This window comes from Diabrotica virgifera, chromosome 3 (genome assembly GCF_917563875.1).
Source record: "Diabrotica virgifera virgifera chromosome 3, PGI_DIABVI_V3a".
Taxonomy (NCBI): Eukaryota; Metazoa; Arthropoda; class Insecta; order Coleoptera; family Chrysomelidae; genus Diabrotica; species Diabrotica virgifera.
In genome coordinates this window covers 157,865,612-157,937,700 of record NC_065445.1, presented here as the reverse complement: position 1 = coordinate 157,937,700, position 72,089 = coordinate 157,865,612, and the positions used below count along the sequence as shown (strand labels likewise).

The 72,089-nt window shown below is 33.9% G+C and overlaps 1 protein-coding gene across 1 annotated transcript; it reads right to left on the bottom strand.

The window, feature by feature from the left end:
- Positions 1 to 38,252: 38,252 nt before the first annotated feature.
- Positions 38,253 to 38,834, bottom strand: LOC126882603 (uncharacterized). The gene has a single exon (XM_050647576.1). It carries the CDS (start codon positions 38,832 to 38,834, stop codon positions 38,253 to 38,255), a length of 582 nt encoding a protein of 193 aa, XP_050503533.1.
- Positions 38,835 to 72,089: the final 33,255 nt, after the last annotated feature.

Below are 72,089 nucleotides of genomic sequence, written 5' to 3'. Positions count from 1 at the left end.
GACTGTCATCCATTGACTGTAAGAAATGTGTATCTCACGCCAATTCTTCGCTCTGAGTTTACCTGATGTGCTACTAACTCGGTATCCTCTTCGTAAGACCAATGGACTGGGAATTCGGAGTTGAAGAATCAATGGAATGGTAATATCCGGCTCGAAGGACCAATGAAATGGGCTGTTCTTTTCTATTTTGAGGTGGAGAGCGGACTGTAAATTTTTTAATGAGTTGGAACAGCCACGCTGAGCAGACCTAGTATCACTATTCTGTGTAGGTATCTGCTCGTTTGGGGTAGATTAAAATGCTGGCTAAATATTATGCCGTTTAATGACAAGCGAAGAAATTATGACAATTAACTAAATTAAATCTCACAGCGTCGGCCAAGGTTTTGTTTGTATTGAGCGTTGCTATGGGACTAAAGCCGCGTTCGCTCAGCATGTAGGGACAACGCATTAACCAATCATTTCACCGATTACACAGCCAAAAAAAAATTTGTCTTGCTGCCGAAAAAAAATCAACTGATTTTAGTTAATTCATCTGTGCTGATTTTAAAAATACAAACCTTTTCTTTGTATCAGCTCTAGTTTTCGAGATATGACATACTCATCAAATAATTAAATATTCTTACATTTCTATATATTCCACCACTATAATTGCAATATATTTATAAACACACTTAACAAAATTCTAAGACAAATGGGCAAATCGACAATCAAGCCTATTTTGGTGTTCATTTAGGAGATCAAGATAAATCCTGGGCTCCACATGTAGTGTGCAAAACTTGTGACAGTGGACGAAAGGACAACGAAAATGTTTAAAGTTTGGTGTTCCAATGGTATGGAGGGAACCAAAAAATCATTTTGACGATTCAGCAAAGACCATCCTAACCTGGATTCAGCAATAAGACCAATTCCACATCAGCTTGAGCAGATACCCATTCCAATATTTAGCAGTCAACCTACGTTACCAGAGGATAATGTCGAAATGTTATCTGACGAACTGCAGACTGATAGATTTGGAAAGACGACAGTGATTTTTAAGGGGATTCAACACGTCCTGAGCGCTTTATTCAACAAGAGCTAAGCGATCTTATCAGAGCTTTGAACCTTCCAAAGGATTCTTCCGAGTTGCATGCCTCCAGACTAAAACAAAGGAATGTTCTTCACCAAGACACCAAAATTACATAATACCGTAACAGAGAAAAAGATCTTTAGACTTTTTTTCTCAGCAAGATGATATGGTTTTTTATAACAATATTAAAGGACTGTTAGAAGAAATGGGTGTATCGGAGTATACACCAGATCACTGGCGTCTTTTTATCGACAGTTCCAAGTGAAGTTTAAAGTGTGTCTTCTACATAATGGCAACAAATATGGAAGTATACCAATTGGGCATTAGAGTGGAAAAAATGCTCAACAACTTTAACAAACACGGTTGTCATATGAGAATTAAAATACCTCTACAGACATTTAGACCGTTTCCCAAAAAATCTTGGTGACCTTAGTGAGGAACAAGGGGGACGCTTCCACCAAGATATCAAAACGATGGAAGAGAGGTATCAGGGGAGATGGGACAATCACATGATGGCAGATTGCTGCTGGAGTCTTTAAAGGGACCGTCATTTTAAAGCTTTTGCAAGAAAATCATATAAAAGGAAGATTTTAGGTGACGCCGAATAACACATTTTTGCTGCGGCTGGTAAGGTTAGATGGAGTTATTGGATAAGTTTTTTTGGCAGATATGTGTCATGATTTTTGTAAGTATATTGCTGTACAATAAATATTTACACGAATAAACTTTTTATTCGTGTTCTGTTTATTTTATGGGTAGCATCACTACATAAATATATTATGTAGGTCTGTCACAAGATTTTTCATATTCAATACTAAATTTTATAAACAACCTGATGGTTTAGCAATGGGCAGTTGCTTATCCTCCTTCTTAGCTGATGTTTTTATGGATAATTTAGAATCCAATTATATCATGAAAACCACTGAAATCTTACACTGGTACCGATATGTTGACGATTGTCTCGTTTTTATCCTAGGGAACTCCGACACAGCTAATGGTAGGGGAGCCCAAGCGGGGATTTTTGCAGTTACTCGAGCGCGTCAGATTATCATATGGGGAGAAACTTGGTACCCTGCAGATGTACCTCTACCATATATCGCACCTTGAAAACCATATGGCAATATCTGCAATTTTTTCATGAAATGACCTTTGAATGCAGTCTAATAGGAAAAAAAATCTATTTTTTAATGCTATATAGCAGCGTCTGCAAAAAATTTTAAGTTCGGCACCAGAAAGATACATCCCTATGGCTTTTGTCAAAAATCGATTCTTCTTTTTATACCATCAGGCATTATCTGCAGTAGTTGATGCTCTACGGTTCTAAAATTGGAACAAAACCTCAGATCTATAGGGCAATATGTGCAAAATATGACCCACGCTCGTAAAATGAAAGCAAGATCTACTAAGGAAACATCCTTTGAAGGCAACAAAACAGAGTGCTGCATAGAGATTTCATTGCAACACTGGAAATAAGCGACAAGACTATAACAAATTGATATACAACGTCGTACTGCAGATGGGTTTATCCCAAAAGAAAAGCGAAGAACTCATAAGAATGGAAAAAGAATCAACGAGGTCGTGAAACAATACATAATGATTTACATCGAGTCCATTCCTACAGTGGGATCTCACTACCCTACCAGATAATTCGTCAGCGATGACAAAACTCTTGCTGATATTGATCGCGATTATATAAAATTTTGCAAAAAAAAAGGTTCGGTGGTCGCAACTTACGCTGATGATGACCATATTTCACACGGAATTTAATATAGACTTCTTTGAGCCCAAAAATACTTTTGCTTGCTGTGAGAAAGTTACAGAAATTAACTAGATAAATCGACATTAGAAACAACCTATAATACTCACCGTCAAGAAGTGGAACTCAATAGGAAAGAGAAATAAATGACTTAAAATCTGCAAAATCCAACACTTGCATCACTGCTTGTTTTGATCTACAATCATTACTACCGACGCCTTCAGGCGAAGTCTCTTTATTTTATTACAAAAGGAGATTATCAACATTTAATTTCACAATTTTTTACTTGACCACAAATGCAGGACACTTCTGTCTTTGGTTCGAGCGAATAGCTAATCGTGATTCAAATGAAATAGCGTTGTTGGGCAAAATAAGAACAAGTATATTATCTATCTTTATCAATCTGCAGTACAGAAATTGAACATACCTAAAATTACCCACAAATTTTTGATAACGTGTCACTCCCAAAATACGGTTGATAAAGCGCATTCTTTGATTGAGAAACAAAAAAAGGCTTTAAAATATAACCAATTTACGTGCCTGCGCAATGGTTCACAGTAGTTCAAACAGCAAAAAAACAATTGAACTTTATAAAATTAATGAAATGAGTACATCGGATATATTGGAGTTTAAAAAACGATGTAAGGAAATGCGGAACAATTATAACATTGACGAAGAAGGAAATCAGGTCGTCTGGAATGACATAAGATGAGCTAGGTGGAGAAGACACTTAAAAATAAGTTTCAGGTTAAGGCAAGCTTCAAGGATACAGAGCTCAGAACCGTTAATATAAGGCAAAGACAACGAGGGATGGTGGCTAATATGGAACTAAGTAAAGCATATTCGCATCCACCAGGAATATGCAATTTTAAAAAAACAAGATGTAGACTCTCACTATGTAAGGCTAATGTTATTCAAGAGCACTATCATAGGTTTTATGCAGATTTACACATGACCAATGCAACAATAGAAACCGAACAGACAGTTTATAATATGCAAGACTTTGATTAAGTGTTAACACTAAAAATTTGTAATAAATAAGTGCAATCTTAAATAACAAAACTGTTATTTGATATGAATTTTTACGTATCATTTGCGAAAATTGATATATTTTTTTAAACCATATGGCCGTATGTGCTAAAATACCTATTTCCTGGGAGAACTTTTACGTACTTCTTAATTCATATAAAAATATGCAAAATTAAAGACAATTGTGCCAAATACCAGGTTTGTAGCTTAATTTTTGGAATTACAGTAAATAAAATTAACTTTACAAAAACTTAAAATGCTCATAACTCAATATTATGATTTTTGCAGTTACTGCCCTATGGTTTTCAAGGTGCGATATTGGCTCTTCCAGATCGAAAAACTAAAAACTACGTGTTCAATCTTTTTCAAAAATCTCTCGAAAGATACCAAACATGATACCCTACGGAGAGAGGTGGGGAGTTAAATTAAAAATTTTAAATACAAATCCCGCGATATTTCCCAAAATAAACATCAGACCGGAAAACTGCAAAATACACTTATTCAATATTTTTGAAAAATCTATCGAAGGGTACCAAACACGACCCCCGCCGGAGGTGGAATGGGGGGTTAGTTTAAAATCTTAAATATGAGCCCCAAATTTTTATTGCAGATTTGGATTCTTTACGTAAAAATAAGCAACTTTTATTTGAAACATTTTTTCGAATTATGGATAGATAGCGCTATAATCGAAAAAATTGATTGTTGGAAATGGAAAATTAAATTAAAAAATGGAAAGTCCCACTAAAATGGAACATTTTACTTAACTTTTTTTGGTTTTAGGACCTACTCTTCACAACCCAATAGGTCCCCAAAGCGCTCGAGTGACTGCAAATTTAGCATACTTTCCTCCCCTACTATAATCATCTTTTGTCAAAAATTAATCAACTTCATCCCAACATCAAATTTACTACGGAACTAGAGTCTTCTAATGCCATCAATTTTTTAGATCTGTCCATTACCAGACTCAATAACCAATTCAACTTTGGTATTTATCGCAAGCCTACACAAACAGATCATGTTATTCATGCATCCTCCAATCACCCCCTATCCCATAAATATTCATCTTTTAGAAGTTTCATACATAGACTATACACTATTCCTTTATCAACTCTAGAATTCAACAAAGAACTCAATATAATTAAACAAATAGCTATAAACAATGACTATAACCCTGACATCATTGATAAACTTATCCGTAGGAGAGAGTCCAATCTCTTCCAGCAATCGGCCTATAATTCTAACCCAACCATCCCTCCTTTATATAGATCATTGCCATTCCATAAGTCATCCATCTCTGAAAAGATTAAACACATTCTCAGTAGTTCTGACAACATTCATATTTCATTTAAAGTACATAACACTCTTAGTAAAATCTTAACCAACACCAAAGACCCCATCCACAATACGAATCGCAGCGGACTGGGACGTTTCGCCGTCGCCGTTTCGCCGTCGCCATTTCGCCGTCGCCGTTTCGCCGTCGAGCCACTTCGCCGTCGGCCGTTTCGCCGTCGAGCCAGTTCGCCGCCGGCCGTTTCACCGTCGCCATCCCGGCATTGGTTAAGTTTACAAGAACGTGATAGCATACTATTTTTTTTATACTAAATGTCACAAGAACGTGATAACATACTAGCCTTTTTTATACTAAATGTCAGGGTAAATACTTGAGTACAAATCAGTCAGTACAAATTAAGGACAATAAACAAGAGTATAATTATTAGAATACATCATTAAATAGATAAATATGACTATTATTAGATTCCCGGAAATAAACAATATTGAGAAGAGGGATTTCAATTTCAATTGTTTTTACTGTATCAAAAATAAAAAACTTCATTATGCAAAAGTGATAGTATATAATCGTTCGAAAACCATTCAAAACTTATATACAAGTAATGATCATCCCGTATTTATAAGTACGAATGCTAACAACGAAATGGCGACGGCGAAATGGCTCGACGGCGAAACGGCGACGGCGAAATGGCTCGACGGCGAAACGGCGACGGCGAAATGGCGACGGCGAAACGGCGACGGCGAAATGTCCTAGACCCAATCGCAGTGCTGTTTATAAATTGTCATGTTCCGACTGTGATGTCACTTATGTTGGCAGAACTTTTAGATCTCTTACAGTTCGAACTTCTGAACACTCTAAACGCGACAATACTTCTGCTTTTTCCCAGGGCCTAGATTCCGTGCACTGTAGATATCTACAGTCGCTTTCTGTCGATGGCAATTGTCATGAAAATATTTGAATTTTTAGTTTTAATTCAAATATTTTCTTGTTTTACTAAGTGTCACTTCAGCATCAATTAGAGTATAACCTAGCAAAACTAGAAAATAATTCAATTAAAGCTAAAAATTCAAATATTTTCATGACACGTGACATCGATAGAAGGCGACTGTAGATATCTACAGTGCACGGAATCCTGGCCCAGATACGATTAATTACAGGGACCTGATCCGTCAACTGTCAGTGTCAGTTAAATTCACACCACACGTGGTATTTAGGAGCGCCTAAAGATACAGTGCGGCTCCCTACTTTGCGCATGCGTCAAAATATTTACAACGTTGTCATGTTGTTTACACATTGACATCGCCGGGAAATTCAAATTCAAAAACTCCTTGCAAGGAATCTTTTATTTTGACAAATGACATAATATTTTTGTAATGTAAATATAAAAATAACCTATAAAAATAAAATTCTATTTTGTTTTACCTGTACCTGTAAAAGGGTATTAAGAAAATATAAGATCATTGAAAAGAGTAAAACGTTGAATTTAATTATTTTGTCAGTTAAAGAACAACATAACCATCATACAATATGGAAGTGCTATTTTAGGTTTAGAAGTTTTTAAATACTTTTGCATATTATGGGTATATAAAATAACACCATTGCAGAATCTTCAGTCAGACAGTAGTTGAAGTGCTGTATAATCAATCACAAATTGCCTCAAGAATTGTTATAGAAAGAATATTTGGTATTTTATGCAGAAAAGATTCCCCATATTAGTATGTGAAATGAGATGCAAGTTACCTTTTGTTTGAAGAATAATATCAGCTTTATACTTTTACATAATATTGCAGTTGTTAATAGAGAAAACATTAAAATACTGGAAAAGGAGGATGCTGTTATTTAATCGAACAAGCTGTGGCAGTACCTACATTTTCAACCAGGAGCAAATCTAGTGTAACTATATGTTGTGTGTGTGTGTGTTTGTTTTAAAAGATTATTCTCCATTTAACTCAAGCCTAAATGGTTCCCACATAACAATTTCATGTTCTTGGTAGATTCGATATTCAATATTGATTACTTATGTATTTTAGAAAGGAACTACAACGTTAACGGGGTTTTATTGTTTCATATAGTCAATGGACTTTTAAATATGAAAAACCCACGGAGTGCTACCATTTAAAGGGGCGAGTTTTTGAGAAAGGGGTGAATTAATCCCTAGGCACAGGACGAATTAGGGTGAGTTCTATGCACATATTTTTTTTACAAAAATATATTCAAAAGAAAAGCAAGAAAAAAAACTTCAATCTTAACTCTTTAAAATGACATTTAGTAGAAGTCTCTATGATTTATGATTTCCAAAATATGATTTTTCAAAGTTCGCCACTCACAGCGATTTTGGCCCATTTTCCTTGTTACTTCTCAAACATTGTTCTGTAACTTTTCTACGTAGCCTTAGGTATATGCAATGTTACATTTAATAGGAAAAAAGGTCAATTACCTTTAAAAAGTTTTATACTTTTAATGATTTTTGATATATTTTACGATTATTTTTAAATTTCTCATTATAACTTTTTTTATTGTATATGTAGGTATATAATTGGTAGGTATATTATTGTCTAATAAAAAAGAAAGCTTATTTTATTTACTTTAAAATGGTGTATCGTAAAAAATTCTGGGACTATTTTTAAACAAGATTGGAACCCTATGGAAAACTTTTTTATTATTAACTTTATGAAAAAAAATTATGATATAATATGCAATCATATTTTTCTAATTGAAAAAAATAAAAAAAATTTAAAATTTTTCTCAAATTACGGATACTCTTGGATATTCTACGGATATCGTGTTTAAAAATTGTCCTAGAGTTTTTTGCAATACACCATTTTAAAGTAAAGAAAATAAGCTTTTTTATTCCACAATGTATATACTTAAACTTACAAGAAAAAAAGTCATAATAAGAAATTTGAAAAAGCATAACTTCCTTAGAAAGAGGTATAAATAACCTTATACAATAGACTATTTTAAAGGTAATTAATTTCTCTTTCTACTATTGCATATACGTAGAAATGCGCACGAAATAGTTACAGAACAAAGTTTGCGAAATAATGGGGAAAATTGCCCAAAAATGCTGTGAGCGGCAAACTTTGAAAAATCCTATTTCGGAAACTATAAATCTTAGAGAATTTTACCATACTTCATTTTAAAGAGGAAGGATGGAAGTTATTTTTCGCTAAAGCAATGCCTATACCTATATCCCTGTGGAAAATAGTTATGGGGCTAAAAACAAAATTGCTTTCTTTCGTGTTTTTTTCTTGCTTTTATTTTGAATATATTATTTTTGTAAAAAAAAAATATTTTTGACTTTAAAATGTGATGTTTGGATAGTAAATTTAACCTGGAACAATTTTCCTGTAGATGTGTTTATATCAAAAGTGCATAGAACTCACCCTAATTCGCCCTGTGACTAGGGACTAATTCACCCCTTTCTCAAAAACTTACTCATTTCAATGGTAGCACTCCATGGTTTTTTTCTAATTTAGAGACAGATATGAGACAATAAAATCCCGTTAACATTGTAGTTCCTTTTAGTTCTCTTATTTTGAACATAATCAATAGCCTAAAAGGTTTATTCCAAGAATAAACTTTTACGAATATTCTAAGTAACTACATACATGAATGTGCTCAGTATATTTGGTCCGAGAATATTCTTCGAAGTACATGCAAAAAACATGAAATTTAGAATGTTTTTATAGTACATGCTATGCTTCTACTACACACATACTAAAAAGAATATATTCCGACGAATGTTGGTAGTGTATGCTTCGAACATGAAAGGAAAATCATTGTTATGTAGTATAATGTTGATAATTTTATTTTTATTGGACTGCAGTTTGTTAATAAATTTATAAATAAATAGGTATATTATATTGGTGACTGATTTGATTTTAAGTATTTTATTATTAGCAATTTATAAATACATGATATTGGTGTTTGATTTTGAGTATCCTTTAAAATTTATTTTATATCATTCTGTTAAAAGGCCTTCCACAACTAGCAAAAATGTATGAACAAGGAAGTTATTTTAAAGGACAAAAATAATAATAGAAAAATTAGCTTTATGGTGTTTTTTTTATTAATTTTTTTGACAGTATGTTTAAATAAAAAAATGCTGATGACATGAAAATGAAAGTAATACATACTTTTGGCTCAAAACTTTATAGATTATGGGACTTATGTCCCCGTTAAACCTCGGTTAGCTAATCGGGACAGAAAAGTACCTCTTTGGGCCTCTTGCGTTGTAATATGTATAATCATAATATCATCATCATTGGCTCCGCAACCCATGGTGGGTCTTGACCTGTTCCAGAATCAGCTTCCTATCCCTCACCTTAGTTTTCCAATTTCGCACTCCTAATCATAATAATAAGTACAATTGTGTTTATGTCTATGTTATGCATACATTTCTGTCCTGATTAAACCCCGGTTAGCTAATGGCGGTTTAACCGGGACATAAAGTACTGGCGCTATATCTAAATAATAAAGGATTAAAATTCCAAAAACCTTTGTTTTATTGTATTAACCTGTTTATATTGTTAATGCCATACGTATATTATGTTATATCTGTTGAATTGAACTGTACTTTTTAATCCAGAATTTTAACAAATCTTAAACTTTTCCACAATTTCACAAGCATATTTGTGCATTCAAATTAATTGAAATTACATCTTATATATCTATACCTACTAAAAATATTTATTTCTACACAAAAATGTATAAATTAATAATTATAAAGAATGTCTATGTGATTCTTGTAAAATTAACAGTTTAAAATTATTTACAAATTATATTTATAGCTTCAATAAATGTCCTTGTTTCATATTGATTTGGGTCAAACCATGCATAATCTGTATCTGAGAATAAACTTTTATTTAGGAATCATTTTTAATGAATAAAACAGGACATACATAACCAACTTAGATCCAAAATATAAAAATAAATCCAATATCCAATAATCCAATCAAAGATGTGACAGTGGCAAATACAAAATACAATTGAAGTTAGACGCGTTTCTTGTTTCTCAACGTAATTTGTCCTTCAAACTATCTCGGAAACGGCAACGTTGGAGTTGAGGACACGCACGCGCAAATTAGGGAGCCGCACTGTATCTTTAGCCGCTCCTGTGGTATTTGTGACAGTGACATTTGATAGACGTCAAGTTCTATTTTTGTTTGTAGAAATAGAATATTTATATTGCTTGTACGTTATTATTATTTAATTTCTACAAAATCGTAATGTGTTGGGTACCCGAATGGTTATCATTGATATTGTAAGTACTAAAATATCTAAAATTATAAATTTAGGGTATAATGACACCATATTTTTAGGAAATCTGCAGAACGGAGTAAAACTACTCATTTATGTTCCTGGTTCCTGCTACTTTTATAAAGAAGATAAGAATATCTTCTCACCATATTTTCAAATAGGACTGGTGAAGATGCTGAAGAAATGCAGTAGTACGCTTGTGTGTAAATCCTTGATTTTGCTTAATTTATAAAATTGAAAGCAATAGGATATGACTAATAAGGATTGTGTCTATAAAAAAATATATCACAGGTACAATAATAATGTATTATTGTCTTTTTTGATAACTATAAAATATTATTTGTTTTGTTTTAGTATGCAAACTACAACTAGGAGCATTAAATTTCAGAAATGTTTACCACTGTTTTTTTTTTGGTTTTATTCAATGGATTTAATGGATTGTAGATGTAGACCATCAAGTAGTGCACAACAAGACAGAAATGTATTTTCTTGAATAAGAGAATACTCAGCTGAAACTAAAATTAGATAATTTGTCAAATATAGATTTCCATTTCAGCATAACAAGAACGATCACAATTTAGTGAAAGTGTACATGGGAATAACAACTACTGTATATTGAAATATTGTTTAATATTTAATATACTAAGTAATATTCAGTTAGAATATTATCATGGATCATGGATGGGTGAAATATCACAGTTTTAACAAAAAAAGGAATGTGTTGTATTTTGTGCGCACCTAAGAAGTTATACTTCTATTATATGATTTCAATGAAATAAACATATTTTAAACAGTTTATTTGTATTTTATTTAAATATTAAACTAATGTTAATACTTATTTCTTACCAAAATTTTTTATTAAAATACCAAAAATTAAAAAAAAAGTAAGGCAAAGCAACAACATAAGACTATAGTTATCAATGTGACAACTGTGAAGGGCCGGTTTCACCAACGACAAATAGTAGTTTATTCTATGATTAAAGTTATTCGGCCATTAAACTGACATTTCTCCATTTTACTAACGTCAAATAAGACTTACTTTATTTATGTATTTATCAAAAAAATACTTAGGGCCGGTTGTTCGAACGCTAATCAACAATGATCATTATCAAATAATTAATTACTGTCAATGTCAATTGTTAAAACATAATTAATTACAATTCTGAGACTATAATCAATTAATATAACAATAATTATTAACATAATTAATAATAAATCTCATAATTGTAATTAATTATGTTTTCAGCGACCCAAACAAAGTTGACATTGACAGTTTTGGTGACAGTAATTAAATATTTAATAATGATCATTGTTGATTAGCGTTCGAACAACCGGCCCTTACTCTTCGAGTAAATTGGCAAGTTAATCTGGCTGTAAATATTTAGAAGAAAGTAAATTCGCGAGTTTAACTTTAAATTATCAAAATTTTATTGAAACGAATTATAAACTTAAACGTCTAATAAATTTTATGCGACGAATAGCTATTCATTGATTTATTCGTTGTTGGTGAAACCGGACCTTAGTCAGTGTGTTATAGCTGTAAAATTGATAAGAAAATGAATTATTTTGACAGATTTTACAAATAATATTAAGATTGTTTTTAATCTTCTTTGCATCATATTTTAATACTTATTATCATATTCCCGAAGAAGACAAATCCAAAGACCAAAAATTATCAAGAAATATATTTACTAAAAACACTGATATATCTTTTTCACACTTTATTTGTATTGATATATGTAACTTGAAAGATTTAGCAACTAACTTTATACTGTCCGTGTGTGCATGTACTTCATACTGTCGTTTTTATAAAAATTCATCCTCAACATTTTCCCCAATCGTGCCTAAATAAATATGTATAACTTTAAATAAGATCAATAAAATTATTCATGACATTGATGCAATTACGTTTAAATTTGTTGCAGACATACCTGGCTGCAGTAGAGGGACTATTGCAAATATTATGTATACATTAGGTTTGTTCTACCAAACAGTCAAACTAATTAGAAACCATCAGCAAAAAGTTGGTCAGTGAGAGAACATAATACAGTCACCAGTGCTATCCCCTCTACTCGCACTGGTCCACTATTCGCTGATGGTTTCAAACGGTTTGAAACTGATGCTAGAACAAACCTATTGTTAATCGTTATGCATGAAACTTTGTTCATCCAGCTAATAAAAAATCTACCATCACAACTTAAAAATAAATTATGTTCACCTACTAGTTTACAGCACTTTTACATATTATTGTGGATTATACAGAAGTGAGATACCAAAGCCAACTTATAGGTTTATAAACACATAAATAGTTTCAAAGGTTTGTTTGCTGTAGCTCCTAATGGACTAGTAACGTTTTGTAGTGATTTTTACATCAGACAAAAAAAGTCCAGGATGGTGGTATTGCGCATCAAATGAGACCTGGTGATTTAATTCTTGCAGATAAGGGATTTTTTTAGCTAACATATTATGTACCAACAGATGTTAGTTTTCACCACTTCATTTCTAAAACCATACCACAGTTTACTAAAGAACAAGTAACTTCTTGTATTAGGGCAGTGACCAGAGGAAGAATTCATGTAGAACAAGAAATCAGAAGAATCAAATGTTTTTCAATTCATGATAATATTCTAACTTCGCTTTATTTTTCAAGTTTGTGCAGCACTTACAAATTTGCAGTACCCTCTAATAGCAGAGTGGAATTAATGGTAGATGAATGAAATATCCTGGTATGTAGTTATATTAGTGAATAATCACAATACTTTTTTTAATTAGGGGTACCTATATGAATAAAATATTTTTGTAGTTAAATTTGTAAATAATCACAATACATATTTTAAATTTTTTATTAATAAACTACTATATTGTGATTTTTAAAGACATACAAACACATAACAATATCAAAGATTAAAGTACAATAATAAACCTTCGACTACAAGACAAGATCCGCCTTAATTAATTAAAAATTTCAGTTATTAAAATGCAAGTTGAAGTGTTGAACCACAGTATTAACACAGAATACATTGTGTGATGTATTCTATAAAATTTGTTATCCCTTATCTATGATACTGTGGTTTGACACATTCAAACTCCTTTGCCTCGCACATGCGCAGTTTACGGACATTTGACGGATCGGGTCCCTGTAATTAATCGTACCTCTTTTTCCCACCATCTTAAAGTAAACAAGCATCATCTCAATGTTCCAGAAGGGGTGTCTTTGATCCAGAACATTCAAGATAAAAATACACTCCGATTAGATTTGTATGAGGATTTGGAGATTATTAAGGACATACGTACCAGCCCCAATTGTGTTAACCGTCAAACTTCTTTAAATCGTGACTTCACTCCTATTCACCGTCAATTATTTCCTTCATCTATTTATCTCACATCAATTTCATAATTTGTTCTTCCTACTATTCACATTCCTGTTTATTGAGAATTATTATTCTCTTATATCCAATTTTCCAATAAATTTAAAAGACATTCATTCATTCCTAGCTTCATTTGATTTATTTTACTCACTGTAATTACTTTCTTGATATATAAATTATGAAATACATCTATTATTTCCACAGTGTCCATGCTTCACATGATCATTATAAAAAAAAATTTAAAAAAATTTTCTTCTTTTTCTTTTATGACAATCTTTATTTTATTTTATCATTCTGGACAACTCCAATATGTACGACGATTACCTTATCTTTGCATGTGATTGCAATAAATCATTTCACAAACCCACCAATAATTTACAATACAGATTTCTCAACCATTTTACCTTTTTATTTTAATTATATATAGGCTTTTGTTGTGGCTTTGTTGCTGGAGGTGATTGGATCCTTCTAATAGACAACCCTTTAGTTTACCTAAGCCCAAATTTTCCAATTGTCATTATTAGTGTTTGTGATCATTGGGCTGGCAGATATGTGTGTGCCTTTACGTGCCTCCTATCTCTTGTGGAGGTAGGTTCAGGCACATATGCCTCAGTTGGTATGTTGACCACAAACATACTCATTCTGCTTTATATTAGCTATGTTATAGCAACTACCTATTTTATCAATTTAATTTCCGAATCTTTGCAAGACCTTATTTCACTATAAATTTATTATACTATCATTCTTTAATTTAATCCAAAGCTCAAATTTGCCATTTTGTCATGTTTATTATTTGTGATCATTAGGCTGGCAGATATGTGTGTGCCTTTGCGTGCTTCCTATCTCTTGTGGAGGCAAGCTTAGGTACATATGTCTCAGTTGGTCTATTGACCACATAATATACTCTTTCTGTGGTATAACTTTATTTTCTTTTTCTTTCTTATTATTTTTAATTGCTTTTCAATTTAGACAACCAGTAATTCAAGGTGGACATGTTTTATTTCATAATGATCACATTTCTACCTTACTTTTCTTTTCAACCTTATTCTTTTTCTTCTCTTTTTAATTTTTTTTTTAAATTTTATTTTCATATAAAATCATATAACCATTTGGTACTTTAATCTCATTTAAAATATAAAGGAAAATATTCCTTTTATTGGCTGTATACCATAATAAAAAACTTACTAAGGAAGTAATCTCATTTACTTCACACCATATCAACTTACTCTTAATTTTGTTTTTATTTCCCTTTCAATTTACATAAATTCAGGCAACCAGTTATACTCCTAATTCTACTCATATCTGTCATTTTTAAAATAACTGAAATTCCATATCATATCATTGTAATGAAACTACAAAACCTTTATAAACTAGGTTTTAATATACAAGAAATCAGCATGAGGTGATTAACGAAATTATACCTAATTAAGTATTTTCTATGGGAAATAAGCCACAATTTTACTAAAAAATGAATTTATTAACGTTTCGAAGCCCAAATCGGGTTTCGTTGTCAGAATACAAAATACTATTAAAATAAACAAAAATGTTGTTGCTAAGTAAAAAAATTCTTCTAATAATTTATTTAATCTGACTCTATACTTATGTCCTGTTATTGTAATTTCTTAATGTTGTTCTGAATCTATTTTCTTGTGGCATTTTTATAAATAAGTATTTTCTATGGGAAATAAGCCACAATTTTACTAAAAATGAATTTATTAACGTTTCGAAGCCCAAATCGGGTTTCGTTGTCAAAATACAAAATACTATTAAAATAAACAAAAATGTTGTTGCTAAGTAAAAAAAAAATTCTTCTAATAATTTATTTAATCTGACTCATTTATATTGGCAATTCAGACGTATATTATACTTTAAAATGATATCGCCAATATTTATGAGTTGCGTTCCTGGGACGACTTTACTAAAAGGTAGTTCATTCGATTACATGAAATCAATCCCAACTCAAGAATATCAGTCGCAAAAAAAATCATAGCATGTGATTTGTTTTTAAAAAGGCAACCAAATGCAACGATGACAGTAAAATTCTCGCGTTAGAGATTCCATAGTAAATCACGAGGGAAACCCAGGAAAAAACCTCGTGATACTATCCCGACATCGTAAGTATTTGGTCTTACATTTAATTTACCTTCAAAAAACTAATACCAAATTGTGACTTTAATATGTTATGAAACTTAAAACAATAGGAAATAAATTCAACATTTCTTCTTCAGCCTGTGTTCGTCCACTGCTGGACATAGGTCTCTAAATTAATAAATTATATAGGTCTTAATAAATTCATTTTTTAGTAAAATTGTGGCTTATTTCCCATAGAAAATACTTAATTATAAAAATGCCACAAGAAAATAGCTTCAGAACAGCATTAAAAAATTACAATAACAGGACATAAGTATATGATAGTAACTAAGATGAGAAAATAACAAACACAGTTCACAAACTACTACTACATTCACCCCAGCTTTATTTTTGAACAAAGTCTTTAAGGTAAGCAGGAGCGTTTCTTTCCCTGGTACCTCTTCTAATAATAATATCTTTATTTTCTTCCCCTAAATCATTCAGAACGTTCACAGGAGAAATATTTGGATTTTCTTCACGTGTATTACTAGAGCTAGGGCTTGTTGGATCTTTGATAAATTGTTCATTACAAACCGCAGATTCAGATTCAGTAACATTATCACAGTCCAGTAGAGATGCGTCTCCTCGTGTTGCTAGTTGTCTTAAAGATACTGTCTTCACGTCCAACAACAGCATAATTTGGATTCGCTTCAATTAGCTCTACTTCTTCAACGAGAAGCTCATATTTGGACTGCCTCACATTTTTTTTCATAAACACTTTTCCGGGGGTTATCAACCATAAGGAAGCGCAGTTCCATTGATAACTCTTCTAGAATGATGAAATATTCTCTCGTGAGGGGTACTGTTTGTAGCTGTACACAAGAGAGAACGAATTGAATGAAGAGCTGTATCAACCAATTCCATTATATCTTTCTGTCTGGCCATTGCCTTCAGGATTGTATGATGTTGTTCGGCTTGTCGGTATATTCCTTGTGCATGGAGAAACGTTTTTACTTCTTGAGACATAAATGCCCCCCCTTGATCTGATTGGATGTAACTAGGCATTCCAAATAAAGAGAATAAGTTTGTAAGACACTTCACAACAGTTTTCGCTGAAACATCTTGACATGGATATACAAAGGGAAATCGAGAATATTCGTTAACAATTGTTAGGATATATTTGTTATGAGATCTAGATGGAAGCTGTCCTTTAAAATCCAGTGACAATCTTTCAAAAGGCAAAGTAGCTTTAATTAATCTCGCTTGAGTTTTCAAAAACTTTGGTTTTATTTCAGCACAGATAGGAGAGCGATTGGTCATTTCACGGACTTCATCAATAGTATATGGTAAGTTACGTGTCTTTATCCAATGGACCATTCTGGTGATTCCTGGATGACACAAGGATCGATGTAGTTCAAATAGACTTGGTCGAGGATTTATTGAACAGGGGGCGTTCAAGTATTACGTAACGCAGTTTTTGGAGATTTTTGACCCCCCTCCCCCCACGTAACGCACCGTAACGTTTTTCTGAACCCCCTCCCTCTACATAAACGTTACGTAACACCCAAGTGACCAGTTGTTGAGAAAAGTACTAGAAACTCGGTAAAATAACTTTGTTATTGTGTTAATCGCATTTGAGGTAATAACTTACAATAAACTAACAATAAATAATAAACTTACAATAGCAATCTTTTATTACTAATTTTACATTTACATTTTACATTTTCCCTACTTGGCCCTATCCTTACATACATTTTTGGCTTCATCCTTTATTGTTCTTCTCACGCATTCTTCTATTTTACCTTTTTTTAATAAAATCTTAAAACAAAATAACATATTATTTATTATTTCAACATTTTATTTAAAATAAAATCGTATTCTGAAGAAAAATTAACATTAAAGTCAGAGGTAGCTAGAAACACAGGTGGTAGGTATGTAAAAAACAATTCAATAATAATTACAGTTACTGCTCCTCTGTCCATATGTTTGTTAGCCACGCAGACTCTTTCATCACAGACATCCGGAGAGCAGACGAAGAGGGTTCTGGAAGTCTGGAATTAATAAGCCACTTGCATTAACTTCGTCTTTTTCGAGCCAATCGGCATCTTCAGATGATGTCTCATTGCAGCGCACAATGCACATAAGCTCATTTGCCCTTTTGGCAGCAAGTCGCTGTGGTCGTACCCTACTTAAACAACTTCTTGTGCAGTCTTGCCATGCACGTAATGACTGTGCATAAGCACACTGTTGTGAGATGTGAAATAGATCCCAAAGTTGTACATATTCTTTTGTTCAGCTTGCTTTGTACTGATGGAGAAAAGAAATCGCAAGGCATCTGCTTAAACTCTTCTAGTAGACAGTGACGGTTTAAGGCATCATGGAGCCCTAGGCGGCCATAAGAAGTAGGCCGCTTTATATCGACCATTTACTTAAAACAAATTTACAGATATTTATGTTGTTTTGGGAAGTAGTTACTCCAAAAATAGAGTACGACAATGTAAAAAAGATCATTTTTTTTTACATTTCGCAACAACTTCTCATTAATATTCCATAGCTAATATCTATGCCAAAGAAAAAAAGGGATATTATGTCGATATGTGATTTTGCCCTGGGTATGAGTGCCGCCCCTTCGGGGGCGAAAAAACATACATTCTACATAATGGATAACTGATTAATTCCAAGTAACTTTTGTTCTATCGAGTTTTTTCACTAAATCAATACTTTTTAAGTTATTTGCGAGTGAATATGTTCATTTTTCAGTAATTTTAGACGGTTTTTCGCAAATAACTCCAAAATAAAGTATTTTATCGAAAAAATATTCTTAGAAAAAATATAGCGTATACAAAGTTTAAAAAATGGTGTATGTATGAAGTATGTAGACCCAGTATAAGCAGAACTGGAGCTAATGAAAAGTAGATTCTTATTCGACAAATTCCAAATCAAATATTTCAACGTAAATTACCAAAAAATGAAGCACTTTTCGGTGAAAAATCATCACAACTTTTTTTAACGTGTTAACAAAGTTTTATTTTTTTAAACAAGTTTCAAGTATCAAAATTAAGCAAGTAAAGCTTAAAATATTGTTGATTCCTTTTTTTGGCACAAAAATGTTGAAAATTTATGAAAATCTTGAAACAACTTATAAGTATATTATTTATAATTATGATCTGTAAGTTTCACCGGTTCACAGTGCTTATATTTCAAAACATTGTGATTTAAAGTAAAACAAATTTTTGAAATTTTGAAAAAAAAATGTCTTTTTTTAAATAAACTTAAAAATTATTATTAGTGGTACCAAAAATCTTAAAGAGTAAAAAATATAGGTTTTGATTTTCTGAATATTTCAGATTTTTGTCTTTTTGGAAGATAAAAATTGGTTAAGATATGACTGTTCAAAATTTGCATACCCTAGGTAGAGAATTTTTCATTTATTAAAAATTAATAAATGAAAATTTTCTATTCTTGTGGGATCGGTACTTACCGGAGGGACCGCAGACGTTGGGATACAATTAGCGTCTCTTTGCAAAAACAATGACGACTTTGCTAAGTAACAAGACATTTACTCAACACACACACTACCCACTACACTAGGTACCTGATTGGAAAAATCCACTGTACCATACCAATGGCCATTAGTTGTCGAGGCATTATAAGCCAAATAAAAAAAATTGCATACACTCGTGATTAGTGACTTGTTCAAGCCCTTTCTACTGCAGCCCTTTTATAAATAAACACTCTATACCGATAAAACTTACAGAGCATATAAACAATACATAAGTAAAGTAGCTTGTGAAGCGGTAAGGATTAATTTATTTTGGGATTAGGGGGTTATTTTCACCAGTTTTTTTACCCAAAAAATGGAATCAACTTTATTCTGAGCGTATCTTGCTTTTTATGATAGAAATTAAAAAATAAACAAGAATACTTAATGCATTTTTAAAACATTTAAACAAGTTATGATGAGTTTTCCATGAAAAGTGCTTAATTTTTTGATTATTTCACGTTGAACTATTCGATTTGGAATTTGACGAATAAGAACCTACTTTTCATTAGCTACAATTCTGCTTCTACTGGGTCTACAGACTGCACACATACACCATTTTTTCAATTATTTAAAAGCTATATTTTTGCTAAGAATATTTTTTCGATAAAATACTTACTGTTTGAGTTATTTGCGAAAAACCATCTAAAACGTGTTATTTTTTGTTGAAAAATGAAGATATTCACTTGCAAATAACTCGAAATGTATTGACTTGATGAAAAAACTCTATTGAACAAAAGTTGCTTACTCAACACTAAGTGTTTATACACTTCCGGACGTATTTTGACGGTATATTTTTTCACCCTCGAGGAGGGGTGGACTCAACCGTAGAGCAAAAACACACATTGGCACAATATCACTTTTTTATTTGACATGTTAGCTATGCTTATACCAAATTTCATGTCAATCCAAGCTCTTGTTTCAAATCCAAAGTTTCTTTAAAATCCGGAGGTTTTGCAATATTTTACCGTGAGTGAATGGACTATAAGGCCCATCGGTGGGTAGAAATTGAAAAAAAAACGTACCATACCAAAATAATTACCAGCTTTTATCAAAATTTGCTTGCAAAATTGATTACCAAATTGAGGGAATGATTAGAACATGGAATATAAAAATGCTTTTGAAAATAACTGCTTAATTTGTCTTAAAGTCGGTTGTATTTTTCTGATATTTGACAAAAGACATTTTCTTTTTTTTTTTTTGTCTCAGTTAGCCCTATTTGATTTTTTTAACATTTAATTTTTTTTTTAATAACTGCTTAAATAATTAAATATTAATTAATGCATTTGTGTGGGATGCGGGCCCCATCAAGTGCCCGGGCCCTAGGCGGCCGCCTAGTCCGCCTAATGGTTAATCCGGCACTGCTAGTGGAGGCGAGAGATCAATGGATAACCACACAAGAAGTAGTGAAAACTTGCATGATCCTTTGTCCAATTGGTTAGGTACTATGAGCCTGCTTAGGGTTTGAAGGATTGGGCAGGGTGGCGGCAGAAAACTCGGAAAACAGATTTTAATGCACTCCTCGAACTAGAACAGCAGGATTCGTCCGCGCATTTAATTATGTACTTGCAAGAAATATTGTGATTTACGGACATGAGTGCTGTACCATGCCAGATTAGGTTCTGCTGCACATTCTAGGCTTTCTTCAAGCTTGGGCGTCCAGGTTATACTTTTTAAAGTGTTAAATGGCAAAATTCTTGACTTTTCGATAACATGGTTTTTCCTATGGCCCCACTGGTATCACGGTGTTAGATACAGTCATCATAAAGAGTTTGAATGTAGAAAGTTTAAATCAGAAAGGTGTTTCAGAAAAAGGTAACACCGTCTCTAGCATAGGTAAAAAACTGAAAAATAATAATCGGGTTTGTTTTTGTAAAAAATTTTGCATAACTAATATACGATGCTGCCAGTAGTTTCGGCAAAATCCAAAAAAATGTGTAAAACTTTTTGTTCTTCAACCCCCTGTATCGTGAAAACGCATGCCGTTACAAAAATTTTTTACTAAGCAAACCCAATTATTTTTCAGTTTTTCACCTATCCTAGAGATGGTATTACCTTTTTCTGAAAAACCCTGTATCTATAGAAAGGCACTTATGGAATAAAATTATTTCTGTCCTTGTTTTAAACAAATTTAAAGAACGCTGAGACCCGTAGATTTGTATATATAAATGTGCGCTTTTTAAACATAAATTTAAATGTACAGGGTGATTCATGCAAGCTTACCATAGTTCATAAGCTTTATTTTTAATGGGACACTCTGTATATTTTTATATGTTTAAAATCTGCTTAACAACCCGATTTCATGGTCTACTATTAGTATAATACAGGGTGATCATTTAAAATTATAATGTATGGAAACCACTTATAGAATAAAATTGTTTGTGTCATTATTTTAGAAAATTATAAAAACGCTAGGATACGTCAAATTTTAAATTCAACTATTTACTGTTTAAATATAAATTTGAATATATAGGGTAATTCACGCAAATCTAGCTTAGCCCATTATCTTTAATTTTAATTTAACACCCTGTATATTTTTGTTTTAGAAGATACTTAACCACCTTATCTCAAAAATGTGTATTATGTAAGGTGTATTATATGAATAATACAAGCTGAAATTTTAAAATTATCTATAATTTTCGTAAAGATATTCAACAATAAAACTTTGAAATTAATAATTCAGGAATCACACTCTAAATAAAGGTATTATTTTTTAAAATAGCTATCTATTTTCTAAACTAGTATCAATATAGTGGGTTTTGTAATTTAATGTTTCTTATTTAAAGTTTTTAAATAATTTCAGAATTTGCGTATTTAAAACAGTAATGTGCAGAAAACAAGACTTTATGGGCTTCAGAAAACGAGTACCTACTAGTGATGTGAGTTGTAAAATTACATAACTTACGTTACATAAATTACACGTAACTTACGGTAATATTACATGATACCCGTAATTTAATGTAATTTATGTAATTTTTGGAATTTACGTAATTTATGAAATTTAACGTAACTTATGATAAATTTACATAAATTACCGTAATTTATGTAATTACTGGTAAAATTACATATATTATGGCAACTTATGCGCGCGCAATTGTCGTAAGTGCGGTGCGCCGGTGCCGGCGCGCGCGAACCAGTGGGTGCTATTACGCTCGTCGCTCGTTAGTCGTTCCTTAGTCTGAGTCAGGCAGGTTATGTTTACATTTCTGTTATTGTATGTGTAATGTGTATGTATAAGTTAGTTTTCGACTGTTCTTTCTCTATTCATTCACGCAGCGTTGGTTACTTTACATTTATTTATAAGGAAGCACAGAAACTATAAGGTAAGAAATATATTATTTCTACAAACAGCAAAACACGTGCCGGTGATGTCCATAGCAACCTTAGATTGGGAAACACAGGGGCGGGCCTATCGCATATCGACTGTACGTTAAATCTAACGCGCGTCATTTTATATGTGGCTACAGTACTTAATTCTGAATTCGGTTTACCAAGTTTTATTCGATTTTTTAGATTAGTTTACTGTACAATAACTATAAGAATGATAGGAGCAACGGGGTACTTGTGCATGTAGCATGTGTAATTGAATTACACTGACATAACTTACTAAATAAAAAATTTTGATAACGTTGAGGGCAAAATAATGTAGTTGTCCGATCCAGTATTCTGCTTATTCGAATTTCATTAAATTGTTACACAGATTCAATTTTAATCTTTCTTCTATTTAAGGATGCCTAACAATTTTTTATGCCCTCGTGCCCATCAAATACTTTGAAAAATAATGTTTTTTCCCTTCTTAATGTTTAAGTCTACCTGAATATTTTTTTTAGGTCATAAAACATGGTGAAACGTAAGACAGATATCTGGCTTTATTTTGAAGTGTTACCTGCGGGTTCTTCTAATCAAAAGACCATAAATGTGAGGTGTAAATTTTGCAAGAGTGTACATGCAAAAAATGCTACAAGAATGAAATCTCATCTTCAACAATGCACTTATGTGCCGCATATGATAAAACTTAAATTCAATATTTTAACTCCAAAGTCAAAGGGGAATCACTCTAAATTTCCATTTGAAACATCCATGAAAAAGATCACATCGGCAAAATTGGATAACGATAACACTGATGCTGCTTGTACATCATCAACGGTTTCCACAGCATCAACATCTGCTTCTGATAACATTCATGTGGAAACACCTGTTTGCACAAAAATCAACAGAATACAATCATTTTGTGATCGAATGACACACGAACAAAATAACGAATTGAATATTTTGCTTGCTAGAGCTATTTACACCAGTTCAGCACCACATTCAATTACCGAGAATGAAGATTGGAAATTGTTTTTTAAAAAAATTAGACCTTCATACACCTTACCATCGAGATATATGTTATCAAATCGTCTCCTGACCGAAGAGTACGAGCGAGTTGAAGTTCAAGTTAATGATAAAATTAAGCAAGCTGACAATTTATCATTGCAATGCGATGGTTGGTCCAACTTGCGAAATGAAAGTGTAATTAATTTCATTGTTACAACACCCGAACCGTTATTTGTCAAATCAGTACTAACAAAAGCAGAGAAGCATACCGCAGAATATATAACAAAATTAATGGTTGAAGTTCTGGAGGAGTATGGACCTAAAAAATTTTTCGCTATTGTGACTGATAACGCAAAGAATATGAGGAAGGCTGTGAGACAATGTGAAGAGATGTATCCCCATCTTGTATCATACGGCTGTTTAGCGCACACATTACATTTATTGTGCAGCGATATTTTGAAATTATCTTCAATAGAGACACATTTGTCACATATTATACATATCGTTAAAACTATTAACCAGTGTCAAGTACTGAGAGCTCAATTCACAGAAATAAGAAATGAGATGAAGTGTGGAGTGTCTCTTAGCCTACCTGTAAAAACAAGATGGGGTTCACATGTAAAATGTCTTCAAGATCTGACTAAATGCAAGTCCGTCCTACAACGTCTAGCAATATCTCCAGATAAAACAATTCAAGATAGAATACGCAGCGCAAAAGCAAATTTACTTGATGAAGGATTCTGGATAAATTCTAGCGCTCTTGTTGAATTGCTTAAGCCAATTACTGAAGCAATAACACGTCTTGAAGGAGATTCTTCGTCAATTCATTTGGTTTGTGAAACTTTCGCGAAAATCGGTAGTAACATATCTACTCATTTAGAATGCGTGAAACTAACGGATTGCGAAAAAACAGAAGCGATGGATAAATTTATATCAAGGAAGGAATACGCCCTTCAACCGATCCATTTTGCCGCAGACTTACTAAACCCTCGGTCTGTTGGTGCAAATTTATCATCAGCCGAAAGGATTGAAGCGATGAAATACATTACTACTATGTCAACCACGACCACGATAGAGATTGGTGATGAAGGAGTGTCAAAGATTACTGAGGATTTAGGAAACTATTTAGCTAAAACAGACTTTTTTGGCGAAACATTTTTATGGAACATACTCGATAATGTCTCTTTGGTTACATGGTGGAAAGGATTTTGTGGACATTCATGCCTCTCCAAAGTTGCAGTCAGGATATTGACAATGCCGTGCACTTCTGCGGCAACAGAGAGAAGCTTTAGCTCCCAGAGCAGCATTCATACGAAGAGAAGAAATCGCCTAACAACTCAAAGGGCAGCAAATTTAAATTATATACAATATAATTCAAAATTGCTGAAACGTTCACGACAACATCACATACAAAGTCAATATCCTATAGAAGAGACTGTACAGAACAACGTTTCGATAGAAGGTAGAAACTTACAGAAGGAGATAGAAGTAATTGAAAACCATATTTCCGAAGAGGAAGAATTAGACGAGGTAATTTTAAATTTAGGCATTTTTTAGATATGTGATATGTGCATGTGATATATGCAGTTTGCTTCTTTTCCGATTTTCCAATGCATTCCACCGTTTTCGAATAAAAAATTATAAATCTTATGTTTTCAGACAATATCATCATGGCATTCAAATACAACAGGAAATGGAAATTCCGACGATGATTTTAATTTTGCTGACTTTGCAATGACCGATGATGAAATTGATCAAAGAATGGAAACTAGGGAACAGAGACCAGCACGCATTTTGAGACAAAGCAAAGTGAACATTTTAGAAAACGTCTTAATGAAATCGGTAAATTAGTGTAAACACATACATATTTATTGTTTATATTCCAAAATTATCAATTTCAGGGTAAAGGCACAGAACAACCCCAAAAAAAAACGGAAGTCGAGAAGGATACTTCAGATGCCGAAAACAAGGTAGTTAGATCTGTATATATTATATTATAAACCCATTATTTTTACTCTCTATGTTTACACTTTCCTATTTAATTTCAGGATGCAGTTCTGGATTTGCCGGAGATAAAAAAAATTACACAAGGCTCATTGGAAGAGCAAACAATTGAAACTTCGACGTTTTATAACAAGAAGGTCTCCAGTTGTCTGCGAAAAAGGAAGTTGTGATTTATAAAAGCCGCTTAAAACAAAACTAAAGAACCTATGTTTTCATTTCTTTATTATTTGTATGTATTTCTTATCCACTTTTCTTTATTTCATAAGTATGTAGTTACTTTGTGTTTATTATATTCAATATGAATGCAAACAATTGATTTTTTAATACAATGAACATAAATTACATAAGTTACATAAATTACATCTGGTTTGTAATTTTTGGGTAATTTTACACGTGTAACTTACAATTTCTGAAATTACACGTAATTTCACATCGCTAGTACCTACACATTATTTATGATATCTCTCTCACAACCTCTTATTCGAGACAAATATCCCATCTGTATCTTGTCGTCATCTTTTGTTCTGGAGAAAGGTCCAGCTAATTATTACAAACACATGTACTGTATTTGTTCTGGTTACAAATTTTAAAGTTTTTTTCACTGAATACTATTTTTCTATAGTAGCAGGTCGGAACACGAGCGGAGCGTGAGGGGGTAATATAATACAATCCAGGGGTTCTCCGTAAAACATAAACGAAAGTTGCCAAGTCGGGAGATTTTGATTCCGTAGTTTTTTTATTTCAGTTAAAAAACAATGTTACGTAACGCGCTGTTCGAACCCCCCATGTAATGCGCCGTAACGTTATGCAAGACCCCCCTCCCCCCAAGGTGCGTTACGTAATACTTGAACGCTCCCACAGCACACTCGTGAGAAAGTATCTGGCACTATATTCTCAACTTCTGGTCGGTACTGAATATCAAAACTGTAGCATGATAGTTCAAGGCGCCATCTGATAATCTTCTAATTTTTTATCTTACTAGTGTGGCGCATATTGAACATAAAAGAGACAGACTTTTGATCAGTTCTAAGTCGAAAATGTTTACCTATCAAAAAATGTCTCCATTTTCTAAGAGCTTCCACTATTGCATAAGCCTCTTTTTCCACTGATGAATGATTTCTTTCACTTTTTGATAAGGTTCTTGAAAAGAAAGCAACAGGTCTTCCTCCTTGGCTAAGAGAAGCAGCAATACAAAAATCTGAAGCATCAGATTCAACAACAAAAGAAATCTTCTTATCAATTGCAGTAACAGCTGAAGAAATAATTTCAGATTTAAGAATTTGAAAAGCTTCAGTTGCTTGTTCTCTTAAAGGAAAAGTACTGCATCTAACTAGTTTTTGTATCTTTTTTAAAAATTGTGGGATAAATTTGGAATAATGTGCAAACATTCCAACAGCTCTCTTTAGTGATTGTGAATTGTTTCGCAAATGTAACTTCTTTAATGGTTCAAGTCTTTCAGGATCGGGTTTCAAGGTGTGATTTTCTATTTGATAACCCAAAAGTTTGATTGAATTTAGTGTATAAGAACTTTTATTTTGATTTATTGTTAAATTGTATTTCTTCCATAAATTTATTAAGATTTTCATTAGGTTGTTGTTGATTTAATCCACAAACCGTAATATCATCAAGATAGGCATATACTCCTTTTAAATGTTAAGATTTAATAATACCATCGATAACCCTTTGAAAGCAAGCCACTCCGTTGGTTACCCCAAAAGGGATCCGGCAAAATTGATATAGTTGGCCGTTGGCTTCAAAAGCAGTGTATATTTTCTCTTCATTTGTGATTGGAATTTGATGGTATGCATTTTTAGGATCAATCGTACTGAAGACAGAATATCTTGCTACTTTTCTAACAATATCTTCAACATCTGGGAGAGGATAGGCATCTAAGTAAGTAAATTTATTAATCGTTTGTGAATAATCTACCACCATTCGCTTTTTGTGCGTTTCACTTTTTGTGATAAGTACTTGTGCACGCCAAGGAGATTTGCTTTCTTCTATGATTCCATTCAATAGGAGATACTTTATCTCATCAGATATGAATTTTCTATCTTCAGTTGAAAATTTTCTTGATTTAGTTGCTATTGGTTTGCAATCATTTGATAGATTGGAGAATAATTTGAATGGCTCTATATTTAAGTATGCCAAGCTACAAATATTATCCACACGGTCAATAACTAAAGGCATTTTTGAGCCAGCAAAAGTGATTTCTAGAGAAGAATGTTGTTTAAGCAAGTCGTGGCCTATTACTACATCAGCACATAAATCTTGAATTATTGATAATTTGGCATTTTTATAGGAATGTCCGTTTATTTCTAAATTAACAAAGCAGTGTCCTGAGATAGTCATTCTGAGCGCTGTTGAAGCCATTAGTATGCTTGCATGACTTCTAAATGTTTTCACTTTAATAGACAATGCATAATTCTTACTGATATATGACTCAGAACTAGAGATTTAACACATCAGAAAAAACAGGAAAATTTGGGAAAAAACAGGTTTTTTTCCGTTTTTTTCCAAACCATTGGAAAGCTTGGAAAAAATGGGAAAATTTAAATATTTTTTAATTGAAACTTGAAACGTGAACAAATAACAATTTTAAAGCCGGTTGAATATATAATTTTGTAAAAATAAATGCAGGAACAGGAGTGCGGTCCTAAACTTAGTAGATTAAGCACACCGAAATTTAGTCTTGAAGTTTTTCATCGCTTTACTATAGTAAATCTTTAAACTAATTATAAGAAACATAATCAGTAGTTTAGTTATTAGTAGTGATTTGATTGCCGTAAGTACTTTTATCAATATATTTACGGTTTCATCAAAATCTTACAGAATAACAAATTTCAATACAGCCATACAGTTTTATAAATTCAAAGGTGTTTAACAAAAACTTGTTTTTGCCTTTAATATCTTCGATAAGTTAAAGACTTTGTAATTAACAGAGTCTGACCCATTACAATATAATGAAACGAAACAGGAAAATTAAAATAAAAAGTATTTAACAATTTTAACGATGGCTGGTACTTCTGACTACAGGGGTCCTCCAATGTTAATCAACAAACACCATATTTTTCTACAATTACACTTACAATACACCTGTCGACAATCTTGTTATTCCTGAATCAATTATCATTGACTTCGATAATACATCTTACCGAATCTATCTTGCTGATGGACTCACCTGCTATCTCTGTCATCAATCTGGTCATATCGCCTCAACATATACCAATATGACCATCCAACCAAACCCGTCCATACCTACATCCCAAACTGACCAAGACTCTATTTGTTCCTTTAACCCTTAAACGCCCAACCTTTTTTAGGTTCCATGTACGCCCAAGGGTGGGTAAAAAATGTCCACCTCGAAAATAGCTAATATATTTATTGAGAGTTGTTGGAAATGGATTAAACTTAAGGATCTTATGCTTAATAAACACAGCATCTTGTAAAATATTAATATAAACAATTTACAAACCTTACAACAAAATTACAATGTACATCAAAATTAACATACCAGTAAAAGCCAGTAATTCAAATTTGTTGATTTTCTCCATATTCTTTCTTTCAGCCTCCTCATTGGCGAATAATTATGTCGATTATGTAATTATACGTCGATAATTATATTGATTATGTTCCTACCAACGAGAAATTATATAGAAACCTTTAGTAATAAGTTTTACCAAGGGTGTACTTTTTATGCCCACCCATATTTAACTCAAGCTATTACTTTTATTTTCAAAAATATCGGTAGATACAATTTAACATCCGATAAAAGGCTGTCTTTTTAACAATAAATAATTTTTTTGGAAAATTTTTAAACACGTAATAAGTATGTTACAAGGGAATACGCATTAGGTGGACATTTTTTACCCACCCTTGGGCGTTTAAGGGTTAATGCAACAGCTGAAAACAAAAATGACTCTGTTCAGAATCAAACAGAAAACACTGGTAAAGTAATGGATTCCCAAGAACTCCCTACAGAAACTACTATACCGAATCGTTCTCATTCTGAAATATCGTCTCCACTTAGTGAAAACACAGAAATAGATTTTACAAAACCTTAACCAAGATCAACAAAAAAGCCAAAAGTCGCTAAATATGAAACAAAAACTGGAGAAACAGTTTCTACTGAATCACTTATCCAACCTGCAAAGGAATTTATTGATGAAGCTTCAACCCTGTTTGAATTAAACTATACCGAGTTTGTCAGCTTTCTGGATGATGCACATGGTTCCCCCAATCAATTAAGTATCGCACAAGAAGACACGAAAAACATAACAGGACTATTAACAATGCTAACAGAAATCTACCCCAAACTCGAAGACAGACGCACTAAATCTAGAATTACACGAATAAGGAAGAAAATACGTCGTCAACTAAATCTAGACCAAACTGAAAATGATAACTCCGAAGATACATATGTTTCCCAAGAAAACCACAATTAAAAACAAAAATCAATAAAATAAATATTAACAATAAATGCATATTATTCAGTGGAATATACAAGGATTATTTACACACACCGAAACACTTCAACTCCTAATAAAAGAAACAAACCCACAAATTATATGCCTACAAGAAACAAATTTTAAAAACAACAAAAAATATAACTTAAAACATTTCGATTCCTACCACAAAATCAGAAACTAGGCCAACAAAGCACGCGGTGGAGTATCAATATATGTTAATTCTAATTTAGAATCAGAGGAGATTCCCTTACACTATGCTTTAGAAGACGTAGCAATCAAAGTTCAATGTCCAACACAGCTCTTTGTATGAAATGTTTATATCCCATCGGATGTGGATTTTGTCTCGAGAGAGCTGGAGCATTTAATAGAACAAATTCCAAAATCTAGACTTATTCTAGGTAACTTTAACTCTCACAGCATTTCCTGGGGATGCTATTCCACAGATAAAAAAGGAGAACAAATAGCAAAATTTCTTAATGAAACAGATTTTGTACTATTAAAAACAGGAGAAAAAACTCGGTTTAACTCTGTTACAGGCAACCATTCTGCTATTGATCTGACTCTATGTGAAAGTTCCCTAGCTCCTAGTCTAAACTGGGAAGTATTAAATCATACGTACGATAGTGACCACTGGCCTATAATAATAAGAAACAATAATACCACAAAAGCAAACATAAATTTTTCAGAAACATGGAAAACTAAAGATGCAAATTGGATAGCTTACCAACAACTTATTGAAGACTACCTACCTAATTTTGGAACAATAGGAGATAACATAAATTCCGTTACAGACAAATTTACCTCAGTGTTAACAGAAGTAGCCACAATTATTATAGGCAAAATAGCAAAATCAAAACGTAAACATTCAGTACCTTGGTGGAACAAACAATGTGAAAAGGCACTTAAACAAAGTAAGCATGCATTTAATGTATTAAAAAACATCATACACCGGAAAACTTATCTAATTTTAAAAACCCACAGAGCCTACGCAAGGTACATAATTAAGAAAAGTAAACGTGAATCATGGCAAAATTACGTTTCCACGATAACCGACGATACTCCTGCATCAGAGATCTGGAATAAAATCCGTAGAATTAAAAGAATTTCATACAGCAACAAAATTAACTCTCTTGACATTGAGGGAAACCTAATTATAAACAACAGTCAAATAGCCAATGATTTAGCGAACTCATTCCAGACATATTCAAGTGATTCCGTGCATGATCCGTTATTATTGTCAAAAACAAAAATAAAATAGAAAAGGAGGTCAAGATTATAGATTCCGTCAGCCCGCTAAATGTTACAATAAGTATACAAGAGCTAAACGAAGCACTACAAGGACTTAAAAACTGTAGCCCTGGACCAGATAAAATTCCAAATTGTTTTTTAATTAATCTCCCTTTAGCTGCTAAGCATCTACTCTTAGATATATACAACTTTTTATTTTCCACCAAACAATTTCCTAAATTCTGGAGTACCGCTACAATAATTCCGCTTTTGAAACCTAATAAAAACAAGTCAAATCCAGAATCTTATAGACCAATATCTTTAACATCTTCCTTAAGCAAATTACTAGAAAAAATTATAAATAGACAGTTGCAACTTTTCTTAGAATCAAAAGATCTCATAGTTAATCAGCAAAGCGGCTTTAGGAAAAACAGAAGCACAACTGACAATTTAGTGTCACTAGAGTCGGCAGTTAATGAGGCATTTGCAACTAATCGACAAGTTATAGCTGTCTTCTTTGATATAATTAAAGCTTATGATACTTTATGGAAATATGACATTATTAATAAATTACAGCATTGGGGCATAGATGGAAATTTTCTAGCATTCGTCTAAAATTTTCTAGATGACAAAAATTTCAGAGTTAAATCAAACCAGGAATTTTCAGAATACCATACTCAAGAAAATGGCATACCCCAAGGATCTACACTAAGCGCAACACTCTTTTTGGTTGCAATTAACAATATCGTGAGCAGTATCCGAAACCCTGTTAAAGCAATCCTATATGCAGATGACCTTGTAATTTATATTTCTTATAAGAATCTTAGTATGGCATCAAATATTATTCAACTTTCTATTAATTTCCTACAAGAATGGTCTAAAACAACAGTACTAAAATTTTCTACGGTTAAAACCAAAGTAATGTGCTTTTCTCGAAAACATCAAAATGTTGCAAATATTCCAAAATTAACACTGTATTATCGAGTTTTAGAAAATGTTGAGGATCTTAGATTCCTAGGTATGATTTTTGATTCAAAACTTACTTGGAACAAACACATCGAAGTACTTAAAAAATCATGTTTACAGAACATAAATATTCTTAAAGTACTAGCAAATCATAACTGTGGCGCAGACATGACACAGTTACTTAATATTTATAAATCCTTAATCCGCAGTAAATTAGATTATAGATACTATATACAGGGTGAGGCAAATAAAGGACCTATTAGAAATATCTCGAGAACTAAAGGCAACAGAATCATGAAAATTGGAATTAAGGGGTTTTGAAGGATGATCTATTAAATGAAAATATTTTCATCTCTTTGCAACTTCCGGTTATACCGGAAGTTGCTTATACCTTCGTTTTTTTTAATGGGACACCCTGTATATTTTTACATTTTTGGATTCTCTTCGATGTCTTCTTTCTTAAAATATGAGGTTTTGTAATATTATACAGGGTATTTTAAAAGATAATTACGTTTTTTTATTAATTTCGTAGCAACATTCACACCCTGTAGAATTGTAGTAGTTTGACATCTAAAACTCTACTTACGTTCAAATGATTTTTAATATACTCTACTATTGTTAAGAATCATTAGTATAGCTAAATTTTTAATTTTAGTATACAGGGTTGGTCGAAACTCGGAATGAGTATTTTCTGAGTTTTCTTAAATGGAACACCCTGTATTTTAGTATTGTAATGAAATGATATTTTATGGTACTTTTTTATTTCAATTAATTTTTGTTGCAATTAATGTTTAGCTTGAATCACCAATAACTCACAAATTAAAGCAGTTAGGTGTAGGGAATGCTTAAGAAATAAAAAAGTATCTACTATAAAATATCATTTCACTACAATACAAAAATACAGGGTATACTAATGATTCTTAACAATAGTAGAGTATATTAAAAATTATTTGAACGTAAGTAGAGTTTTAGATGTTAAACTACTACAATTCTACAGGGTGTGAATGTTGCTACGAAATTAATAAAAAAACGTAATTATCTTTTAAAATACCCTGTATAATATATTACAAAACCTCATATTTTAAGAAAGAAGACATCGAAGAGAATCCAAAAATGTAAAAATATACAGGGTGTCCCATTTAAAAAAAACGAAGTTTAATAACCGGAAGTTGCAAAGAGATGAAAATATTTTCATTTAATAGATCATCCTTCAAAACCCCTTTATTCCAATTTTAATAACTCTGTTGTCTTTAGTTCTCGAGATATTTCTAATAGGCCAGTTATCTGCCTCACCCTATATAATTGAGCTAAGGACTCAACATTAAAAAAATTAGATATTGTAGAAAATACCGCACTAAGACTAGCTCTATGAGCCTACAGGACCAGTTCAGTTGAAAGTCTTTATTTAGAAGCAAATGAATCGCCACTTTCGATTAGAAGATTAAGTCTACAATACGCAAGCAAGCTATCAACTAATCCAAACAACCCAGCCTACCCCTATGCCTTTTCCACACATTACCATTCTTCTTCTTCTTAAAGTTCCCTCTCCTATCGGAGGTTGGATATCATAGTGGCTATGGTCACTTTGTTGGCTGCTGCTCTGAATAGTTGTAATGAACTACAGTTAAACCATTCTCTAAGGTTCCTCAGCCAGGAGATGCGTCTTCTTCCTATGCTTCTTCTTCCTTGGATCCTTCCTTGCATAATAATTCTCAGCAACTCATATTTTTCTCCTCTGGTAATGTGACCCAAATATTCCAGTCTTCTAGTTTTTATACTTTTCATAATTTCTAACTCCTTATTTAAACGTCGTAGAACTTCAATATTGGTAATCCTTTGAACCCACTGAATTTTCAATATTCTTCTGTAACACCACATTTCGAACGCTTCTATTCTTCTTATGGTAATGTGACCCAAATATTCCAGTCTTCTAGTTTTTATACTTTTCATAATTTCTAACTCCTTATTTAAACGTCGTAGAACTTCAACATTGGTAATCCTTTGAACCCACTGAATTTTCAATATTCTTCTGTAACACCACATTTCGAACGCTTCTATTCTTCTTATGTGTTGTCTCTTCAATGTCCAAGCTTCCAACTGAAGGTCTTTGTTTGTAAGCAGTGTCTTCATTTTTATAAATGCTTGCCTTGCAGTTTCAATTCGGACTTTAATTTCCTTGCTTTGGTCATTTTTGTCATCAACCCAGGTTCCCAGATATTTGTATGCCTTAACTTTTTCTATTTGGGTTTGCTCTATCATTAACCTTTCATTTCCATGATCTGTTTTTGAGACAATCATAAATTTAGTTTTTTTCTTGTTTATTTTTAGTCCGTATCGAATGCAATAATCGTTAATTCTATTTAGCAATTCTTGTAGCGATTCCAGGGTGTCTGCCATTATAACGGTGTCATCAGCGAATCTTATGTTATTTACTATTCTTCCGTTTATAGAGATTCCATCACTTAGGTCCGCTATCGCTTCCTGAAATATGGCTTCACTGTACAGGTTAAACAGTAGCGGCGACAGAACACAACCCTGTCTTACCATTCTTAATTTATTATTAATATTATTAATAATTCTTACATTCAAAATCCTAATCTTCGACCATCATTTAGCAAAAGAATTAGTAACTTCACATTTCCGAGTATTATGCAAACCAGTTTTGATTATACTCCCCCTTGGACTATACACATTCCGTATTGTATTACAGATCTGTCTACTTATACTAAGGACAGCACCCCTTCATCTCTTTTTCTCCAATACTTCTACAATATTAAAAATAAATATCCATCCTGTCAACTAGTTTACACCGATGCATCAAAAACCCCGAATTTGAAACAGTGGGATCTGCCATTGTCACAGATGATTCTGTGCGCAAGTTTCCATTAGCTAAGGACTACTCAAAATATTCCGCCGAACTTTTTGCAATATCCAAGGCAGTGCAACAAACTCTTAATCGACCTGAAGACATGGCAGTAATATTCACCGATTCCTTAAGTGCAGTTCAGGGTATTCAGAAAATATATCCGAATCATCCGTTCCTAGAACAAATTAAAAAAGACCTTGTGGCTCTACAAAATAACCATAAACAAGTACATATTGTGTGGATACCATCCCATGTGGGGATACCAGGAAATGAAATTGCTGATCAAATGGCCAAAGAAGCTTGTAAAATGGAGTGATCCGAATATAGAACTAACCAAATTCCTCACTCAGATATGAAAAAAGGGATTAATGAGTACACAAAGAACTTATGGTTACAAAGATGGCAATTCTTACCAAACAATAAATTGCGGCAAGTAAACCCAGATCTATCTGCGAAAACACCCAATTTAGTAAAGCGAAGGGACCAGGTTGTACTACATCGTATCCGAATAGGGCATACCAGACTGACGATGACGCACGAACACCTACTAAGGAAGGAAGCTTCTAGAATGTGCTACGCCTATGACACCAATATAACTGTAAGTCACATTGTTATAGACTGTCCATTATATCATCTGGAAAAACAAACTTCTGGACTACCAAGTGACATAAAGTGTGCGTTAGACAGTGCGGAGTGTGAGAAAATCATTAGGTTTTTAAAGGAAACTAAATTATATAACCAAATATGAGTGCTACGTTATGAACATAATATGTATCGTAATTGTACCACCGCTAATAACCTTTTATGGTTGATGCGGGTTATTTCTAATAAAAAAAATGCAGGAACATATTTAATAATGTCTATTAATATCTAAGATATAAGTACAAATATGAGTATAGGGTTAAAAATTATAATATTATTGAAAGTATCAAAACCGAAACTTTAAAGATAGAAAGCACAATATTTAACCAAAGTGCTCAGTGGTTTTCATCTGAGTCTGAATCTGAATCTTCAGATCAAACATATGATTCAGACTCGATCCCTGCTTCATCATCCTGGACGGATAAAACAACATGATTTTTATCTGTTTTTCGTTTATAACCAAATTTAAGTGAATAACTTCTGAATTTTATCCTGTGATTGTATTTCTTTTGCTTTTATGTATGAAGCCGTGTAAAGACCAGTCTTGGCTTGGAACAAAATCCGTAACATTATTCAACATATTTTAGCAAGCTTTCGATAAGAGAATTAGTCTGGTTAACTTGTTGGGCAATATTTAATATTGTGTCTTTTATTCAGGGTGTTTCATTATAATTGTCCATATAGTAACTGGAGAAACCTTAGCACAAAATACGAAGATTTAACCTAAAACACTTAAATAAAATGTGGTTCCTTACTGAGTTACAGAGGGTGTTTTATCTAAAAACTTAAAAACTATTTTTGCTCAGCATTTTAAAAATATTCGACGTATCCTTTTCATACTTGGCAGAAAGTTCTACTACCAGACATTCTACTAAATAATGTAAATATAAACATATGTAAAACAAACGTTTCTAGCTACTACCAGAGGCGTACGACAGGGGATGGTGAATGGTTGACCCTTCTCAAATTCTACACCACTGGAGGAATAACTATTTTAGTGCCATTTTTAGATTCTCCAATACTTTCCACATAAATAATATACTCTTCATTGGTAGCGATAAAGTCATTAGTTTTCGAGATATTTGAAGTTAAATATGAAACGGCACAGTTATTTTGGTTAATTTACGATATTTTATGATTCATATGATTAAAATTTAAAAATTATTGGTACCCAGTACTTTAAAACTATTTGGCGTATCCTTATCATACTTGGCAGAAAGTGTAGGTACTGTACACCCTTCTAAACTAAGATAAATAAACGTTTCTAGCTACTACCAGAGGCGTACGACAGGGGATATTGGCTGGTTGAACCTTCCCAAATTCTACGCCACTGACGAAATTGCTATTTTAGTGTAATTTTTTGATTTTGCAATACTTTTTATGTAAATAATATACTTTTCATTCGTAACGATAAAATGATTAGTTTTCGAGATATTTGAAATTAAAAATGAAGCGACACAATACATTAATCAAAATAACCGTGTCGTTTCATTTTTAACTTCAAAGATCTCGAAAACTAATGACTTTATTGTTACGAATGAAGAGTATATTATTTTCATAGAAAGTATTGGAGAATCCAAAAATTGAACTAAAATAGCAATTTCGCCAGTGGCGTACGCCTCTGGTAATAACCAGAAACGTTTGTTTAACATAATTTAGTAGTTTGTACAGTACCTATACTTCCTGCCAAGTATGAAAAGGATACGTGGAATAGTTTTAAAATGCTGAGCAAAAATGGTTTTTAAATTTTTAGATAAAACACCCGGTAACTCAGTAAGGAACCACATTTTATTTAAGTGTTTTAGGTTAATTCTTCGTATTTTGTGCTAAGGTTTCTCCAGTTACTATATGGACAATTATTAATGAAACACCCTGTATACTTCAAGACAAAAGGCACTTCTGATAATACAGATCTATGCGATTCTACTAAATTTATCGATTTTAATACGGGATGCAGAAATGTTTAGTATATTGTAACAAATTTCAATTTTTCCGAATTGTTTTTCCTGTTTTTTTTTCGGAAAAAACAGGTTTTTTCCTGTACCCAATTTTTCCGGAAATTTTAAATCTCTACTCAGAACTACCTGTGTCTATTAAACTTTCAGCTGTATTTCCATTCACCTTTATTTTAGTAACACTTTTAGATAAGCATTGAGGGACAGCAGGGAAGATTTTTAACATTCGAACAAGATGTAGTAGTAGCTAAAACGGGAGCTGACACTGATTTGGGCGTCTGAACCCTACATACCTTGGAAAAATGTCCAACTTTCGAGCATTTCTTGCAAAACTTGTCTCTAGCAGGGCATAGGCTACGAGAATGCCTTTCAGTTGATCCACAAAAGTAACATTTCCAACTTTTCACAACAGTAGAAGTATAATTAGTTTGCTCTCTGGTTAATAATAATTGCATTAATAATTTGTACAGGAGTTGTATAAGCCTCAGAGTGTTTTGAAGCTGACTCCAGAGACTGGGCTTTCAGTATGGCATCTTGTAGAGTAATACTAGTGTTTTCTAGTAAACGTTGTCTTATGTCATTAGAAAGATTCCCACTAATAAAAGAGTCTCTTATATAATCTTCTCTATTTTGGTCTGCAGAAACGGTTAGAAAATTACAGTCTTTGGAAAGCCCCTTAACATGTTGAACATATTGATCTATATTTTCACCAGCTTGTTGTTTTTTTGTCATAAGGATATGTCGGGAAAATATTTCATTTTTGGGTTTAACAAAAACTGCTTCGAGAATACTTTTGGCTTCAGAATACTTTCTACAATCAGATATAAGTTCATAGATATTATTACTCACGTAATTTACTAGTAGTTTGAATTTATCCTCCTCTGAAACATCAACTACAGAGGAAATAAAATTTTCAAAAGTAGCTTTCCAATGCATCCATTCTTGAGAAGATCTAGAAGAGTTCGGATCTGCATGGAATCTGTCTGGTCGTAGTAGCTTATCCATATTTGATATTTCTTGTATATTAAATTATAAGGAAACTACAAAACCTTTATAAACTTGGTTTTAATATAAAAGAAATTAGCATGAGGTGATTAACGAAATTACAATAACATGACATAAGTATATGACAGTAACTAAGATGAGAAAATAACTAACACAGTTCACAAACTACTACTACAATCATTCCATATCATTCTCTTTTTAATTTTTTAATTTTATTTTCATATAAAATCATACAACCGTTTGGTACTTTAATCTCATTTACGTCACACCATATTAACTTACTCTTAATTTTGTTTTTATTTCCCTTTCAATTTACATAAATTCAAGCAGCCAGTTATACTCCTAATTCCACTCATATCTGTCATTTTTAAACTAACTGAAATTCTATATCTTAACAGTCAAACTCCATATATCAGTATTAATACTTTTACCTCATAGTCATTATTTAAAAATTTCTCTTTTAATTTTCTTCAGTTTTCCTTTATTCTTTTCTTCTTCTCGAACAAGTGACGGCATTACCTTTTTGGCAAAATTTTCGCTTTCAATAGTCATAGAATTATCAGTAGTAATTGCACAAGAGCTCTAAAATTATCGAATTTTTCCCGAGTGACACTTTGACAGTTAAGGGGAGTGAAATTATGTCAAAGTGCCACGAGGACAAAAATTCGATAATAATTTTAGAGATCGAGTGCAATTTGTTGCGATTATTTCATGAATAAAACTGTTCAAAACCAAAATTTTATTGTAATTTTTTTATGTAAGTACAAATTAGTACAATTAAACACACAGCTGTTATAAATATTTGACGGTTAAAAGTCATCACTTTTCTAATTTTTAAAACATTAATTGTCATTAACGTCACTGAATGTATTTTTTTATAGCAACGAAGGGCATCTGACGTAATATACTTGAAGACGGGATATTATCAAAAATTATCAGTTTAATTTTTATTTCTGTAGCTTTCTATTGGTCAGAATCTCCTATAAATGAAATAATCATAAATATTCATAATAATATATTATTATTAATTTAAACTGTTTCATTCTAATTCATTTATTTAATAGTTAATTAAATTCAATCATTTAGAATTTGTTTGCATTTTTATTATACAAAATAACTGTACATACATAAAATTCCCTACCTAGAAGGTCTTGTCAATAGTGTTTCAATGTCAAATTTCAATCAGTCCGTTTCCTACTGTCTTCAACATAACCATGTAGTTTGAAGCCAAGATGAAGACTCCATTATGGTTTAATTACACTTTATTCTTATAACATCGACTTATTGTCGCCCTCGATGTAAACAAGCAAGCAAGCAATTTGATTCAACCCGACCTGTGGGAGATGTCCACCCTATCGAAAAAGTACATTCGGGTGTAACAATTCATTGGGGCGAGGTGTTTTGACCCGAGTAAAAACAGGGATCACCCCACCTCGCTCCAATGCCCCATGCCATCCCTTTCCCCCCCATAGCACGCTGATGCGCGATGGGGGCACAACTATCGTCGCCAAATACTCTTCACAATGGAATCCTGGGTAATAAGATTCCATGTGGTGCCCTAATCGAATGCAAAAACTAGGCCATCGTGAAGCGCTCTATGCCTTTATCTTCTAATTACTTATCCGCGGTACTAAAATTGCTTGCTTGGGCCCCAAGTGATTGTACCAAGCCCCACTGAGCTGAGTCCAATGGCTTGGAACTCAATAAATTTTATGATTTTTTTTTTTTTATGATTTTTTGGTGGCTTACGCCTTTTTGAATATTTTTTATAATTGTCTTACCTTAAGGTGATCGTGGTATTGGACCTACGTTTGTGTTACGTTTTTCTTCAGCACTTGTTGTTTTCGAGCTACGAACCGTTCACTGTTTTCACTATTTTACTTATTTATCTCACTTTACACTGTTTGTTGTTTAGGACGTTTGTGCTTCCACCGGTGGAAAGCGTCGTACCTTAGCATCTCTCGCAGTATTGGGCTTGGATGGTGCTCCAGCTCCGCGAATTTTTCCCTGGCTTTGTCTGTCATTATCTCCGTGACTCTAACTTGCTGTAGTTCTCTGAAGAGGAATCGTTCTGCTACGTATTTTGGGACTTTGGCTGCTTCTCTTAGGCTGTTGTTGTGGACTGCCTGTATTAGTCTGGGCTGATTATCGGAGAATATGCCATTTTTGGGAAAAGTTATTTACCAGCAATTTTATTACTGGAATCGAATTATAAGATCCTATTTATTAATAACATAGGTATGCAAAGTCCTCAGATAGTGTGCTACTTTTTTTATAAACAAAATGGCGCCCGAAAATCGTGTTTTTTTTCAATTATTGCTCTATAACTCCGAAGATTTTAACTTTACAACAAAAACACCCAAATAAAAATTCACCGTGATTAAATTCTGCATAGAGACGTGTTTTTCCCGATCTGCTTCGACGAAAATTTTCATCGGAAAATGCGGGTTTTCCCAACAAAATCTTTAACTTTCAAATAAAGTTTTAGATAAGTAATTATTTACCAATAATTAAATAATTTGGTGACTTAAAAGCCTTCTTGGTTTAGATTATAGTTCCAGAAGCTGGTGAAAATTAAACTAATATTTTAGCAACAATTCAATTGTTAATTAATAATTTACAGTCGCAATAATAACCAAAATAATTATGATACACTGATCAAACTTTGAAATCTTATAAAGATGAGATGCCTATTTAACATTTTGTCGACAAAATATAAATTTTTTATTTTTTTGCATAATCTTTAAATGTTTAAAAAAAATAGTTATAAACAAATTAACGTTTCTCAGAAAGTTTTTATTATATTATAATTTTAAGAAATAGCTAAAATGCGCATTTCAAATATCTTGAAAATTAATGCCCTAAAACTTTTTTGCAACCATTTGCAAAAAAGTTATGAAACAGCAAAGTAAACATACGATTACTAAGGTATTTATAATTTTTTTTAATTCTTTCAAAGCGTAGAAGTGAGTTTAAAGTACAAGCTAATTATTTATAAAAAAAATATCGATTATCAGTTTAATGGTTATATTTTAATTAAAGATTATAAATATATTTTTTTGTAATTTGCACGCGCGAAAGTAGCATAATACAGTACCGTAGCTACCCGCCCACATACACAACTCGCGCGAGTTTAAGCGTGTCAGTCGCTTCGAGTGAACATTTTATCTCCGGCTCTGTATCAAGCCTACTTTCGCGCTAAAAATTACAAAAAAAAGTATTTTTAATCTTTGATTAAAATATAACCATTGCACTAATTTTTGACATTCTAATTGACTCACTTTTAATCTTTAAAACAATTAAAACAAATTATAAACAATGGAGAATTCGTATATTTACTTTGCTGTTTCATAACTTTTTTGCAAATGGTTGGAAAATTTTTTTAAAGCATTCATTTTCAAGACCTATGAAATACGCATTTTAAGTGTTTTTTAAAAGTAGAATATAATAAACAATTTCTGAGAAATGTTAATTTGTTTATAACAATTTTTTTTAAACATTTAAAGATTATGCAAAAAAATGAAAAATTTATATTTTGTCGACAAAATATTAAATAGGCATCACACCTTTATATTCTTTCTAAGCTTGATCAATGTCTCATAATTATTTTGGTTGTTATTGCGACTGTAAATTGTTAATTTACAATTGAATTGTTGCTAAAATATTCATTTCATTTTCACCGGCTTCTGAATTTATAATCTATAACAAGAAAGCTTTTATTTCACCAAGCTATATAATTATTGATAAATAATTACTGGCCCAAAAAATTTATTTGAAAATTCGATATTTTGTTGGGAAAACCCACATTTTCCGAGGAAGATTTTCGTCGGAGCAAATCGGGAAAAACATGTCTCTATGCAGAATTAAATTGGGGTGAATTTTTATTTGAGTGTTTTTTGTGTAAAGTTAAAATATTCGGAGTTATAGAGCAATAATTGAAAAAAATACAATTTGTCGGCGCCATTTTGTTTATAAAAAAAGTAGCACACTATATGCGGACTTTGCATACCTATTTTAATAATATATAGGATCTTATAATTCGATTCCAGCAATTAAATTGCTGGTAAATAACCTTTCTTTGTACTTTACTAATTAGACCAGCGTATTATAACTCTTTCTTTTTCAAAATTTAAAGATTATGCAAAAAAAAGAAAAATTTATATTTTGTCGATAAAATATTAAATAAGCATCTCATCTTTATAATCTTTATAAGTTTGATCAATGTATCATGATTATTTTGGTTATTATTGCGATCGTAATTTGTTAATTAACAATTGAATTGTTGCTAAAATATTCGTTTAATTTTCACCGGCTTCTGGAATTACAATCTATACCAAGAAAGCTTTGATGTCACTAAGTTATTTAATTATTGATTAATAATTACTTACCTAAAACTTTATTTGAAAATTAGAGTTTTTGTTAGGAAAACCCGCATTTTCCGAGGAAAATTTTCGTCGGAGCAAATCGTGAAAAACATATCTCTATGCAGAATTTAATTGCGGTGAATTTTTATTAAGGTGTTTTTGTTGTAAAGTTAAAATCTTCGGAGTTATAAAGCAATAATTGAAAAAAAATACGATTTGTCGGCGCTATTTTGTTTATAAAAAAAGTAGCACACTGTCTGCGGACTTTGCATACCTATATTATTAATATATAGGATCTTATAATTCGATTCCAGCAGTAAAATTGCTGGTAAATAACTTTTCCATGAATTTTGCTAATTAGCCCAGAGTATATCTTCTTTTTTGTTGTATCACACACGTGTCCCCATGCGAGAGATGCGTACGTTAATATTGGAAGTATTATACTATTTATAAGCCTTATTTTAGTTTTCAGTCTTATTTTACTTTTCTTTCCTGTGAGTCCTCTTAGTGTTGCTCTTGAGATGTTGGCTTTTTGGACTGTGGCTTCTACATGTTTCTTGAAGGTTAATCCTTTGTCCATGATGACTCCTAGGTATTTGGCTTCGTCTTTCCACTCGATGGGGGTGTTCTGCACCGTCAGTTGTTCTTCTGGCTGTTGTCTATCTTTCTTATATAGTACCGCTTGCGTTTTCTCGGAGTTGATGGCTATCTTCCACTTTATACTCCATTCCTCGATGTCTTCTAACGCTGTTTTCAGGTTGGTCACTGCTGTGTCTACGTTTCTGTGTTTGGCCGCTATCGCTGTGTCGTCTGTGTAGAGGCTCATAAGGGTACCTGGTGTTCTAGGTACGTCTGCGGTGTATATTGTGTACAGCAGGGGTGACAGGACTGCTCCCTGTGGTACTCCAGCCTCCCGGCTAGGACTTGTCCTATCCGAACCCTGAAACTCCGGCCGCCCAAGTACGAAGAGATCAGCCTCGTCATCGCCCCGCTGTACCCATAGTCTCGCATTTTATATATGAGCCCCTTATGCCATACTCTGTCGAAAGCTTTGCTTACGTCCAGGAATGCTGCTCCAGTGTACTGCTTATCGTTGAAACCAGCTGCTATGTACTCGGTTAGTCTGAGTACTTGTAGCTCACTGGAGTGCTCTGCTCTGAATCCAAATTGAGCTTCTGGGATTATTTCTAATCTGTTTGTTTCCGCTTGCAGTCTGCTGAGGATGATTCTTTCTAATATCTTGCTGATCGCTGGGAGTAAGCTGATTGGCCTGTAGTTCTGCGGGAACGTGTGGGTTTTGCCAGGTTTTGGGATCATGATGACATGGGCCTCTTTCCATCTGTTTGGGAATATTTTGTATCTTAATGTCGCGTTTACTATGTTTGTAAAATACACTATAGCTCTTCTGGGGAGGTATTTTAAGGCTCTATTTGATATTTCGTCTAGACCAGGCGCTTTTCTCGGTGAACTGTTTCTTATGTGTTCGTTTATTTCTTCCGGTGATGTTGGGGATGATGTCTTCTGGGTCTTCTGGTCTTTCTTCTTGCACTTCGACTTCTTCCATGAAGTCTGCGTCCTCATCTTCATGGAAGTTTAGCCTGCATTCTCTTTCGAGTGTGGACCTCATCGCCTCAGCTTTTTTTTCTATGGAGTATACCATGCCGTTTTCTCCATGTAATGGGGGGATGGGATTTCTGTCTCTTCTTAACATTTTCTGGAGCTTCCAGACGTTTTTCATGTTTGAATCTAGTTCTTCCATCTCTTGTACATAGTTGTCCCATTTTTCGCTGCGGTGTTGTCGAAGAGCCGTCTTCACCTCTCTGTTTAATGTATTTGCCCAGGTTTTATCTACTCTGTTTCTCGTTCTTCTGGCTATTTGCTTCGCTCTGTTCTTTTCCCTTATAAGGTCTTTTACTTCTTGTGGTATGTCTTTGAACCTTCCCGTATGGATTTCGACTTCTTCCGTTGTGCTGTTTTTAATTGCTTCTTGTATGATGTTTTCTAGCTCTACGACTTTTTCTTCTATTTGTTCTGGATCGTTTATAATTGACACTATATTTATACTTTCACTAACTAATCTTTTATATGAAGTAAAAGTCAGACTTACTCTCAATCTTTAAGTAAGTCTGACTTTTACTTCATTTAAAATGAACTCTCACGTGCAACCCATTCAAGATTTTAATCTTTTATAATTTGTCCACTTTATTTTCTTTTTAATTCTTTTCGGTTGGTTTGTTTCTTCCCATGTTCCTAGTTCTAGTAGAATGGGGTTCTGATCTGTGGTTCCTTCGTCTAGTGTGATTAGGCCTGCTTGTAGACCTAGGTTTTTAGCAACAACGATGTCTATGTGGGTGGGAAGTCCATTTCCTGAAAAGTGTGTTGGATCTTCTGGGCCCATTGCCACTATATCTTCGTTGTTTTCTATATAGCTGTTTAGTAGTCTTCCGTTTCGGTTCGTAGCTCTATCATTCCAGTTGGGGGATCTCGCCTTTAGGTCTCCTATTATTATTGTTGATTCGGCGATGTTTAGTAACGCATCTAGGTCTTCATCCATTAATGGGTCTTGCGGTCTTACGTAGGCTGATGTTATTCTGACTGCGCCTTGCCTCATTTTCACTTCTATTGTTGTTGCCTCCATGTTTACTAGTGGTGGAGTCGTGAATCTTGTGTGTTTAATTCCCTTCTTGACTAGGATGGCCGTTCCTCCTGATCTTCTTGTGTGGTCGTTCCTATATACATCGTACCCAGGAAGCTTTAGGTTAAAGTTGTTGGTAAGCTTGGTTTCCTGTATTGCTACGATGTCCATCTCGTATCTGTTGGCGAGTTCGTCTAGGATGTTTTGGTTAGTTGATATGCTGCTTGGATTCCAGGAGCCTATCCTCAAGTATCCCCTGTCTGCCAGCATTACTTCTGTGCCTCCCTGGTGCCCAGTATCACTTCTTTGACTACCTTAGTCACTATGTTGGTGACCATTCTGACTAGGTAGTCTTCGTCTGGGATCGCTGTGTTGTTCTGCGTGGCCTGGGCGTAGGAAACACCGGTTGCTTGCGGTCGTCTTTGTTGCGCTTGTTGTTGTGGCCTCCTTGGTGGTGGTCTTCCCCATGTTGGGTACCTAGGGCATCCTCGGTAGCTGGCTGGATGGCTGCCTTTGCAGTTGGCGCATGTTGCTTTTTCCTCTCTGGCACGTTTGCACTGCTTTGTAGGGTGGTCTTCGCCGCATTTAACACACTTTGGGTCTTCGTGGCACGCGTTCTGGGCGTGGTGGTATCCCTGGTAGTTGAAACACAGCGTTGGTCCGGTTGCCTTCCGTAGGTCCTCTACCACGACCTTCATGTGGCACAGGTTGGTTATCCGCTTTGCTCGCTCGATGTCCTCGTGATCCAGAGTCAGAACGAACATTGGGAGCTGTCTCTTGGGGCCAGCTCTGGTGGACATATTTTTTGCTGAGTGGCAGACAATATTGTATTGTGTTGCCATTTCTTGTTTTATTGTTTCCTCGGTGGTGTTAGTGGGTAACCACTCTGGGTTTTTTGTCTTCGTCCAACGGGAAGGCTATCCATTGTAGCCTCTTGTTTTTGTCTTTTGCGTCATATACCTTCGCATATTCTTCCACTATCCTGATCATATTTCTATAGTCTTCAGGGATTTTTGCTTGGATGAGGGTTTCCCTACCGCTCCTGGAGATCTTGTTTACCGTGATTATTTTTTGTTTTTGGGCTATGCTAAGGATGGCCCCTGTTTCACTCACGCTCTATAAATTTATTACAGGCGGTTTTGGTTGATGTGCTACCTGTTCTTCAGGCAACACGGCGGTGTCTTCATCTTGATTCGTTTCCATTATTTCCGACTTGAAACACTGGGACGTCGCGGGGCAGGCGTACCACCACCTGTGCTCGTAGCTGGGTGGATTGGTTGGATTGGTCCTTGTGGTAGGATGAGCATTTCCTCTATTGGGGGTGACTTGGCCCTTATTGCGTTCTCAGCTTGACGGTCCCAAGTCGTTAGTTCTTCTTTCTTAGAGGTAGATGTTCTCAGCGACGGGAATTCTTCTCTCTTTTTTGTGTTTTCTTTCTTCGTAGTTCCGGTGGGCTTTTGGTGGTTTCGTCAGCTTTGCCGGTTGGCTTTTGATGTTGTTGTCCTGTTGTTGCTTCTCGATTTGTGGCCTCGGTAGCTTTGATGGCTGCTTTTCCTGTTGGTGACTCTTCTCTAGTAGTTTCCGAGTTTCTTTCAACTCTTTCAGCAGGTCGTCCATCCGGTTTGACATCTTCATCATCCCTTCTCTTTGTTGCGCCATTACGGCATTTTGTCGCTTGATTTCGGCCCTTTGTCGGGTTACCTCTTCTTCTTTCTTTGCCATTTGGTCATCAAACTGGGCACTCATCTTTTTTAGCAGTTCCCTCATGATTGCTAGTTCTTCTTTTGCGCTTTTCTCATCTTCGCTCTCGGATTTGGCTGTCCGAGCTCTTTTGGTAGTGCCTCTGCCTGCCGCATCTACCTCGTCTTCTTCCATGTCCTCTACTTCACTCTGCAGTTTGTCTTCACTCTTTTTCTCTTTATTCTTTGACTTGTTCTTCTTCGACGATTTCCTGGGAATTTGAAAATCCCCGTCTTTCTGTGACCGCTGGTCGTCAACGGTCAAGTAGCCGTCGCTTTCTTCTGGAAGTTTCTGGAAAAGATTAGAACCCTCTTTTCGAGAGTCCTCATATGTCGGCGGGGAGTGCGCCTTGGAACGGGGAAGTGACCGAGATCTAACTCGAGCCATCATGGGTTGGGACGAACGGTCCTAATTTTGACGAAGCCTTTTTGTCTGCCGACTGGCCCGACGCCAGCTCGGCTTCAGGGTTGGCTCCCTGCACCAAACGCGGTTGTTCTCGTACCCAGACAGAACTAGGTACGGGATCCTCTTGACGTTCTCGTCCTACAGACCTAGGGGCCGGGGCTGCCCGATGTAGATCCTAAAAAACTACACCTTGCAGTGTCGATACCCTTTCGGATGCACTGTAGTATCCCGTAACGGGCTCACGTCGAGCCCGTTTTTCTTTTTCCGCTAGCCGATCTCTAGCTGTAGCGTCTCAGAGAACCTATAAAAATAAAATTCCCTGAGTTCACCACATCCAGTAGACTGGCTTTTGCTTCTCCTTCTTGCCTAGGGGGTTAGAAGTGCCCGACTCGCTACCACGCTTACATTCGTGGTCGGAAAAAAAATTCCTGCTAATCGAGCTACTCCCTTCACCGTCGGCTCCTCGTCGACTTCTCGCCTCAGAGAGTGAGAAGCGCTCAACTGCTGTCGCGCTTACACTCGCGACTAAAAGTTCACAGTCAAGCCACCCCCACCTCGTCGGCTGCTTTCGCTGCTATTCCGCTCCGCTGGCACGTGTGTTGCTCCTCCAGTGTCTGGCACCGGACTACTAAACTAACTGTTAAGAGTCGCCCTCGATGTAGCCGAAATGGCTTATTTTTTATACTGGTAAGGTCATTTGACCTACCTATGTAGCTAGTTTCAACTACTTTGGATCTGGGGTAAGTAACCACATGTTTTAATTTTTCCTAACTTTTCAAGTCAAAATTTCAACTTTGTCATTTTTATACAGTGGTTTACTTATTTTAGGCTCTAACCTGATGATGGACTGATTAGTCCGAAAACGTTTGTTTTTATTGTACTAATGATGTACCCACTTTGAGTCCAACTTAGATCTATTTTAGAAAAAAAATTTAAATAAATTATATACCATCTACAAGAGAAGATGTTTACTTCTTTAGTAATTTTTATTATGGTATACAGCCAATGAGAGGAATTCTTTCCTTTTTAAGCGCGTGATACACACCCAATCTTTAAGTACGCGGGTTTAAAGATCGAGGACTTACTCGGCTCGCCGTCGGTGATACACGGCAGACTTAAAGTACGCGGTTTTAAAGTTCGCGGTCGCCGTCGGTAGCAAAAAATTTAGAAACTGTCCTCGTGGTTAAATTTTTTATTTTCTGTGTACCTAATTTTGCTGAAATCTTATGTTTTTTAGTAGAGTTTGATTATTTTTTTGATCAGGTTTTGTTAAATAGAAGAATAATTTGATTTTTTATAAGTGTAGTAAGCTGTCAAAAGCATGATGTGAAGTATAAATAGCACTTGTTTTTGATCTATTTTAATTTAATACAAGGTAGGCATAAACAAACAAAATATCATAGATAAGATGGTAATATTTTCATCAGGAGGATAAAACAGCCTATAAATAATTAGGTTTACTCAAAAACAAATAATCAAAATAATTTAGTATAGCTTAAAATAGTGTTTTACGGTTTTCTCAAAACTTATAAAATGTAACTTGTCTCCTTTCAACAATAAACGATTGAATTATTTCTAGGCAATTTGCTTAATTAGTGAAAATATAAGTGTAACTTTAAACGCAATAACATGATGGCTCGAGGCTCGTGGCTCGTGGCAGTGATACACGTACGGGTTACGAGTAAGATTTCAAACTTGTTGGATCGACGGCGTACTTACTCGGCGGACTTAAAGTACGCGTACTTGCGGTGATACACGCGCGAAAAAGGTCGCGAGCCATAAGTTCGCGTACTTACTCGCGTGTGTATCACCCCTTTTAAATTACAATATGACTTTTCATCATAGCCATATTTCTTGTACAGTGAGAAGCTAGGCATCATTACTTGTCACATATATTTTCTTTGGTTTAATACACGGTTGGTTTAATATTATACTGAATTCGCTGATAGTCCAGGAACCGAAGCTTTTCACCTCGCAATTTTTACAGAATGGATCGATTTGCTTGAAAATTTGAGAATAAATAGTGGATAGTCCAAGGATCAAAATCTATATCATGCCGAAAGGCGCTTTTACCATAGGGGTTGTTGCCCATCTCGGGGGTGGAAATTTTGTATTATATTTTGATCGCAAAAGTTGATAAAAACATTCATTCTATGCAAAAAATGTTCTATACATTTTTTTGATAAAGTTAATAGTTTTCGATTTATTCGCTATCGAAAGTGTTAGTTTTATATCGAAAAAATCAATGTTTTTCAATAATATACTCATTTACGATTCACTCAATTTTTGCCGTAGAAAAAACTTTTTTAAACCAAGTTCTTGGGAATTAAATAATCTACAATTTCATATTTAAACATTTTTTCGTATCTCTGATGCTAATCTTTCTATTCTGAAGAAAATGGCATTTTTTACAAAACTAATCTTTCTATTCTGAAGATAAAGCCATTTTTTTCCAAACTACAAAAATTCGTTATTCACTTTTAACTTCATTTTTTTTAACTAATCATTCTAAGTCTGTCAAAGTTCTAGAACCTATTAATAATACATAAATAAAGAAGACCAAATAAGGTCAATGACTAATTTTAATTAGGGTGGTGATTAGGTAGAACATTTTAAATATCTTGGAGTCTCAGTTAATGGAACTAATGATAGAAGTATCGAAATGAATAAAAGAATCCAGGCAGAAAACAGAACCTACTGGAAATACAGTAACTTCCTCAAAGATAAAAAGGTTACTCAGAATACAAAACTGAAAATCTACAAAGCAGCAATTAGACCAGTAATCACATATGGTGCTGAAGTAATGTGTCTGACACAGAAAGAGGAAGAAAGAGTGAGGACCCTAGAAAGGAAAATAATTCGGAGAATAGTAGGACAACTAAACTTAGGTAATAATGAATTTAGAAAACTCATGAACCACGAAGTAAGAGAACTTCTGAAAGGAGAAGACATCGTCAGATTTATCAAGGCACCGAGACTCAGATGGATGGGACATATAGAAAGGAGGAATCAAGAAGCCGTTATCAAGAAAATTTCCAAATGGAGACTTGTATCAGGCAGACAACGAGGAAGACCCAAAACTAGATGGGAGAACCAGATAGTGGAGGACCTTAAGAAGATGGGAGTCAGAGAATGGGTAAACAGAAGCAAAAACAGGAACGAATGGAGGAAAATTGTAGAAGATGCCAAGTCACACAACCAATTGTAAAACGAAAATGTTAATGCGGATTGATCCACCGCGACAAACGAATCGGAAGAGCCCAAAGAGGGCGGCAATCACTCCGCTAGGAGTGTAGATGCCATTATAATGATGGTGATTAGGAGGTTGCTTCCGATCACTTTTTCGCTGAAAAAATAGGGACTGACATTCTTTTTATTATAAGTCACTTAATTTTTAAGCTAGATACTTTTTTTATTTCTGAAGATAGATATTTTTAAATACTTTAAATTACTTTCAACAAGTTATCCTCGAAAAATGCATAGTTTTCCCGTCTTTTGACTTTGAAACTACAATATTTAGCATTTTACGAAGAAGAGCTAACATATAATAAAGTATAGCTCGATTACTATTGGTCTTAAATAAAATTAAAAAACACGTTTTTGTTTATTTTTTTAAAAGGTACATTTTTGTTAAGTAAAGTTGTTTTGATAAAACGAAAACTTTTGGAGTGATTAGCATAAAACTTGCTAAAAACATTGATTTTTTCGATATAAAACTAACACTTTCGATAGCGAATAAATCGAAAAATATTAGTTTTATCAAAAAAATGTGTAGAACGTTTTTTGCTTAGAATGAATGTTTTTACCAACTTTTGCGGTCAAAATATAATAAAAAATTTCCACCCCCGAGATGGGGTGGCAACCACCCCCATGGTAAAAGCGCCTTTCGGCATCAATTAGATTTTGATCCTTGGACTATCCACTACTTACTCTCAAATTTTCAAGCAAATCGATCCATTCTGTAAAAATTGCAAGGTTTTGTCCTATTTTAAGCTGCATTACTTGGACTATGAGTCGAGATTGGACTATGAGGAAACATACAACACAAAAATTCCTACCTCACACTATTAACTGTTCAAATCAACTTAATCTTTCATTAAAAAAAAAAGAATTATTGGAAATAGTGGGAGTGTATAAAATAAAATAAACTCATAAAATTTTGTGGAATTTATTTCTATAAAATATTTTGTTTTTGTACAATAAATAATTTTCTCATTTCTTTTCAATACATTATTCATTCCTTCATTAAGCATTATAATCCCTAGTGATTATAGCTGACGCCATGGCGTTTAAAATCCTATTTTTGGGTGAGGTGGATTACTCCTCTGTCATTTTATAACTTGCTGTGTGTCTTTGAATAACTACAAATATCTGGGAACCTGGGTACAATGACCAGGGTAGAGAAATCAGGACACGCATTGAAATTGCAAGACAAGCATTTATAAAAATGAAAAAAAGATGTTTGTTAATCGAGACCTTCCTCTGGAGCTGAGGATAAGAGCCTAAAAATGCTACGTGTTCTCGACTTTGTTGTATGGAGTGGAAAGCTGGACACTAAATGTAGAAAATATAAAGAAGTTGGAAGCCTTTGAGATGTGGTGCTATAGAAGTATTTTGAAAATACCATGGATCCAACGAGTTACAAATGCAGAAGTGTTAAGAAGGCTGCAAAAGGATTGCGAGGTGATAAAGAACATCAAAACAAGAAAGCTAGAATATTTAGGCCACATTACCAGAGGTGCGAAATATGAGATATTAAGGTTCATAATGCAAGGTAAAATAAAGGGTAAAAGATCTATAGGTAGAAGAAGAATTTCCTGGCTGAGAAACTTAAAAGAGTGGTATAGTTGCAGCTCAGTAGATCTTTTCAGAGCAGCCGCCAATAAGGTACGGATAGCTATGATGATAGCCAACCTCCGATAGGAGAAGGAACTACAAGAAGAAGAAGTGTGACTCTTTTCCATTTCTTCCTGTCCTTGCACTGAACTTTCCAATCTTTCACATTCACTGCTCTTATGTCTTCTTCTACATCATCCAGTCATCTTCTTCTGGGTCTTCCTCTTCACCTGGGCCATAGTGGTGTCCAGTTAGTTATCCTTCTCAACATATCTGATTGTGGGCGTCTCTGTATATGTCCTATCCATTCTAAACGAAGCGATTTTATGTATCTGACTATATTTTTTCTCTTTAATTGTTCTTCAATTTCGGCATTTGTTTTCATTCGTATTTCTCCCCCTCTTGTTACATTGTGGCCCAATATTGTTCTCATTATTTTTCTTTCAAATTTCAGAAGACTATCTTCTTCTTTCTTATTAATCGTTGTTGTTTCCATCCCATATGTAACAACAGGTCTTATTAAGGTCTTATATAGGTTCATCTTGGTTGTCTTACTTAGGGTCTTGCTTCTCAGCAAATTTCTATTAATTCCATATGTTTTTTTGCCTTTCAGAATTATTTCCTCTGTTCTCTCTTTTTTGGTTTTCCCTATTGTTGCTCCCAAGTAGCTAAAGGTTGATACAGTTTCAAATTTATGGTTCTGTTTTATAAGATGTTTCTGATTTGTTGTGTCGTCCTTCCCTATCGTCTTATGTTTTATTTTGTACTGGTTTATCTGTAGCCCGATTCTCTTCACTTCCTTATCTAATTTTTCAACGGCTTTTATGGTGTAAATAAATAATTATTGGCGTAAAGTTTATTTTATTTATGTCTGTTTACTATTAATAATATTGGCTATGAGCAGGTATGTGTGGTTGTGTAGTAATTTCCAGTCATGTCTAGCAACCTAACTTCCCAAAAAAATTACCAACATCACTAGACAGTTGTGTCTCAGATTAGCGAATCGACTTCTGAATTCGATGAGCCGAGATTCGTTTTGACACATTCATGTTTATCGACCTTCCGGTCAGAGTTTGAGGAACTTAGGAGTGTGTGAATGGTGAGAGGCGCAAGTTACGCAGTTTGTGTGTAGGGTGCGCGACATGTATATGCCACACACATCCTTGCGCAAAATGGACCCCATCCACTCAAACGCGGTCAAAAGGACTCATTCAACACTCGGGGTGTAGTTGAGATAGGTTCTAGGTAAATAGGTAGGTAAAGGACGAGATTGAATTTTAAGTGGGGACAACGGTCAGTTGCTCCTGCAGTCGCTTCTTACGACAAGGAGGAGATCCTGAGGGGTATATTCTTCTTAGTGGCTCGCATCCCACACGGGTTAGAATGAGAATAAATTGAAAATAATGCGACAATTTTTCGAAAACTTGTTGCCTGGCAATAGACACAAGAGCTCGCAGGACTTGAGTTACCATTGCCGAATGGAAACAAGTTTGAGAAGCAAACTGGACCATTATTTTCTTAATTTCTTATTTATTCTTACTATAGTGTGATATTCGAAAGATTATTTTTTAATACTTGCATACAAAATTCAAATCTTTATAAATAAACATTCAGTGGCATTTATCACAATTGATGATTTTCAACTTGTAAACGTGAACAGCACAGTTGAGCAAATATTCAGACAATGATATCAATAAAATATTAGTTAAAATTATTTGTAAATACAGTTCTATTCATGAAATAATCTTACCGAATTACACTCGAGCGCTTAAAATTGCCGATTTGTATTGTCCTCGTCACAATTTGACATTAGATACAGAACTAAAAGTTTATTATGGTTCTTAAATGTCACAGTTGTCAAAATTAAGAAACTTGTTGTAATTAAACAGAAACAAAATACTTAAAATGTATTCCCAGTATAATAATGTAAGTAGACTATTCCCAGTATAATATAATCTGATTGGACAGAATTAAACACGTGATGAAAAATCTTACTACACGGTTGGAAATTAAAATGATAAAAAAATAATCAGTAGTAATTACACGAGAGCTCTAAAATTATCGATTTGCATCCTGAGTGACACTTTCGACAGTTTTTATTTCACGACCCGAAGGGGAATGAAATTATGTCAAAGTGTCACGAGGGCAAAATAAATCGATAATTAAGAGCTCGAGAGTAATTCGGTACGATTATTTCATGAATAAAACTATCTTTAGCTAGATAAAGCCGTTTCTTGGTGCTCTCTGTGACAAGTTGTAAAACATTAATTGTAATTAATGTCACTGAATGTATTTTTGCATAGCAATGAAGGGCATCTGACGTAAAATACCTGATGACGGGAAATTATCAAAAATTACCGGTATTAATATCACAAGAGAGTGAGAATCAATTGATAATAATGCGACCATTTTTCAAAAACTTGCTGTTTGGCAATAGACACGAGAGCCCTGCTGGTTCTCGTGTGTTTTGCCGAATGACAACAGTTTGAGAAAAAGTGGAGCATTATTTTCTTATTTATTTTTACTGTCGTGTGTTACTCGTAAGGTTATTTTTTAATACTTATGTACATGTAAAATTCAAGTCTTTGTATAAAAACATTCGGTGACATTGATCCCAATTAATGTGACAGACATTTTTCAACTTATCAAAGTGAACAGCACACTTCGCAAATATTAAGACGAAGATATTAATAAAATATTAGTTAAAATTATTTATAAATATAGTTTTATTCATGAAATAATATTACCGAGAAAAACTCGAGTGCCTAAATTTGCCGATTTGTGTTCTCTTCGTGACAGTTTGACAAAAGATGCAGAACTAAAAGTTTATTATGTATATTTTCTTAAATTTGACAGTTGTCAAAACTAGAAAACTGGTTGCAATTAAACAGATACAATCTACTTTAAAAAATTCCCACTGTAATTTTCTACAGTAGAAAGTTACCGATGAAATAATAATCTGATTGGACGGAATTAAACACGTGATGAAAAATATTACTGCACGATTGGAAGTTGAAATCATTAAAACATAATCAGTAGTAATTGCACAAGAGCTCTGAAATTACTGAATTTTTCCCGAGTGACACTTTGACAGTTTTAATTTCACGAGCCGAAGGCGAGTGAAATTATGTCAAAGTGTCACGAGAGCAAAAATTCTATATTAATTTCAGAGGTCGAGTGCAATTTGTTGCGATTATTTCATGAATAAAACTGTTCAAAACCAAAATTTTATTTTAATTTATTTATGTAAGTACCATTAAACACACAGTTTTTATAAATATTTGACGATTGAAAGTCATCACTTGTATAATTTTTAAAACATTAATTGTCATTGTCATTAATGTCACTAAATGTATTTTTTCGTAGCAACGAAGGGCATCTGACGTAATATACTTAACGACGAGAGATTATCAAAAATTATCGATTTAATTCAGATTTCTGTATTGGTCAGAATCTCCTATGAATGAAATAATCGCTGTAATTTTTATTTCTGTAGCTTTCTATTGGTCAGAATCTCGATGAGTGAAATAATCACGTCAATATTGGTATAGATATTTACCATTTTTGTACGTTGTTAATCATTTTGCAAATATTGTGAGCGATTTTGCTTTCTGATTTTTTCGCTAAATTAATAAAGCTTCTTTTCGTACTTAGCACCAAATGCGACAACAGACATGTTAATATGTACGGCAAATTTAACAGGCATATATTTTGCTGTCCGACGGAAACTTTCACAAACCAGCTAATATAATGAGTCGACAATTTTTAATATCGTAATTATTATTAGCTGCCGCACCATGGTGTGACCCTCAAAATATCCGACCTTAAACTACATAGAGCCTGAATCCGCAATTAAAAGAACAATATCGTACAAATTTTTGATATGTTGCCCAATGAGGACAATTATTATTATAGATGAAGTTGTCATGAAAATATACAATATAAAATGAATCATTATACGGGGTGTCCAGAAAAGATTGGTCATAAATTATAACACAGATTCAAGGGTCAAAAATAGGTTGTTTGAACCTCACTTACCTATATATTTGTTAATTGTTTGTTCGTTATAGCCATTGTTTATTGCTATTTGTTTAATGATGTTCAGTTCTATCTCGAAGTTATTTTTTGACATGGAAATTTCTGTCAGTCTATGTATCATGCTATGGTAGGCTGCTAATTTGTGTTGTGTAGGATGGGATGATGAATTGTGTATAGTTGTGTCAGTATGGGTAGGTTTATGATATACGGAGAACTCATGTTTGTTGTGTAGTCTGGTAATTGTTACGTCTACAAAGTTTATGGACTTATTCTGTTATGTTTCTATTGTGAACTCAATGTTACTATGAAGTGAATTAATGTATGATAGAAATTGGTCAAGTTGCCTGTTAGTTCCTGTAAAGCATACTAGTATATCATCCACGTATCTCCACCAATATAAGAACTGTTTAAATACGGGATGTTTAGAAATTGTTGTTTCAAGCTGGTTCATAAATATATGTGATAGCAATGGGCTTAGAGGATTACCCATAATAATGTACTATTATGGTCTAAAAGATTTTTGACCGGAATAGTGACAGAAAATGTACTAAACTAAACAGATTTTGTACAAAAACCAAAAAATAACGTCGTTTAATGTTATTTGAAGCAAATTTCTTATATCATCACAAAATTTTAGGTTTTTACTTTAGGATACTTTAGTATCAAAAGTTTGGTTGTTAATTATATCAAATTGGTACAAATGTACCAACTTTGGCAACGCTGCTTTTATGGTTATCTTCCCATCCTCTGTTATGTTCCGAACAGTCTCTCGCACTCACTCCAACTTGTACTATTTCTACATAAGGTTCTCTTTGTTACTTCAAACTTTGTTACTCAAATGTTATTTCTCTTTTAACGTTTAAGAAATAACTATCTCATAACGGTGACGGATAGGTCACACCGAATTTACGTAAATAGTTATGGGTATAGTTATTCCTTAGAGTTATCTTAACTTTAACTCAAACGTTGATAACTTCGATCATCCATCACAGGGCTGACTATTACAAACAAATTGAAAATAAAGTAATGACACTAAGTTTGTAACATACAGAAAGTTTGTGGAGGAACGGTATTATCATTTTAATTCAACATACCAATCTAAAATTACATATTTCAGAAAATTAATTCAAGTATTCGTACCCCACAGTTTCAAAACCTCACTTTCCAAAAATTCCTACGCGAACGATACACATCTAAAAATCAAACATCCGTACAATATACGTTAATTATTAACATTTTTATCGGTTCTGAAATGTTGCAATTTAACGGTAGTAGTTAGTTTCCGAAAATATGTACAAGTTATTATACAATCCGAATAGCAGCAACTTCTACTCTCGTTTTTTCTGATAGATTTATATGAAATAGACAGGTAGGTACGTGACCCTCATGGAAATACAAGATTGGAAAGAAAGTGAAACCGTTCTGTGCGTACGAATTCCGATTTGTTGTTTATCAATACTGCTACTACTTACTGCTGTCTGTTCATTTACAGGGTGATAACAGAGCTGACAGTTTAGGTATTAGGATGGGTCGGTTCTCTAGTTTTTTATGCCTGTAGAGAAGAAAGTTGCCAAATGGTCTAGTATGAATAGTGATATTTTAATTTTTTATTATTATTTTATATTTGCCCTGCGCCTGCCCCCTAAAAAAATAAAAATTTAATTCTTACATCAATGAAGCCTCATGCTTCAAACGACTACAAATAGCTTCAAATTCACTAAAAAAATAATTATTTAATTTAAACAACCTTAAACCCCACCGCCAAGTAAATTTGTCCAGGTCCAGAACGACCCCTATTACTTTTTAACACTCTACCTACGCATACACCGCCTATCTTACACTGCAATAGACCAAACTTTTTTTTAAACGTTTATTCTGTTAGTTATAAAAATTCTAACAATAAGCGTCTTTGGGGTTTGAAGTAAAAAATAATTGACGTTAGAGAGGTCAGTCCAATGACTGGACCTCTAGTATGAAACAAACATGACATTCCGATAATATGCTAAATACAAACATACATTTCGCATTTACAAACAATACATATCTAAAATATAAACACAATTACGGTGAGTTATAAAACTTATTTGTAAATAAGGTCCAGTGGATTTTTACGTTTTAGTCTGTGAGTTTGTTGACTATTATCAAGCAAGTCTATTGCCAGGGCATTTGGATGGCTTTCTAGGCATTTTATGTACCGAACACTGCACTGAACTATCACTTCACTGATCGTAGGTACTTCTAGGTCACAATAAATGTCTTTGTTTGACACGAACCATGGGGCGTCTGTTATAGAGCGTAAAGCGTTGGTTTCCTCGAAAGCGGCACCGACCAACTGCGACCGTAACACTGCGACGAATGACGTCATAAAAAACTGTACCACGCAAAATAATAGCGTTGGTTTCCAAGGATGCGTTGGAAGCCACCGCTTGCTGAGTTTGCACATTCCATTACCGCTGTGAAGAACCATGAATTTTTCACCGTAATCTGACGTAATTCATCGCAGTGTTACGGTCGCAGTTGATCGGTGCCGCTTTCGAGGAAACCAACGCTTTACACTTTAGATTGTAATCTATCCATTATGGATATGTTGGATTTTGCTGCTGTACCCCATAGCTGGATCCCATAGGTCCAGACCGGTTTAAGTATTGTATACCAATAGTTTGTTACGTATAGACAACTTCGATGTTCTGCCCAGTATCCAATAATGTTTACGAAATTTTAAGTTTAACTGTTGGCGCTTTTTCCATATATGGGTTCTCCATGTCAAAGCTTTTTCCAGGTGCATTCCAAGGTATTTAACGCTTTAGGCTTATGGAATTGCTTTGTTATTTATTTCTATATTAGGCGATATTTTGCGACATTTTGTAAATATGATATTTGTGATTTTGATTCATTGACCTTTATACACCATTTCTTTGTCCACTTTTCAATATCCCTAATATGCCTTTGAAGAGATTCGGTAGCTGTTGCGGGATTTTTATCTGTGACTAACATAGCTGTGTCGTCTGCAAATGTTGTAGGACCAAACTGGATTATCGAATAGAAAAGGAGCAATAATCGCTAGTGCAGTTCTTGAAGATATTGAATTGATATGTCTTATGTAAATGTAATAGACAAGTCTAAATTAGATCGACAAATAAAAAGGCAACGACTTGAATTACAAAAAAAAACATAATGAATGATGGTGCTAGTCTTCAAGCTCTTTATTTTGATTGTCGCAAAGACCAAATCCTTCACATTGAAAAACAGGGAGAGTCGTCATCTAGAAAAACCACTGTCGAAGAACATATTGTGTTATTGAAGGAACCTGGTAGCGACTATATAGGGCACGTACCACCTCAAAATGGTACTGCAATGACCATAGCTTCAACGATTTTCAAATATTTAACAGAAAATCAGGTGTCAATTAGCGAGTTGACTGCTGTTGGCTGCGATGGTACTGTCGCTAACACTGGGCTCCACGCCCACGGTGGTGTAATACATTTGAAGAAATTACATCTTAAACGACCTTTGAAATGGCTATTATGTCAACTACATGCAAACGAATTGCCGCTGCTACATTTGGTTTGCTATCTGGACGAAAATTCCACAGGTACGCTATCATTCTCGGGTTCCATCGACAGACTTACATCTTAAACGACCTTTGAAATGGCTATTATGTCAACTACATGCAAACGAATTGCCGCTGCTACATTTGGTTTGCTATCTGGACGAAAATTCCACAGGTACGCTATCATTCTCGGGTTCCATCGACAGACTTATTGCTATTTGTGAGTGATTACCTGTTGTGTGCTACGAAAAATTCAAAGTTGAGTTCGTCATCATCACGTAGCGCTACAACCCTGGATGGGTCCTGGCTGACTGTACAACTTTCTTCCAATTTGTTCGGTCTTCCATCAACCTAGGGTCAAATGGAATGTTCATTTTTCGGAGATCTGATTGGATGTTATCTCTCCATCGCATTTTGGGACGTCCGAGTGGTCTTTTGCCTGTAGGAATCTCCTCCCATACCAGTCTTACAAGTCTCTCGTTATGAAGTCTGTGCACGTGGCCTGCCCATCTTAGTCGCTGTGATTTAATTTCTTGGACAATATCGGTGTCATTGTAGAGTGCTTTTAATTCGATGTTGGTTCTAATCCTATATTGGTTTGTGTTATTGTCGTGGTGAGGTCCGAAAATGTTAAGTATTTTTCGTTTAAAACGTATGAGCTTTTCTTCGTTTGATTTGGTCATGGTTCACATTTCGCATCCATATGTTAGTACGGGTCTGACGATGGATTTATAGATTTTGATCTTGGAGCTTCTTGTAAGATTTTTTTATTTTATAAGCTTATCCAGTGCGAATAGACAGCGATTTGCTGATTGGATTCTGTCTTTTATTTCTTCAGTAACATCGTTGTCACCTGTGATTACGGCCCCCAGATACTTAAAACGTACTCTTTCGAAATTGAAGGTGTTGACCGTCACATTTTGTCCTATTCTGTCTCTTCGTGTCGTTCTATTTGTACACATATATTTCGTCTTCTCTTCATTAATCCTCAGCCCTACTTCGCTTGTTGCTCCTTCCATCTTGTTGAAAATGGCTTTTGTGGATAAGATGGAGTCTCCAACGAGATAAATGTCATCTGCGTAAGCTAGTAATAACTTGGGACCTTGAACCGATAGCAGTTCTGTTTTTATTTTGGCCGACCTCATGGCTTTCTCGAATACAAGGTTAAAAAGTAGTGAAGATAACGCATCACCCTGTTGAGTCCAATGTTGATTTCAAAGCTGTCAGATAGTTTATTATTTACACGTACTTTTGATATTCCATCCCTCCATACAGACTTTAGTCATCCCAATGAGATTCTTTGGTATTGAGAACTCCCCCATGGCATTCCATACTTGGCTTCTTTCTACGCTATCATATGCCTGTCGAGAGTCTATGAAGAGATTGTGTAGGGGTCTGTTATACTCCCATCCCTTTTCTAGAAGCTGTCTCAGCGTGAATAGTTGATCTATTGTGGATCTATTTGCCCTAAAACGGGCTTGATATTCTCCTAGGGCATTTTCAGTATAGGGGGTTAGTCTACTAAGAATGATGTTTGAGAGGATTTTATATGCCGTGTTTAGGACTGAAATTCCTCTATAATTCGCTCATTTTGTTTTGTCTCCTTTTTTGTGGATGTGCACTATGATGTTTTCCTTCCATCTTGCTGGTATCATTTCTTCTAACCATATTTGTGTTATTAAGTGGTGGATTTGGCGATGTAGTCCGTCTCCACCATATTTCAGAAGTTCGGCTGGTATCTCATCCGTACCCGGCGCTTTGTGATTTTTCAGCTTATTTAAGGCCTTTTGGGTTTCTTTAAAAGAGGGATTTTCGACGGGCATGTCCGCTGTGATATAGATCTCTTCTTTGTGCTGTTCTTCCTGTATGATGTTTAGAAAACCCCTGAAATACCCTTTCCATTCTTCTGTTAGTTCTTTATCGTCGATTATCATATGACCTTGATTGTCTCTCAGTGTATGGATAGAATTGGTTCTATGTCCTCTTTTCTCAGTGCAAATTGCTTTATAGAATTCTCTGGAGCCTGGTTTGTGTCGATCTCTCTCCATAGCTTCATATTTTTGTTGTTCATAGTTTATTTTCTTTGTGCGTATCATTTTTCATGTTTCTTTTCGGCAGTCGTCGTATTCCTTTTTAGTTTTGCCTGAGTAAAAAAGTTGAGTTGTCACGTAAATTTAAAAGAATTAAGCAGGGATCAAAAATATTTATACCAGATTTGCACTACCATATCTACCGGAAACTATCCATATAACTAAGCGAATAACTCTCCTGGTAAGTTATCCGGAATGGGACGTTTCATCGCCGCCGGTTCATCGCCGCCGTTTCGATGCCGCCGGTTCATCGCCAGTCCATTTCATCGTTGTCCGTTTCATCGCCGTCTGTTTCATCGCCAGTTAGTCAGTTGATTTTGTATTATGAGAGATGACACGACACGACGTTAAATTCAGTTCAAAACTTATGACAATTATTAAAAAGATAGAAAATATTATTATATTTTTACTGTTCTACTTCCCCTAAATTTTTGTACAGAAATTTTGGCTTCTTTTCGAATTTAAGAAACAGTTTCTCTTGGTTGGAAATGTTGACCGTGAAATTTAAAAGATTATCAGTAGTAATTGCACAAGAGCTCTAAAATTCTATATTAATTTTAGAGATCAAGTGCAATTTGTTGTGATTATTTCATGAATAAAACTGTTCAAAACCAACCAAAGTTTTATTGTAATTTATTTATGTAAGTACAAATTAGTACAATTAAACAAACAGTTGTTATAAATATTAATTTGACGGTTGAAAGTCATCACTTTTATAATTTTTAAAACATTAATGGTCATTAATGTCACTGAATGTATTTTTTCGTAGCAACGAAGGGCATCTGACGTAATATACTTGACGACGGGAAATTATCAAAAATTATCGATTTAATTTAGATTTCTGTAGCTTTCTATTGGTCAGAATCTGAGATCGAGTGCAATTTGTTGCGATTATTTCATGAATAAAACTGTTCAAAACCAAAATTTTATTGTAATTTATTTATGTAAGTACAAATTAGTAAAATTAAACACACAGTTGTTATAAATATTAATTTGACGGTTGAAAGTCATCACTTTTATCATTCTTAAAACATTAATTGTCATTAATGTCACTGAATGTATTTTTTCGTAGCAACGAAGGGCACCTGACGTACTATACTTGACGACGGGAAATTATAAAAAATTATCGATTTAATTTAGATTTATGTAGCTTTATATTGGTCAGAATCTCCTATGAATGAAATAATCAGTAGTAATTGCACAAGAGCTCTAAAATTATTGAATATTTCCCGAGTGACACTTTGACAGTTTTAATTTCACGAGCCGAAGGCGAGTGAAATTATGTCGAAAGTGTCACGAGGGCAAAAATTCTATATTAATTTTAGAGATCGAGTGCAATTTGTTGCGATTATTTCATGAATAAAACTGTTCAAAACCAAAATTTTATTTTAATTTATTTATGTAAGTACAAATTAGTACAATTAAACAAACAGTTGTTATAAATATTAATTTGACGGTTGAAAGTCATCACTTTTATAATGTTTAAAACATTAATTGTCATTAATGTCACTGAATGTATTTTTTCGTAGCAACGAAGGGCATCTGACGTAATATACTTGACGACGGGAAATTATCAAAAATTATCGATTTAATGTAGATTTCTGTAGCTTTCTATTGGTCAGAATCTCCTATGAATGAAATAATCATTATAATATATTTTATATTATAAATGTTGAAAAGTATATTAAAAGATTAAGTATGGCAACGGGAATGGTCTTATCTCGCATTTCCTAGATTTCCTAATTAATACTAAAAATAAATAATAAATGTAACTGTCGAAAATTCGGAAATATATTATCAGATAGCGATTAACTGACTGGCGATGAATCGGCCGGCGATGAACTGGCGGCGATGAAACGTCCTAGACCCTAAGTTATCTCATGCAAGATGGCTAACTACGGCGAATCGTATCTTGAGGTCTTACATTGCATAAAGAATCCGCCGCCTAGGTTAAAAATTTTAACAAAGCATATTCAGCGAGTACCTATATGCTAAGGTTTGGTTTCTAGTACAAACTTTACCAAAGTGTACATTTCGAGCTCTTCACCTTTGGAAGCTAATTGAATATTCCAGATAGTTAAGTGACCAACTAAAAGGTGTAGTTGACCCTGTGATTCAACGAAATGTCTTTTATGGCCATATTTATAAATAACACTGGAAAGCTGGTAGCTATCCAGAAGGAGATTTATGGAAGTTACCCTGCCATACACACGCTGTTAAAAGTTAAAAGAGGTGTCAGGTGTCAAATTAGTGAAGGAGGCATCTTCGGCATAACTATGTGGGTTTACTTATAGGGATGGTTGGATACGTACACCTATAGCATCTAGAAGCAACATGCCAAAGTTTAATAGCAAACCAGAATATGAAGTAGGAAATTAAAAATTGCTTACATGGTTGGGTGGATGGGTGGGCAGGGATGGAACTCGATGGCAGCTACCTCCCCGTGGTGAGTTCTAGGTTATTTTGTATATTTTAACCTACAAAATTATCGAAGAGCTGCTCCTAAGTGGAAGAGTCGGGGGGTCTAAATATATTGATGTGATCTTGATTATTGATATGAGATAATATTCTTATATGTCATTTAATTTAATCAATGCATTAATAATAATCTAATTAATTTACCAGATCACATATCAATATGTTTTCAATCTCAGGGCTTAATTATAAAATTAATTACTTACTTACGTGGCTTCTAAGTATTTCTCAATGGTTCCTAATCGGGATAGGAAAGAAAAGAGTAAAATAATACACACATATGGGTTACAATTGTAATCAAAATATTGTTTATTTTATTTAAATGGCAATCACTGCGTAATATTTGCTATATCTTATTATTCTTAAACATAACATTTACACATGGGAATCTTATTTCCTTTTGGTTTCCAATTGAAAGTTTTTATTAACATTTAACTATTATGATTTATTAGCAACAATTCTATTTAAGTTTGATGAAGCTTTTCTGATATTATTGATTATGTTTCTTCAATTTTAAATGTGGTATTTAATACGAAAAACCCATACATTCATGTCCAAACAAATGAGACTGACCTTTTTCTGGTGAACTGAGAATGTCTTCACACAAGACCCGTTTCCTGCTATCCTTGGCTGCGATCAAAACCTCGTCCTGGCTTTCAGTAACGTTCTCCTTTGAAAACTAGCTCATATAGCTCTCGTTCATGCTTCTGTCGTGATGCTGTATTCTACCTTTTTCGAAACTGCAATCAGCTACCGGGACACTCTTGGCTCAAGGAGGTTCTTTTACTCTCAACCTGGCCTACCTCTCGTTCCACGATAGATACTCCACACTCACGGAACTACACCGGCTTTCTCACTCTCCGTACACTACCGTCTACTACTGGACTTCACTTCTCGACAGCTCAAAACATTCTGATCTCTATTTGTCATTCATTCCCCTACTTTCTAAATATCCCTTCCAGATTCACAAATCAAACTTCCACCACCAACTCTCATTCGCAGTATTCCTCAAAACCAATTTTTAATCTTTCTAAATATGCTTAATGGATTTCAAAAGAAAAATAGTTAATTCCCATTCTAAAATTACTTTCTACTAATTACAAAATTTAATGATCTATTATCTACTTCCACTAAGTCTTATTTAGCATCGGCTAATGATCGTACCTTCCGCGAACAACGATAATGACCTATTATCGATTTCACTTGAGTCTTATTTAGCATAGGCTAATGATCGAACCTTCCGCGAACAACGACAATGGTACGCGCCATTCACTTTGTTCATTCTAAGCGCATTGTCCCGAGTTTCGTTTAATCACTTCTTAAAATTAAATATAACAATTTGTTGTATACAGGTTGTTCTAAATTTATATGCCCGTGGTTGAGAAAATTGAAAATATTTTATATTAAATTGAATTCTGTTTATAATTATCAAAATTTAATTTTCATATCAAATAGAAATATAACAAATCCCCGCCTTGTATTCGATAAAATTTATCTGCATTTTTAAATAAATTTTCTCGAGGCAAAACCAAATCCCTGTATATTTCCTTACTTTAATCTACGTCTTATACCCCTTCTTCTTGTATTACTCTAATTAGTCCCACCTGTAGAGTAATTGTTTCCTTATTTTCAGTGTCCTCATCCTGTGTTAGAGTGTCGGCTATTATGTTGTCTTTCCCTTTTTCCCATATCAATCTTCTGTCTTTTTCCTCAGATTTTTCACATACTTTTACCGTGTATTCTGCATCCTCGTTTTCATATGCCTCCTCTTCAAATGCCACTGTTTCGATCATATCTTTTTCGCTTTCATTTGTTAGCTTTATTTCTTCTTCTCCTGAGCTCATCTCTTCTTTTGAGGAATCCCAGTTCTCTTTTGCTTTTGATACTCTCAATTTTTCTTCTTCTGGGCTCAACTCTTCTTTTGAGGAGCCACAGGTTTCATTTTCTTTTGTCTTTTTCTGACTTTTTCTCCCTTTTCTTCTTTGTCCTTGCTTCGTTGCCAAATTCATTTCCACTGTTTGTTCTTTACCTGATTCGTCCGTATTTTGTTTCTCCTGTTCCTTGTCCTGTTCTTCTTCTTTTTCTTCTGTTAGATTCATCGTATTATTTTTAAAATCTATCACTACATGTTTTTCTGCCAATTCGTCAACTCCTACTATCATGTCATGTGACATGTTTGGCATTATTACACATTGTAGTGCATACATCTTCTTACCCAGTCGTACTATTACTCGTATGCCTTCATTTATAGTTGCCAATGTCCGTTTGTTTGCGCCCACTAAATTTACCCTAGGTATTTTGTAAATTAAATTTGTTAAGTTAACTTCTTCTATTAGTTTTCTGTTGACCAATGTTATTTCAGATCCAGTGTCTATCATAATTTTAATTGGTTTCTCGTTGATAAATCCATCCACAAATTTTAAATTAACTCCATTTTTCTTTTCGTTGTTTCCTGCCAATTTAATAAACTCCTTGGGGTTACAAAAGATTCCTGTTTGATTTTTGGTTTTTAGTGAGCGCCGTCGTGAAAAAACGCCGGTTGCTCATCGTTGTTTATATTTTCGTCATAATGTCTCTCTCCGTCATATTCATCTGTCTGGGTATTATTTACTTCTCTTCTATTTTCTCTTGGTCTGTCGGATCTGTTTCGGTTTTCTCGATATCCCTGTTCATTTTGTCTACCATTATTTCTGTTTTCTTGATTTGAGCGTGTGGTGTTTCTATTCTGGTATTCTCGATTTCTGTCCTCATTCCATTGCCTATTTCTTTGTTCATAATTTCCTCTTCCGTTGTCTCTATTTTCGTTTTCCCTTCTGGGATTGAAATCTCGTCTTGTATAGTCCCTCCTATTTTGATTTCTATCTCTGTAATCTTGTGTTTCTCGGGGCCTGTAATCTTCTCGCGACCTTCTTGATTTTCTTTCTCTTATACGTGATTCTCTTATTTGTAGGAATTGGCATAAACTATCTATGTCTTTGTAATTTTGCAATGTGATATGGTCTTCCAGCGTGTCCTCGAAATGCCTTGCAATCAGTTCGACTAATTGTTCCGATGAGTAATTATATTGTAAATGTTTTGCGTTATAGTAAATTTGTAATGCATATGTCCTTTCTGATATACCCATCCTATCATTGTATTTCCCATTTTGCAATTCCTTGTTAATTTCCAATTGTTGGACTTTTCCCCAGAAATAATTCAAAAATTTTTGTTCAAATTGTTGCCAACTGTCAAATTCTTCTTCTTTGCAATCGAACCATAGGCTTGCTTCATATTTTAGATGGTTTCTGATAGTTTCTTTTGCTGTTTCGAAATTTCCGATGTGCTGTATTTTCTTTTTCAGGCTATTTATGAATGGCACTGGGTGTAATCTTCTTACATCCCCGCCAAACCTTATCTTCACGTCATCTGTGCTATGTATAACCATTTCTCTTCTTTCTCCGACATTCTGTTGCGTCCTGTTTTCGGTGACTTGTTTTTCTATTTCTGTGATTCTTTTTTCCACTTCTTCTCTGTCTACTTGAATAGCATTTTCTAACTTATTTTCCAAATTTTCTAGTTCCTTTTTCTGGCCATTCGTTAACTCCTCCATTTTGTTTTGAATTATCATTTCTTGTTCTTTCATGTGGTCCTTCATTCTAATTTCTTGTTCTTGCATGTGATCTTTAATTTTCATTTCTTGCTGTTCTATCTCGTTTTTCATTGTTGTCAAACATCCTTTTATTTCCTTTTCATACTTTTCTATGCGTTCCTCTATTTTCTTATTGTTCTCTTCTATTGCTTGTTTTGTTTCCTTTTGATTGTCATCCATTTTTTGCTGTGTTTCATCCATTTTTTGATCCACTTTATCCATTTTCTTTGATGTTTCTTCCTGATTTTTATCCATTGTCCTTTTTGCTTCATCCATTTTTTGTGACTGGAGTTGCATCAGTTGTAATAGTTTATCTATTCCTGATAATTCTTGCTGTTCTGATGCCATGATTGTAGTGTCTAAAATATCTTCTTGGTCTGAATGTTCTTTTTGTTTTTTGTTGTCTTTGCTTTGGCTTCTTGTCACAGACATTTGTTTTCAAGAAGTACTATCCCCGCCAAATATGAAATTTTACTAGTATGTTACCAAGACGACTTTTTCTCACCCAAATATTATAAATTGTCAATAAATATATCAAATGTAAATATCGTAAAAATAAAATATTAAATCAGTTATGTAAAATTTGTACCTAAAGAGATCTAAAATTTTATGTTATCAAATGTAAGTATCTCACTTTTTACCACAGGCATATAAATTTTCAAATACCGGCTTTACTCTTTCTATCCTTCAAATTTGCCACTAGAAATACTTTACAATGCTTTCCACGTTGGACGACAGTTGATGTGATCTTGATTATTGATATGAGATAATATTCTTATATGTCATTTAATTTAATCAATGCATTAATAATAATCTAATTAATTTACCAGATCACATATCAATATGTTTTCAATCTCAGGGCTTAATTATAAAATTAATTACTTACTTACGTGGCTTCTAAGTATTTCTCAATGGTTCCTAATCGGGATAGGAAAGAAAAGAGTAAAATAATACACACATATGGGTTACAATTGTAATCAAAATATTGTTTATTTTATTTAAATGGCAATCACTGCGTAATATTTGCTATATCTTATTATTCTTAAACATAACATTTACACATGGGAATCTTATTTCCTTTTGGTTTCCAATTGAAAGTTTTTATTAACATTTAACTATTATGATTTATTAGCAACAATTCTATTTAAGTTTGATGAAGCTTTTCTGATATTATTGATTATGTTTCTTCAATTTTAAATGTGGTATTTAATACGAAAAACCCATACATTCATGTCCAAACAAATGAGACTGACCTTTTTCTGGTGAACTGAGAATGTCTTCACACAAGACCCGTTTCCTGCTATCCTTGGCTGCGATCAAAACCTCATCCTGGCTTTCAGTAATGTTCTCCTTTGAAAACTAGCTCGTATAGCTCTCGTTCATGCTTCTGTCGTGATGCTGTATTCTACCTTTTTCGAAACTGCAATCAGCTACCGGGACACTCTTGGCTCAAGGAGGTTCTTTTACTCTCAACCTGGCCTACCTCTCGTTCCACGATAGATACTCCACACTCACGGAACTACACCGGCTTTCTCACTCTCCGTACACTACCGTCTACTACTGGACTTCACTTCTCGACAGCTCAAAACATTCTGATCTCTATTTGTCATTCATTCCCCTACTTTCTAAATATCCCTTCCAGATTCACAAATCAAACTTCCACCACCAACTCTCATTCGCAGTATTCCTCAAAACCAATTTTTAATCTTTCTAAATATGCTTAATGGATTTCAAAAGAAAAATAGTTAATTCCCATTCTAAAATTACTTTCTACTAATTACAAAATTTAATGATCTATTATCTACTTCCACTAAGTCTTATTTAGCATCGGCTAATGATCGTACCTTCCGCGAACTACGATAATGACCTATTATCGATTTCACTTGAGTCTTATTTAGCATAGGCTAATGATCGAACCTTCCGCGAACAACGACAATGGTACGCGCCATTCACTTTGTTCATTCTAAGCGCATTGTCCCCGAGTTTCGTTTAATCACTTCTTAAAATTAAATATAACAATTTGTTGTATACAGGTTGTTCTAAATTTATATGCCCGTGATTGAGAAAATTGAAAATATTTTATATTAAATTGAATTCTGTTTATAATTATCAAAATTTAATTTTCATATCAAATAGAAATATAACAATATATAAAAATTGAAAATATTTTTTACGTAATTAGAGAACCATATTGCATTATTTCTTAGTACAGGCAAATTGATTTGTTGATTTAATTTTTTGTGTTTTTTGGGGGGGCTGACGGGGCTTAAACAGTGACGAAAGAAAATTTAAAAAGACTTTGTACAAGATAATTTTACCAATAACAACTTTTGCAACTACATGCATCTTGAAATTTCAAAAAAAGTACAAAAACGACCCACCCCATTAGGTATCCCTATAGAATTAGTTGGTTTGCACTTTTGTTTCTTTGTTGTTAGGAAAGATCTGGGATCATCTTGCTGAAACCAAAATACTACAAAAAAAAGGAAAAAAAATAATCGTTAATAAAAAATTTTTCAATGTCAAGTTTTTTTGTATGATTTATTAATGCCCTAAAGCTAAAGTCGAAGCATTCATATGTTTAATCTTTACTTTCAGATGGTATAGATCAGCGTTTTCCAACCGGTTACAGTAGCTGAGTATCGTACAGTGAATCTTACTGTTGATGAAATGGTAGTTATCATCTGAATAGTGGATGACTGATGAGTGCAATAAAACCGCACTGGTTCACATCGGTTCACTTGGTTCGTTCTTGTATAAAAAACAAGAACGAACAAAAAGTACTGTAACAGAGGAAAACGAAATAAATGTGTTGCTGGCAGTTACTGAAAGTCCACATCCAAGCATACGAAATATTTCCAAAGGAAAAGAACTAACTTACCACTCATTACGTTGGAGATAAAAATTACAGCACTCCGGGGTCGTATTTAGTCGCGTCATCGAAAATAGAAGAAACAGAATGGTATAATGGTCTGATGGATCGATTTTCGTATTTTTCAACTTATCATCATCAAAAGACAGCAGCCCTAGAAGCTCTTAGAGAAAAAGACCAAAAATACACCCACCAAAATACAAAATTAAACGAAGACACACTGAAATGCATACAAGAGAAGAAGGAACTCCATATAAAATACCTGAACAAAAAAGACTATGAGGACTTGGAACTCTACAGGGAAAAAATAAAGAAGTGAAAAAAAGTAGCAAATGAAAAAAATGACAGATGGGAAAAAACATGCACAGAGATAGAACAAAACATAGGAGGAACGAGAAATTCAGAGTCATGGCTTATCTTAAAGTCACTCCAAAGAAATAAGACAGAGAAAATCAAGATCGGTCAAATCAAAGAAAACGAGTGGCAAGAATACGATAAAAAATTGCTAACCGAAAATCGTCCACAATTCAAAGAATCAGAAAGAGACGGAATAGAAATATATACACATGATGAAATCGAATTAAGCCTAGCTGGGGTAAAAAGAACGATCAAAACTCTAAAG

Excerpts from the sequence above, each read along its gene's own strand:
- LOC126882603 (XM_050647576.1), bottom strand. The coding sequence starts at position 38,834 with ATGGATAAGCTACTACGACCAGACAGATTCCATGCAGATCCGAACTCT.